The sequence below is a fragment of the Loxodonta africana genome, chromosome 8 (genome assembly GCF_030014295.1).
Source record: "Loxodonta africana isolate mLoxAfr1 chromosome 8, mLoxAfr1.hap2, whole genome shotgun sequence".
NCBI lineage: Eukaryota > Metazoa > Chordata > Mammalia > Proboscidea > Elephantidae > Loxodonta > Loxodonta africana.
In genome coordinates, this window is record NC_087349.1 from 69,101,236 (window position 1) to 69,173,324 (window position 72,089).

Genomic DNA, 72,089 nt, shown 5'->3' on the forward strand with positions numbered 1-72,089 from the left:
TGAACTTTCTTCTATATTAAATCTGGAATTAGAATAGGGTTCCTTTTATTTTTGTAATGCTACATGCACTATACTGTTACCATAATAGCTGCAATTTACCAGCCTGTTGGATACTAGGCCCTTTGTTTATGCTGCTCATATAGTTCTTCCAACCTCCTTAATCATTAGGTATTATTATCTCCATATCTCTCATGGTGAAACTGAGGTCAATCACTTGATCAAAGTCGCACAGTTAGTTAGTGATTGAGCTACAGTTCAATGCCAGGCCCTGCTATTACACAGTATGTTACAGAGTGCGGTTTGTTTACCAGAGTTGTTATTTTTTCCCTCCTAGATGTCATCATTACTATAATAGAAGTCACAGTTTACTGCTGACCTAAATGTTTGTCCAACACTGCTTTATCCCTCACTTATCAGATTTCCATCATCAGACTTAACTGCAATGCTACTTTTATGACCCTTAACTCTTAGTTTCCTTATGGTTGGGTAGATATGAGACCACTTTGGTTTTCCTTGTTAAGGAATTTTGTGTATCTGATGCACTAAGTATGGTGCCATAGTTAACATTTACTGCTACTGACAGGAACTAGCAACACTCAAAGCTTTCTTGTAAAGAAAAAAACACACACACAGATGTTAAGATTCAGAACATTGATAATTACCCAACAAATAAAAAGTCTTGCTTCTCTCTCTAGCGATATTTAATCAGAGCATTAAAAATGGGGCTTGGGGGGGGGAATCACCAACTAGATAGTAGGCAAATGTTAACTTTGGTCAAGGGAAAGGTAACACACAATATAGGGGAAGGCAGCACAACTTGACCAAAGCAAAGTCATAGAAGCTTCCTAGACATATCCAAACACCTCGAAGGACCGAATTACTGGAACTGAGGGCTGGGGACCATGGTCTTGGGGGATATCTCGGTCAATTGGTATAACATAGTTCATAAAGAAAATGTTCTACATCCTACTTTGGTGAGTAGCATATGAGGTCTTAAAAGCTTGTGAGTGGGCATCTAAGATACATCTATTGTTTGTATCCCATCTGGAGCGAAAGAGAATGAAGAAAATCAAAGACACAAGGAAAATATTAGTCTGGAAGACTAATGGACCACATAAAACACAGACTTCACGAGCCTGAGCCCAGAACTAGATGGTGCCCTGCTACTACCACGGACCACTCTGACAGGGATCATGATAGAGATTCTCAGACAGAGTGGGAGAAAAATGTAAAACAAAATTAAGACTGACAGAGACTGGAGGAACCTGGAGTGTATGGCCCTCAGATACCTTGCTAACTCAGAAATGAAACTACTGAGAAGTCCACCTTTTAGCCAAAAATTAGACAGGCCTATGAAACAAACAATAATGCATGTGGAGAACGTGCTTCTTAGCTCAATGGAGAACGTGCTTCTTAGCTCAATCAAGTATGCAAGACTAGTGGGCAACACCTGCCTGAAAGTAAAGACAAAGACAGGACAACTGGACGAATGGACACGGAGAAATAGGGGTAGAAAGGTAACAGGGAACAGTGTTGACACATTGTGGGGATTGCAATAGATGGGGAGGGTGTGGTGCATGGAACAAGAGTAGAAGGCTATTGGAGAAGTCTAGGTGACAGATAATAGTGGCCTCGATTCAGTGTTAGGAGTGGGAATAGAGAGAATTAGGTAGATTGGAATAGGCTTTGGAGGTAGGCTGGCAAACGTTACTGTTGAATTAAATGGGATTTGTGACGGAAAGAGAAGAAACATGAATAATCATAATTTTTTGGCCCAAGAAGCTCAATGAAGGATAGTGACATGAATTGAAGATTAAAGGGCAGGAGATAAGAAGTTTGGGATTATAAATAAAAAGTTTGCTGTTGTATATATCTAGTTTCAGATACCTAGGAGGTTTCCAAGTGGAAACATCAAGTAGGCAACTGAATATGAGTCTGGTGCTCCCAGGAGGGTTATGACACAGAAAAGAAGCAGCAAGTAAATGATATTTAAAAACATGGGACAGAATGAAATCTCTTGAGGGAAGATCTAGAGAAAAGAAGGGCCTGGGACTGAGCTCTGAAGCCCTCCAACAATTAGGAGTTGAGCAGAGAAGAAGCAAAAAAGAAAGAAAATTGAGAAGAATTGGTTCTCCAAGTAGTAGGAACATCAGAAGAGGGGAATGCACGAAAGCCAAGTGACCAAAGTTTAAAGAAGAAACTATGCCTGATATTGTTGAGAATTTTTATATTATATATAAACAAACTGTTTTTTAATAGTTTTAATGTGCACTAAATTTTCTATGAATTCAGTCATTGTGTATATTGAAGGAAATATTGTACTTGTTCTGTTCAGGGCTGTACCAATAGCTGTTCATCATTTTGGGAAATCAAGTCACTGATGGCAGTGCCTCCCATGGTATTTAAGCAGCTAATACTTTACATCTGTATCTATCTGTATTTGTAGTTGCCATATTGTTGATCAGTCTGTGTATAGGTACTGGGGGTGGATTACCCAATAGGCAAGGTAAGCACGTGCTTAGGGCATTAACCAAACAGGGCAGACAGGACACAAGAAAAAACGAGCACCATAGTGGAAGGGAACTGACAGGACACTAAATGAAATTGACGTCATTTTATAAATTTCGTATACGATACCAATGTTTTCCTTTTCACTTCTGACCGATTGGGTATATAACCTCACATTCAGTTCTCGTCGACCACGTAAGAATGTGCACTACAATCATATGACTCATGATGGATCTGGTCCTGTGCAAAGTGAACCAAATGCATCGTCAGATTGAGCATACCCTTGTATTTGTGTCATGCTCTTTGCAATCGCTCTTGCCCATGTTGAGTATCGGCAGTAGTCCAATGACCTGTGAAGACTCGGCATCAAAGGACAGAAGGTGAGTGTGCAAGTTATTATTACTTCAAGATGAAAGACACTTGTGGAGATCTGCAAAGGGCCGATCAATAAACACCCTGCAACTAACGATTAAAATTATTTCTGACTGCCTTGTAAGTACTATTTCTTTTGCCTGTCTCAGACCTAAAGAGCAAAATTGCATGCTCCAAATCATTTTTTTTACTCACTAATTTTCAAACATAAATTTTTGTGTTAACATCCAAATTCAAATGTAAATTTTATTTTATAAATTTTACTTGTTTTACAAATTTTATTTTCAATTACTCAAGTGAATTTGCTACAGTAGAACGAAATTTAAAAAGTGATGTGGTGTTATATTCAGGTAAAATGAAACAGCAATAACTAATCGGAACACAAAAATGAAAGCTCACAGAAGATAAAAAGAAAAAGATTTGTGAATCTGTAAAGACAATTCCAAAATTAACTTCCTTTTTAAAACGTAATGAATCAGAAGAGACTTCTTCCTTTTAACACTGGAGTTTAAAGAGTGCAAATTGTTGTACCAGTACCACTAGTGCCGAAATTACCAATAGCAATACCAATATAACAGAATTTGTTCCAAATTCTGCACCATCCCTTGCTATAGTAAAAAAAAAAAAAAAGTTAATAATGGTGTAGAAAGTGAAGCTATTTTAGAATCCACAGGCCCCATAAATAGCAGAAATTCAGATTCTGCTTTGTGGAATAATTTTTCTTCTAGTGATATAAATTATTGACCCAAAGAGGGCCAAGTGATTATCAACATCACAGTGGACCACTTGAAAATTTGTGTTGAAAATTTCTGAATGGTAAACAAACTAGGTTCCGTAGCCAGAATATTATTTCTATGGTGCAAAGCTAATGGTGAAAATTATAAGAGGGACTGGCTACTGTATCCTGTATCCGTTGGCTCTGTATATTGTTTTGTTTGCAAACTTCAGTCCTAAATCGTTTAACTCTCGATGTGGTACTGGTGGATACAGTGATTGGCCCAACTTGAATATAATTGATAGACATGGAAATGGTTCAATTCACTGAGATAGTATATTGTCATATTTAAACTGAAGGCCTAGTTTTGGCTTAATTCATGAACTGGAAACACAAATTAATGAAAAATGTCAGTATTAGAAAGCCATTTTGCAACACATTGTTGCTCTGATTGTAACAATCGCTGAACATGAACTATCTTTTCGAGGGTGAAATGAAGTGTTTGTGTCCCCACAAAATGGAAATTTTGGGAGTTTAGTTGAACTTATTGCTCAGTTTGATTATTTTTAGCAGGTCACATCTCAAAGTATGGTAACAAGAAAGGGAAACCCATCATATATGTCTAAATAAATAAATAAACCTAATTAGTGATTCAGTTTGATCAAGTATTTTCAGTGAAATAAGTAGAGCTCAACATTTCAGTTTGTCTATAGATTCCACTCCTGATCTTTTTTTCTCGTACAGATCAACTGAGTATTGTTTTAAGATACTGGTCTCTAACAGATGGAAAACCTTTGGAGAAGTTTATCACCTTTACTAGCTTAAAAAGTCATAAAATTTTTTTTTTTTTTTTTTACCAATGACTAAATCTCAGATTAAGTACTTCACTGTTCATGTGAAGTTTGCAGAGGCCAATCTTATGACAATGCTGTCAATATGTCAGGGCATTATAAAGGCATGTAACAGAAAATTTTAGGATATAATGAATATGTCATCTTGATACCGTGCACGTGCATGAGGTCAATCTTGTAAGAAGTAGTGCAGTAGAATGCTGTCCGGAAGCAGCTGATTTCTTTTCTCCTGTTTAGTTACTCTACACATTTTTTGCCACCTCTACTCGCTGATGGGCAGTTCTTAAAACATATTTAGGTGAAGATCGAGTGTTAATTGTCTTTCTAATACACGTTGGGAAGTGCATGCTGTAGCAACTAGAGCAATCCTGAAATCATACACTTCAGATTCTAGATGCTTTGGAAAATACTGCTGAAGACCAGACAAAAAAAAGGAGATATCGAAAGAGAAGCTGAAAACATCACGAACAAAATGCAAACACAGAGTATGTATTTTTTTGTTGGTTATGTGGAATGATATATTATAGCATATTCATCAGCTGAGTCAAGCTCTCCAAGATTCAGCAGTAAATTTAAAGAATTGCACAGACCTCTATGAGCCATTGACAGAATATTTACATAATCTAAGAGAAAATTTTGAAAACACAGAACAAATACTGCCAAATACTGATTATCAAGCCAGTCACTGTTGCAGAAGTATTAGCAAGAAACAAGTAAATGACGGAAGTGCTCCAGAAGTATCGAGTGCCAGAGATCAATTTCGCATAATCACATATTGCACCATCATTGATACATTTGAATCTTGCACGAAAAAAAGAAGGGTGAAAATGTTTGAAGTTCTTTCAAATAGATTTTCCTTCTTAAACAATGTGGCTATACCTGATGAAGAAGTCATGAAGGCATTCAAGAAGTTAGTTTAGGCTTATCCCGATAACTTAAATGCAAAACTTTACGGAGAAGTGGAGCAATTTCATTCTTACATGAGAACTAAGTTTACGGATTCTGGAAAGATAAATTTTACTCATGCAGACTTGTATGATTCCATCATAGAATATAAAATACAATGCGTATTTCTCAATGTTGAAATTTCTTTATATGTATTCCTAGTTTTAATGATCACAAAGCAAGTGTCAAAATTGAAGTGTGAGCTGTTTAAAGCAAAACTGGTGGAAGTCAATTTTTTGTTGTGGGAGATCGACAGAATTTTACATTGATTTTTAAAACAACTAAGTTCACTGACTCATATTCTTTGTGGTAGAATATGTGGAATATTCTTTTTGTAGAAAATGTGGTATATAGTAAAAATCTTAGTATCCCACATCTGCTAAAAATTTTATAATCCAGTTAACCTCATTCTGCTAAAATGGTATATGCCACTTTTGTGTTCAATCACTAATATTATAGCCACATTTAAAAAGAAGTTAAGACACACACACACACACATACCCATATATTCACATCAGCATAGATTACTCACATATTCTGTTTGAATGGGTGAGTAAGCAGAGGAGGGGCACCACAGATTATCACCTCTTACGGCCCTCACATACCTTGATCCAACCCTGATAGATACAAGCATCTGATTTCAGCATGTTTTCTAGAGTAATAGTGTTCATCATTTATGTATTTTGAGGCAATATTTTTATATTGATTTGTGTTTAGGTTACAATATCTATGAATTTTATTTCATGGTAGTAAACTATTATTATATGAAGGTGGCCATGAGTCTGGTAAATTGAGAACCACTGATTTAAGTAGTGATGAATAAAGCATGTTTAGTTTCTGTTGATGACTGATGTCAAGCAAGAAGGTATTAGACCTGGCAGTTTCTTAAAGTAATTTGCCCAAGGACGCAGGGCTAATCAGTTAAAGAGGTTGGTTTTGAATGCAACTCAGATTGTTTCCAAAGCCCATATTCATTACATCATGTCAATCAGTGTAAAGATGTATTTTCAGAAATTTATGCATTTTAACAGAGTATTTAACCCTGGTGGCGTAGTGGTTAAACGCTACAGCTGCTAACCAAAGGGTTGGCAGTTTGAATCCACAAGGTGCTCCTTGGAAACTCTATGGGGCAGTTCTACTCTGTCCTATGGGGTGACTATGAGTTGGAATCGACACGACAGCACTGGGTTTTTTTTGTTGTTGTTGTTTTATCTTGCTTGAATTCTTGGCCCAGTGGAAGTATTTTTAAAGTGGCGGCTCTACTGGTAATAAAAGAGTGTTATCCAGACAAACTTAATGATAAAAATAATCAAATTTAGAGGGTGAGAACAGATCATTGTTTGGTCCATTATATGTAAAAGGAGCCCTGGTGGCACGCTTGGCTGCTAATCGGAAGATTGGCAGTTCCAACCCTCCCAGTGGCTCTGCAAGAGAAAAGACTTGGCAATCTGCTATTGCAAGAATTTCAGCCTAGGAAACCCTATGGGGCAGTTCTGCTGTGTACTATAGGGTTGCTATGAGTCAAAATTGACTCAACAGCACATAATAATATTATATGAAGAATAAATTCTAATTATGAGTTTTAAAAAATAGAGTTGTTGGGATGTCTTGTAGAAAAGGCTAGGCTTCATCATGGTTTCTAATTTAAACTTGAAAACGTGTTTCCAGTTGTTGGTTTCTAATTATCCTTCTCCCATCATAAGCTTCCCTCATATCTAGTTTGGTAAATGCTTTATGACTGTTACAAATAGAAAAAAAATACATAGATTTTTTACTTTAAAATTAGTAATTGCTTACTAGAAAAGCTGCTCAGTTTTTGTCTCTGATTTTTCCTTTGTAGACATTCAACCAGTGAAATGTTCTTTTTAGTGTCAATGTTTTATCGTATCAAGTAGCAATGATATTATTATTCTGTAGAAAAACAGCAGAGAAGGAATTAACTTGGCAGTAATTCTCATGAAAAAACAATTTTGGACAGATATGACAGTTTTGTGAGCCATAGTTATAGTGACTATGTCCAAAGCATTTTAATTTTTAACATTGTAAGAATTTACAACAGTTAAGAAAAGTAGTTGTCAGGGAATATACCAATGATATTTTATTACAATATTTGATAGGATTTTAGATGATCGGTGAAATAGAAGTCAAAGTACCAAACCTGTCTCTTTCTGTTTGGACCACTTTGCACTGGATGTTGGCATGGTTTTGAAAGATTGATTTTAGCATTTCACTCTGATTATAAGGCAATGAACAGCTTGGACCCACAACATCATAAGAGATTTCTTAATCTTCATGTTGCACCTTGCTCTTCATGGTGATTTGTGTCTGACTTTGTCATATGGATAGAAAAGAAAGATCCACTTACTGCATTGAAGATATAAAAGAAATTAATTACACTGCCTGTGGTTACTATCTCCACAGAATCAAATTACTTGGTTTAGGAAATATTTCATCTGTTAAAAATCCAGTGTGGACCAGAGATAGTGTTCCTAGACCAGATAAATGGGGAAACCTGAAGATAAACTTGCTTTTCATTACTCTGCCTCTGGAAGGCAAGGCAGCACATAGTCAAAAAGCTCTCCAGTGAGATACCTGAGAAAGTGTCATCATTTCTCTTCCAAATTGAATTGTAAACTATTCCTACTTAGTATCGTCTATGAGTATGTGAGTAGTTTGAATGTTATTTAACAAGTGTAACGTTGTGGAGTAGTGTTACATATTGCCTAAGAATAAGGTTTCTATTACTTCTATTTATCTTTTACATCGGCATTTGACAGGTAACAAATGAAATTCCTTTCCTAAAATTAAATCAGGCTTTATTTCTGTCTTTCACCCATAAAAGATGAAACATTATTTGCTTCTTGGACAGTTCCTGTGCTCTGTCATCTCTCATTACTTATATAAGTTCTGTCATAAATGCTTTACCTCTTTGGCCTTGGCTTCTAACTGCCTAGTATAGAGATAAGAGTCTGAATTTAATAATATAAAAACCTCAAATATTGCTTTATCTTCAATTAAAAAGTAGTTTAAAATCAGCATTAAGGTACAACATCATCTTTCATTTCTGGATTGTATTTGTCTTGTCTCATAGTTTTGGTTCTTTATGACCATGAAGAATAGCGTTTTGAAAGCATTTGGGACAGCTGTCTTTACTGAGGTCCTGACCTGTATACCTGCCTTCTGGACATTCTCACCTGAATGTCCCACAGTGCCTTAAACTTACCTTAGAAAACCTGAACCCTGTTCCTTCTCATGTTTTCTCTATTGCACAGGTCGGCGAATTACTGCCTGTGGGCCAGATCTGGCTATCACCTACTTTTGAGGTTTTTAGATGGCTGAAAAAAAACAAAAATGAGAACAAGAATATTTTGTGACATGTGAAAGTTATATGAAATTCAAATTTCAGTGTCTGTTAATAGTATTTTATTGGAACACCATCACACTTATTTGTTTACATGTTGTCTATGGCTTTTTTGATGCTACGATGACAGAGCTGAGTAATTGTGATGTTGACCCTATGGTCCACAAAGCCTAAAAATAGCTTATATGATGTGGGCCTTTACAGAAAAAGTTTCCTGAGCCCTGCTCGCTACTATATTAATTCCTTTTTTTTTCCTTGTTCTTATTCTACCTCTGCCAATTCTTAATCTCCCCATCTCAAAACCCCTAAATTATCTTTCAACCTTCCCTTTTATTTGTATATATATCCTATTCACTGAATATAAGATTCTTCTTTATTCTCACTTCCATAACTTTAGCACTTAGGTCCTAATTATGTCTTATCTGGACCAAGGAAATAGTTCTCCTCGGCTCTGGTTTCTCTCTAATAAGATTTGAATTCTGTATTACTATCAGAACTATCATGCTAAAATTAATAAATCAGATCATTTCACTTCCCTACTACAGATGTCATTGGGACACTGCTTCTCATAGAATCAAGTCCAAATGCCTTAGTGTTGAAACAAATCCCTTCATTCATTGGCCCTGACTTTTTCTCCAGTTTCATCTCTATTCCCACTCACTGCATCCTAAATTCCAGCAACACAGAACTTCTTATTGTCTCCCTAATATGTTGGTGCCTTTCATGACTTTCTGCCTTTTCAGTGCAGCTGCCTTTTTCTAACTGCCCTTTGACCACTTTCTAAATAGCAAAATTGATTTTAAGTTTTTGAGAATCAGCTTAAATGTCACATTTGGGAATCCTTTCCTACAGCCTTCAGGTAAAGTTAGTTGTTCTCCCACTGCATTTTTGCACTTGTATATGTTGTAATCATCTATGTAGTTATCTGAGCTCTTCCCCCTTTTCCTATCTTTAGAACCTAAGTTTTGTCAAAAAGAAGATGATAAACATTTGCTGGCAGAATGAATGAGTGCTCACGTACTTTTAGAGAGGTTGTGTAGTTTAATTCAGCAAAGCTAAAATTCTAAATAATAATAAGTCCATTCATTCTAGATGTTTTGCAGTGAACCTCTGAATCTTTGTGGTAGCTTACCCAAAAGTCTCTGATAGGCATCTCTAGGAGCAATAGTCTTCAGTATTTAGTTTTGTGGTTCCCTAACTTACAAAGATATTGAGTCAAATATCTCTATTTTTGTGTTAACTATCTCCTTCCCAAATATTCATAATGTTGATTAAAAAAACAAACCAGTCCTCTCTAGTACCAATTTTCTTTAGTTTTGACCATTTTTTTTTTTATATATTTTAAATCAGTTTTCTCTACTGCCATTTGGTTCCTCAGAGATTAAACTAGCAAGAGGAACATGTCATAAGTAAATAGTATGTGGCTTTATTTCAGTTATTCAAATTGGCATTCATTTGGGAAATTAGCTAAGCTCCTGATATCCCATCTTTCCCTGACTACTGTCCTTGGATTCACATTACTGCTTGTTAGCATCTTCATATGCTATCTCCTGAAAAATGGTTGAATTCTTTGGATGCTTCCTGTGTCATTCAAGATTTTGCCTAGAATCCTTCAGTATCGCAACTTGAGGCTTGAATTTTTTTTTTTTCCAGTTCTTTCAGCTTGAGAAATGCTGAGAATGTTCTTCCCTTTTTGTTTTCTAACTCCAGGTTTTTGCACATTTCATTATAATATTTTACTTTATCTTCTCGAGCCGCCCTTTGAAATCTTCCGTTCAACTCTTTAACTTCATCATTTCTCATTCACTTTAGCTGCTGTATGTTCAAGAACAAGTTTCAGAATCTCTTCTGACATACGTTTTGGATTTTTCTTTCTTTCCTGTCCTTTTAATTCCTTTTTGCTTTCTTCATGTGTGATGTCCTTTATGTCATCCCACCACTGATCTGGTCTTCAGTCATTAGTCAGATCTTCTTGAGATGATCTCTAAATTCAGGTGAGATACACTCAAGACTGAAGAAGAATTGATGCCTTTGAATTATGGTGTTGGTGAAGAATATTATATATACCATGGACTGCCAGAAGAATGAACAAATCTGTCTTGGAAGAAGTACAACCAGAATGCTCCTTGGAAGTGAGGACGACAAGTCTTTGTCTCACGGACTTTGGATGTATTATCAGGAGGGACCAGTCCCTGGAGAAGAACATCATGCTTGGTAAAGTGGAGGGTTAGTGAAAGAGAAGACCTTCAGTGAGATGGATTGACATGGTGGCTGCAACAATAGGCTCAAGCATAGCAACAGTTGTGAGGATGGCGCAGGACCAGGCAGTATTTAGTTCTGTTGTACATAGTGTCGCTATGAGTTGGAACTGACATGACAGCACCTAACAAAAACAGCATCTTCGTAGGAGGCTAGACATTGGGCTTATTAAGATATTTTCTGTGTGCCTGGTAGAGACTACTTGTATAGGAAAGAATATAAAATCATCTAAAAGAAGATCTTAAGTTTATGAGTTTCATTCATCTATTATTTTTCTTGCTCCATTTAGTATGGATAATAACAGTGGAACAAGCTTATGATTGCATAGTACTCTATACTTATTCAAAGTGCTTTCACCTACATTAGGCCTCCTGTGAGGAACGCATGGGTGGTATTGTTATAGTAATTTTTTACAAGTGAAACTGATGCTCAGAAAAGTGAAATTACCTCCTGAATTCTTACAGCTAGTTAGAGATGTGGCTGAGACTAAAACCTATTCCTGACCCTGTATAATTTTTTCTATGATTGTGTTTTCTTCACATCTATGTACTGGTTATCAAGCTGTTTATTGTCTGTTGGCTTTAAAGCCGCCCTTCCTTACTCTGATTAGTGATGCTGGGCTGGGACACTGCAAACTCCCATTCTCCTTTATTTGCTGGCTTCCTGTTAAGAAGGCACTAACGATAGGGGGCACTTGAGGGAGACTGGATGTTAGGAGGGAAGAAGAAGAAATTTTACCCTAGTCTTTCTGCTTGGTGGTCGACGGCACTGGGCTGGGTTTTGTTGGTATATCACTTCCAACAGCCTTTCATCCTGGTAACAAAAGTTGGCTTCGGCCTTCAGCTTTTTTTGGCTTTCCCAGAACTAGCCTCATTGTACCTACTCAGAGATACCAGCACCAGCAGGTAGTGCCTCTCCTCAGAGGTCTGAGTCCAGTCCCACCTATGAGCTTCTAGGTTCTCATACCCCAACCTGTCCCCGTTGCTCATTTATTTAGCTTTAGAGGTGATAGCTTCTCTCTATAATTATCTTTGTGTTATCTTACTGTTCCTTTTGTGCTTTTTTGGTCCTCTGATACCCATGAAACCAATTCCCCATGTTATATGCTATCTCTTCAAATACTTTGATTTTGGTTTTTCTGAAAAGACCCTATCTAACAGCTAACTTGGTACCAGGAGTGGGCCCAGGAAACACATCCTCGAAGATTGTATTCTGGGATTGGTTTGGCTATGTATTTGCCTTGTTGTTATTATTGTTCTTAGGTGCCATTGAGTCAGTTCGTGTATTTGCCTTAAAAGTAGTGGTTTCTTCCTTGCCTACTGATACGCAGTAGGATCGAAATTAATCAAATTATTACCTGTGGTTGATTGAGGTGAAGTGTTTACTGAAGCAAGGTCTTGGGGAATCAAAAGGCTGCTACCATTGCCTTTTATGATAAAGACAATGACTACAAGGACCATGGGGTAGGGTGGCTTTTTATGACTGCACTGGGGAGCATAAAGGAAGAAAAAAATCATGAATTTAACTTAAGCTCTTATTTCAAGTCACTGTCAGAAAACCAGAGAGCTTTTGTGGCATCCCTACCATTCTCATTTCTTATTGCTTCAATTATAGTCTCATTAAAAATAAACATAAAATTACACTAGTCTTCCCTTGCTTGATGTTCTTGTAATTACTTCACCTGGGCACATGCTATGTAAAGCGATGCCCATTCTCTCCAAGATCCATCTTAAATACCTTCTATTGTCTCTAGATCCACAACTAGGGTCAGACCTCAGAATACTCCAAAGGAACAAGTACAAAGTATGACCCAGGATGAGATAGCTTATATTCTAGAATGATTGTAAGATTTTACTAATTTATATTGAATGGTTCTGCAGAATTTTAGACTAAGAAGGGAAATGTACAACTGGATAAGGGTGAATTTTTGAAACAGTGAAGTTCGTAGAAATTCTTGATTTAATGTTTTGATTTGTGCACTTGGAAGTGATTCCAAAGATTTACTTGGTTATTTGATTAATGCTTTGACTCAATGGTGGCCTATAAACACCAAGGTTGACATTCCAGAACTTATGTGATATAATACTGAGGAAAGAATCAAAGGTATATGGCGATAGGAGTTTTAGAGTAGATTTATCCTGTGGGATAAATCCCCCCATCACTACTACCACACATACACACTGTATTCCCAGAGAGGGTCCAAAGGACATTAATTTAATCACTGAGAAATATATTAACAAGTAGAACACCATTGTCGTGGTTGTCTTTTATAGGCCAGTGATAATAGTGGGAGATACTGCCATTGAGGTGCGCTGTCTGGATTCACTGAGGATGTTGTAATTCTGGGGAGCAAGATCCAAGTAGGAGTGCTTAACTTTAGAGTTAAGGTGAGAGCAATTCCTGTAGAAAGCCAAAAAACCCCCGTTGCCATTGAGTCAATTCTGACTCATAGTGACCCCATAGGGTTTTCGAGGCTGTAAAGCTCTGTGGAAGCAGACTGCCACATCTTTCTACCAGGGAGCTGCTGGTGGTTTTGAACCACTGGCCTTTCTGTTAGCAGCCTGTAGGGAGCAAAACCAAAAACCAAACCTGTTGCTAGTTGAGTTGAGTCCAACTCACAGTGATCCTACAGGACAGATTAGAACTGTCCCATAGGGTTTCCAAGGAGCAGCTGGAGAATTCAAACTGCTGACCTCTTGGTTAGCCATCTCTCTTAACCACCACTCCACCAGGGGTCCCTCAAGAGGGCAAAAAAAACAAACAAAAAAACCCAAATAAACACTTTGCCATCAAGTTAATTCCAACTCATAGCAACCCTATAGAGCAGCAGGGATAAATTGGTAAAGAGCTTTACCGATCTGAGTGGATTTTTTGTTTGTAGGTAGTTACCATGGTATTCATAGGAGCAAAGGAGATGGTCAGTGTAATAAAACATTACTTAATTTGTAAAAAGACAAAACACTAAGTATGGTGGTAGTCATAAACTTGAGTCACCACAATGGAGAGTCATGGCCTTTCACCAAGTTTCCAGGGTAAGCCAGTTCACAGAGCCCCTTCATTGAATGGGAGGTCAAACCCTCCTCCTGCCACACTGCCACAAGTATGTTGTTTATCTTCCCCTATGCACCCCCCAGAGGAACCTGTGGCTACTTACTGGGTGACCATGCACTAGTGGGGGAAACCCTAGTGGCATAGTGGTTAAGTGTTACGGCTGCTAACCAAAGGGTTGGCAGCTCGAATCCGCCAGGCACTCCTTGGAAACTCTATAGGGCAGTTCTACTCTGTCCTGTAGGGTCACTATGAGTCAGAATTGACTCAACGGCACAGGGTTTGTTTTGTGTTTGTATGCACTAGTGAGAGAGAAATACCCAGATCTTTGACGGATTGTTAAATATTGTGTCAAAATTCATGCTAATTCATGGGGACCCCAAATGACACTGTAAACCACCAGCCAGAGTGGGGGATTCAGTGGTCAGGTGACACAGGGCTGGGATTAGGGTGAGGCAAGCCAGGCACTTAGGGCACAAAATTTAAGGATGCACTCACTCTCAGGATTATGCAAGTGTTGACCTTGTCTGAAGTCTCAGTCCTGAGACGACAAACAGAGTTTTGGACAAAGATTATCTCCTGAGTGGATCCATGAACCCACATTGTGATGGATACCCCAGATCTGTATGTATAGTTGGAATACACTTAGATGGCAACTGTCAAATTCCACACATTGGATCCTAACTCCTTAAGTGAGGAGTATTCCGGCAAAAAGGGCCATGTGTAAATTTCTCAGAATTTCATTCCTTGAGGGGATGGTTAACCCAAAGCAATACTGCAGCCCTAGAGAAATTGCTTATTAGCGCTACCATCAAAGACTTGAAATATACAAGGATGGTGATTTCTGTTACTTCCCCATTTAATTCACTTATCTAGCCTTTGAAAAGATAATTTATTTTTGAGAATGACTGTGGATTATCTTAAACATATTCAGATGGTGATTCCAATTGCAGCTGTAGTTCCAGATGTGGTGTCTTTATTGAAACAAATCAACACAGCTCCTTGGACCTGATGCACAGCTATTGATCTGGAAAGTGCTTTTGTCTCTATGAGAATTTGTAAGGATTACCTGAAGCAGTGTGCTTTCACCTAATAAGATCAACAGTGCATCTTCATAGACTTGCCTTTGGGCTATGTCAACACTCCTGTTCTCTGCTTTAATTTAGTCTTCAGAGATCTTGGTGGCACAAAGCGTGGTTGGGTTTTATTTGGATTTGTGGAGCAGCATATGCCATGTTTTGGTTTTCTGCTTCAATCCATTCACTGAGTAACTTATAAGGCTTCACAGATCAAGAAAAGCCCTGCAGATAGGAATATTGCAGTCCAAGCTGCTCTGGAAATTGAGCCTAATGATTTGATGTGTATGGAAAATAGATATGTGGGTGGAATTTCTTTTGAACCCCCATAGAAGGATCATGCTTTCATCTCTAGCCTTTTGGAACACAGCTATTTCCAATTCTGCAAATAACTAGTCTCTTTTTTTCAGAAAGAGCTTTTGGAAAGCTATTAGGCCTCAGTAGAGGTGGAATGCTTGAACATGAGATATCAAGTAACTATTCAACTTTAGCTGCCATCATGAATTGCATCTTCAGTTGGGCATATGCAGCAGCACTTATTATTAATGGAAAAATATATACATTACCAGGCTTAAGTCCAAAAAGCACAGCAGTTGTTTCATACTTCTATTATATTTATTCCTACTATGTCATCTCCACTCCCGCAGTACATAATTAAGGCCACATGGGAAATTCCTTAGGACCAGTTGAGTGCTGAAGAGGATAACTTGATTCCGATATGTGCAAAATTACCTTGGAATGTTTGGAATATGAAGATGTTTGTGTTCTATGTGAATGTTTAACAAAGAGCATCTACCATAAAGCCACTCTCATGCTTGCTCAATAGCAGCAGGAATATTGTATATGGGCTTGTCCACATGGATGTACCCTTACAAGGAATGGTCTGGTTGCTGTCAGTCCTGAATAAGTAAACTGACAACAGCAAAGACCAATACTGTATCATCCATATGGCCCCATTCCAAGTTGGAGAGAGGGGAGCTTCATTTGGGGGCAGGTTGACTATATTAGACCCCTTTAATTATCTAAAAAGAAGTATTAATAAGTTGTAATGATTAATAACTATATTAAGTAGACTCTTACTATTTAGGTTAGAAGCCTGCATGTTCCTTGATTTTCATCTCTCTCTCACTCTCTCTCTAGCATTTCACACCTTTCTTTCTCCATATTCCATATATTTACAAGGGACTTATCTGTCATTCCTCAACACATCGTGCTTTCCTACACTCTTGTGTTTCTGGCAGACCTAGCTCCTGTAGTCTAGCTAGCTAAAGTATGTCCAACATTTAAGACTCATTTCGAACATTGCCTCCTTTAATTTCTGACTACACTTCATAAGCATCTATAGCATAATACTCCTCAGGCTGTGTTATAAGGCTTAAATGCATGTCTAACCTTACTAAACTGTGTGTGCCGTGAAAGGATGGCACTGTTATCCATTATTGCATCCTCTCCTTTTGCTCTCAAGTCAATGACTATCACGTTGTTGGTTCTCAATATATGTTCAGTAAGTGAATGGACTAGGCTCCCCTTTCCATTTTTCTTATATTTATCACTAGGTTGATTAACAGTAATGTTGAGTTCTATTGATTAATTTGACTAATGATAGTATTACAGGCAAAATGAGGAGAACAGTGTGACACATGAGGGATGAGCATTGATCTTATAGTCAAAAGTTTAACTCTGAAATGCGTTAAGTATGTGACATTGAGAAAGTCACTTAACCTCCCTGAACCTCAATTTCTTCTTTTCTGAAAAGAGACCTCTTTCAACCTTGCAATTTTACTGTTCCACGACTTACTTAAAAAAAAAAATATCTTACAGAAACAATTAGCTGTTAAAATTTTCCTTTCTTATTCTTTGTTTTCACATGGTTTAGAGTAATTGCTTCAATATTGTAGATGAAAGCTTTTTTTCTTTTGAAAATGATCAATGCTTGAAACATAGCTTGCATAAAAAGCATAAATGTTTAAATAATTTAATACACATGCATATATCATATGCAAATTTAAAATTAGATTAATTTGTAACTGAAAATATTTATAACATGCTATTACAATTTGGCCTACATTTTGAATCACTATAGTGACAAAGAACCAAATCATAGTCTATAAAGAACTCTTTGCTTCTTTCTTCACTCACAAAAATCACCAGAAATGAGGGACTCGAAGTCTATTAGCTCATTCATTCCACAGACATGTAGGGAGATTGCTTAAAAATACGTTATTCACCTTTTGCTTGTCCAGATGTTTTAAATTTTATCCTTGGGCCAGGTAGACACTAAGAGATCTATGTGCCTGGAATATATGTTTTTCTACTCCCACCTCATAGAATAACTTTTACAGAACTGCATTTACTGTATTTTGTTATGCCATCAGCATGTCATGAAAAATGCTATAGAAAACAACATTAACTCTATTATTGATGGACTGTTAGCCAGAACATCGTGATATTCTCTATATTCTGTACTCAACATGTTGCCTATGGACTAACAGTATCAACATTACCTAGGAGCTTATTAGAAACTAAGAATCACAGGCCCCCTGCATCCCTACTGAGTCAGAATCTATGTTTATCCCAGATTCCCACGTGATCCGTAGGTACATTAAAGTGTGTGAAACACTGGTCAATTTCACCCAATTATGTCCTTTTAATTAGATTTCTCTCTATACTCATAAACAAGGGGGAGAAAACTGTGCTTCCCTTAAACAAGTAATTTTTATTGTGCTGCTATTAGGTGCCATGGAGTCATGGCGACCCCATGCACAACAGAACAAAATGCTGCCAGGTCTTGTGCCATCCCCGTGATTGTGGTTTGGATCTTTGTGATCCGTAGGATTTTCACTGGCTGATTTTCAGAAGGAGATTTCCAGGCCTTTCTTCCTATTCCGTCTAAGTCTGGAAGCTTCACAGAAACCTGTTCATCATCGTAGCAACATGCAAGCCGCCACCGACAGACAGGTGGTGGGCCCACCTGAAGTGCATTGGCTGGGAATGGAAGGAACCCAGGTCTCTCACATGGAAGGCAAGAATTTTACCACTGAACCAGTGATGCCCTCAGATATTTTTTGTTTATTTCTGTTGTAGTTGTTTTTAATTTTTTGTACACCATGAATTTGGAAGTTGATCTTGTTTATCTCTCTGCTTTGGTCGCATTTTGTGGCCCACTTACATATGAGTACAATATGGCAGGCCTTTTTGAAAGTACTTTTCTTATCTTTTTGTTCATTCGTTGTGTGTCATCTACATTTTTCCTTTGCCCCAAACTCTGGGGTTTTTTTTTTTTTTTTATGCTCTGTAATGTATATTATTTAGATACCTCAAATCTTTTGTGGAATGAGGTGAAGTTTAAAGAAAGAGAACCAAAGTAAGCAACTTAAATATTTCTAGGATTTGTTGCATAATTTGAGCATTGCTAACTTAGACTATCTTTAACACCTACCTTCTGTAGTAGCATCATAATTAATGTTCAGTACGGAGATCTTGAGGTCCTCTGGGGGTTACAGTTATCAGAGAAGTATTAATTATACTCAGCACACTATACTGTACTTACTGAGCCAGAAACATGGACTAACGCGTTTCATAAAGATTTTAAACAAGAGTGGAAAACCCAAGAGATTTCAGACTAAATCAGAACATTCACTTCAATTAAAACATCCCATTTCATGAGATCACTGGTGAATAGCAATCTTTTAAAGACAAATTATTTTCTCAGGCTTTTTTTTTTTTTTTTAACTGAAGCTGTGGTGGCGCAGTGGTTAAGAGCTTGGCTGCCAACTAAAATGCTGGCAGTTTGAATCCGCCAGCCACTCCTTGGAAACCCTGTGGGGCAGTTCTACTCTGTCCTATAGGGCCACTATGCGCTGGAATTGACTTGACGGCAATGGGTGTTCGGGTATTTTTTTTTTTTTTTAAAGTGGGTACGATACTTTTCTAGGAATTTAGAAATCACTTACATCAAACATTTGCTGATAAAACAAGTAGCAGGTAAATTTGGAGCTCATGTCAGGTCATATATCTTTACCAGCAGGCAGCCAAATAGTTGAACTTACTGCCTTAGGAGGCCGTTGAACCAACTCTGGTGGCTGAATAATTTTATGACCAGTAATAAGGTTCACAAGTTATACATGCTAAGAGAGAAGTAATCAAATCTTATGCTTCAGGGCATAAATTAATCACTGCAGGGGTCAGAAAAGAATCTCCTTTGCCCTATGAACAGAACTGAATAATTAGGCAGTGGCTGTATTGATATTTTTTAAACCTTCTTCTTGAACATCAGTATTGGTTTTCAGAAAAATTCTGAGACTTCCTGGGGGTGTTTGAGCTCTTGATTGGAAGAGGACAGGTGCTGCCAGTTGAGCAGTTTATTCTGGCATACAGACAGGTCGGGCAGCTTCCTGCTACCACACTGCTTAACCTGATTTTCATTAAAAGCTCAAAACGCCTCCTGTTTAAAGTGTCTCCAGGTAGCGGAGGTAAATAGGCCTCTTTGCCTATCTGCAGATCTTGAGGTAGGTTTTCATCTTTTAATCAAATCTCCTTTAAAGAGGTGTGTGGCGGGGTGGTGGTGGGGGAACCCTGGTACTGGTGGCATAGTGGTTAAGTGCTACGTCTGCTAACCAAAAGGTCGGCAGTTCAAATCTACCAGGTGCTCCTTGGAAACTATGGGGCAGTTCTGGTCTGTCTTATAGGGTCGCTATGAGTCGGAGTGGACTTGACGGCAGTGGGTTTTTGGTTTGGTTTGGGGTGGGAAGAGGTGGTTACTAAGGTATGAGGTTCATTCCCTCTCTTCTACAATTCTCATTTTGCGTTGAAAAAAGGTATAGAGGTATATTGTCCTAGAATTGAGGGATTAAACCTTGAGTTCTTTTTTTTGGTAGCACAGGCTCAAGGGGAAGCCTGTTGATCAAATAGCATTAATGACCAAGTGTGGTCAACTTGCACACACATAAATCTTTTCGGGTTTGCCTATGTGGCTATTGAATGGAGCATGTCAGACGCTGTGCTTTGGTGATAATGCCAGGGTACTGTATTCCCTGGGAAATAGATTTTATTTCCTACACGTCCTTCTGCTATACCTCCATATTCAGCAGTTTTAAATTTGGATAAAGAAAAAAAAATCACTTTGAAGACATTCCCAGGAGTGTTTCTAGTAAAAGGAAAATTAAAGAATGAATTATTTCTAAATAATGACTGCATCGAATACTTCTGGAGATGAAAACAAAGACATTTACTGACGTGCCTATTTCTTGGTCTCAGTGCCCTTTCAGATATTAGTATATTTGGTTTGCTTGCCTTTATTTTCACTTTGAAATCAGTCAAATATTATCGTGTGGCTAGTACTGCAATTGTGTGGTTAGTACCCTGATGGTGCAATGGTTAAGCACTCAGCTGCTAACAAAATTTCAACAGTTCTAACCCACCAGCTGCTCCATGGGGTAAAAGACGTGGTGATCTGCTCCCATAAAAATTACAGCCTAGGAAATTCTATGGACAGTTCTGCTCTGGCCTATAGGGTTGCTGTGAGTTGGAATTGACCCGACAGCACACAATGACAACATCACTGCAATAGGTTAGACATATTTACTTATGGTGCAAAATAGTATGATTTTTCGTGAAAGATTTACTGTATTCTTCCTGTGGGCCTAGCACTGAGGCAGGCATGGAAGTTGAAATGAAAGTAGCAATGTAAATCACTGTCTTTACCTTTAAAAGCTCATAATATGGTTAGGAACGTAGGACAAAAATACAGTTAAGACTTATTGCAAGCAGTGTTAGGTTAAGTATCAGAAGAAATGGTGTCAGTGAGGCCCGTTTGTTCAGAAAGAGAAAGATAGGCGTGATCACGCGTGCTTTGTGGTAGGAGGCCACATTGAAACTGGGCCTGAAGACTATGCATGTTTTGTGGGGAGGATATGGGAAGAAAAGCTTCATGTATGGGCAGGGAGTATGTGTGTGTATGTTTGGATATGTGCTGTGTATGTATGTGCACATATATATTGACTTGTACATAGTGGGGGATGGAGATGATTTCAGAATGAACAAAGATTTAAATTCAAGAAGGAGCTAAGAATAGGCTGGGACAGGCTGAAGATGTGAATTAATGGATACTAGGAAACTGTGTTAGAAAAATGTAGAGGAACCTGATCCTAAAGGAACTTGAATGCCATGCTAAGGGATATTCTATAGATTAGGAAACCAATAACTTTTTAGGGTGAGTGATTGACATGTTGAATACTTGTTTTGGGAGGAATATATGGTTGCAGTATGAAAGCTGGACTAGGGGAGTGAGGAACTGGGGTAAGGGAGACTGGTTAGAATACCTTCTAATTATGTGATTATTCATGCTTACAGTTTCTGCCTTTCACTTATGATTCACAATCAGAAATTCTCCTTGGTCATTTTCTTTTTTTCTTCTTTGAAAGGTCAAGGTTATCCTTTGGCTGGATAAAGATAAGAGGCAGGGCCTTATTTACTGGATGTGTGATACTATGCCCATAGCACTGTTATTGCCCATTAGGTGCTGGATTCAAACATCTCTCTGTTTAGGTTAACAGGGAACACAATTACGTGTGTGTTTCTAAATGTTGAACTCAGCAGGCTTAATCTGAGGATCAGTTCTCTCTCTCTCTTTTCAGAAAAATACCCAGTATTTTCATAAGGATGTTTTCCTGAATTCAGTATATGTTAACTATTTCATCTAGATACTAAATCTTTGTGTCAGCAACTATTGTAATTTCACCAGATTTCATTTTTCTACATTTTCATGACACACTAAGACAGCAAAGTAAATCAACTGCTCAGAGAAATGAGCAGTTCAAACTCCTTTGTGAAGTCAGTCAATACTGGTATAGTGTCCACTGAATGCAGAGCTCTTCCCTGTTGTGGTTGGGGAAGATAAAAAAGAATTAGATGAAAAGTCTCTGCCCTTGGTGCAGTGGCAACAGAATGCAGAAAAGAGGAAAGGCACAAATTAAAATTTATTCTAAAACCTAAAGAAAACAACTTGAAATAATACAAGCTCCGAATTGAATAATTACTCTGTACCAGACACTTTCCAAACATTATCTCATTTAATTCTTTTGTCATCCATATGGGTTGTATTATTTGCATCCCTAATTTTGCGGATGATGAATCTGAAGCTCAGGTGTCTTGCTCAGTCACCACTAGTAAATGTCAGAACCAGAATTTGAACTCACGGCTCTCTATCTTTAACGTATAGATAGGAGCCATGAGTCTCCTTTTCAGTTGCTATAACAGTCATGAGCAGTTAAAAATACCAAAGTGATTATTCCTTAATTCCAAACAAAGTGATTTGGGTAAGGAAGGGATGAGTGGACTCATGACTTGGGGACACCAGTGTTGTGAAAAAGAAAGTAGTACAAATCAGGTAAGAGCATTCAGGAGAACTTTCTAGATTAGGAAAATGGCAGACTTGGATTTAGAATGTCTGTAGGCATGGGACTGTAAACAGGAGTAGCCAGTTGAGGTGAAGGATGAAGGAAGATGTGCCCCCAAATTAGAGACATTAGTAGGACTTGAAATCCTGCTTAGTGCTGGACATATATAACATGATTGATATATACATATTGAGATGGTGCCTTGTGGGTACTGAGCACCGATGTGGTGTTCATGTGGCTAAGACAAAGGAGAGGAAAAGCAGACAGGGAGAAGGAGCTAGCATCTGTAGGCACTGCAGAACAACAACAAGACACCTCAATTTATCCTTTAAAGCTTTCTCCGCTCAACTACTAACTGAAAGGTTGACGGTTTGAACCCACCCAGCTACACAATGGAAGACGGACCTGGCAATCTGCTTCTGAAAGGTCACAGCCTTGAAGACCTTATGGAGCCACATCTACTCTGCATACATGGGGTCACCATGAGTTGGAATTGTCTCCATGGCCACTAACAACAACAACACAGTTTAAAGCCATGTGTGTGCCAGGTGAATTTTAGCTTCCTTTTTTTCATACCACACACCCAAAACTTCAGGAAGCCCTTCCATGACATCTCCCTTTCAAGGTGGCCCTTGGTGTACCTTTAATTCATAATTCTTTGGGTAAAAAGTGCTAGGAAAGGGATTTTAGCTAATACAATTTTCCCAAACCCTGGACACTGGAATTTGGATTAATATTTGGATTAATGTATCAAGACTCCCCCTGCCCCCCAAAAGACAAACCAATAGTGGTTCACACTCTCATCAAAAGGTAAGCTTAAAAATGCTTACTTAAAAATTTATAATTAAATTTATAATTTTTAAGTAGATTAGATTTTGATCCAATTAATTGTATCAGATAGCAATAATTCAGAGAATTTCGACCTAGACATTACAAAAGTATAAATATCAAAGATTAAAGAATTTTTGAAAGTATGAAAATTATGTTTCTGTAATTTCTTTCTATTGCTTCTATGCCATTTTCAATTCTTTGACTTTTGGAGTTAATGGATATTACTGAAATGTTTCTGCGTTTCAATAGACTCAACAGCAACTAACAACAACAACTGATGAATGATGAGAGCAAGTAAATAATAAAACAGGGTAGATATTTAGCTACTATGTACCAGGATTAAAATACTTACATAGCAGTGCTAAGTATCCACTGCCCTGAGCCACTGGAGTACATTCCTGCTGCGCTGAGCACCCTGATCTCTTGCCCTTCTACAGGGTCGTTTCTTTACCTCTTCCAGGTCCAGTATCTAAAGGGTTGACTAGCACGTCAGGGAGGCCCCAGAACGCTGCCCTGGGGCTCCAGTGCCCATCCTCATGTTGTACAGTTGTTAAGCATTTTGAATTGCACCCCAGGAAATAACACGCAAAAATTATTGGTAAAATGTGATTAAAAATATAGCCATTTCTTCTCCTACTCAAGTTGTCCTATTTCTCCATCTTTCTGTGTCTCCTTTTCTTCCTTTTGTAGGCTCACAAAGGAGAATAAAATCATGACTTTGGGGATGTTTTGTCCCTTCTCTTGAATTAAGGATGGCTCCAGATGCATTAATTTTCTCTTTTTTGTCCTGCTTTGGGGGAAAAAAGGGGTAATAGAAATGGTTAGTTGGGCACTATATATGCTTATAGGCAAAAAAAGGAGAATTTATTATGTTTGTTTTCCTACTCCAGAATAGTTCTGGCATTGCTGAAACTCTTCAATAAATTGAGTGACTGGTGATCTTCAGTAAGTCAAACTCTGCAACAAGTTTCTCGAGTTCAGCTGGAATGGATAGTGTATGAGATTTTTTTAATGCCTTAGTGATATCTGATCAGACTTCTGAAGCTTTATTGTTGAATTAATCAGAATTGGAATCACTAGTTAGGGGCTGCTATTGCAGTCCTTTTTCTAACTTTTGGATCAGTCACTTAAATATCCAGACTGAAGATGTCTTCACTTTCTGGGCCATAAGGCATTGGGAAGAATGCTGTTGGAATAGCAGTTGTACTTATGCTCCTATCCAAGGGACCCTAGCTCCCTTGTGATGTATATGTAATATGTCACATAGTTTAATAATAGCAAACATCTTGCTTTTTGCAACATTCGTGCTAGCTTAAAATGGCTTTGAGAGTAATTGGGTTCTAGATTTCCCTAAATAATATTAACACATAAATTAAAAGATTGTGTATGTGGTATATATGTATATATTATGTGTGTATGCATTTGTATATATATGTATGTATGTGTGTGTATACAACAAACCCACATGTAGATGTGTATGTACACATATATGTGCATTTAGGCTGGAAAATTCAGGGTTTAAAAAGTCATAACTATTAATTCTTAATATATAGTATAATAATGTGTTCTTGGCACAACATTTCTCTAGGTGCTCATAACATTCCTTATGATGTGTCTCTGTTCTTCATTTATATTTTTCCTTGAAATGCATTTACCCACTTTAAAATAGAGTATTTATGAAGTCATACTTACTGTGAAAAGGAGTCTTTGCACATATTATATGTAAAGCAGGCTCGAATTCAGCTTTTGATTAAAATGCAGTTGTGTGGCCTTCTAGCTGAGTTTTAATTGCATTTAAAATTCTTTCTGCACCTCTACTGAAGACTGCAAACTGACATTAATAAAGTAGGCTTAGAGCAGTGTAGCACCTGAGCAGGAGGTTCTTGACAAAAGTTATTTACCTAACTAGAGTTTCATTTCAAAGTTAACATGGCTCTGTGGTACTTGAATAAAGCACTCGTCTGAAAACTCTGTTAGACATTTTAACTCAATTTAATTTATTCCCTGAAATTTTAATCCCTTTCTGAAAAGAGGAGCTGCAAATTTTCCAGAGTTACAGTCCACTGAAGTGAAAAAATATTTAATGACATCATAGGTACTGAGCTTCAAGAGTTTAGTTAAAAATCTTCCTGAAAATGTAAAACAGGTGGCAAGAGTTAATAGGATATTCTATACAGTTGCATTTCAGTCCTAATCCAAATCTTTCTAAAGTCACTTGCATCTCTCCCACTGAAGCTGTAGGAAATAAATTACTTAGACATCTCCACGGAGTAGGGAGGGGGAAAAAAAAAACTTAAATTTTAAAACACAAAAGCAAACCTTTTCTGAGTCTTGACATTTAAGTGGCTCATTCAGTCATTTTATATTTTATAAAACTCTCTTTGTAATCACATAAACCAAACAAAGCAAATATTAGGTCCTGGCCATCCACAGTGGTCTACCCAGCTGTACAAGAAAGGAGCCCACAGCTTTCACAACACGAAATGCTTTGGCACCCACATGACATCGATCCAGACTTAGTTTTATACGATAAATTGTACAGCAGAAGTCTATTTATCTGATATAGAAATATTTTTGGTCTTACTGCCAGACTGTAAGGATAAAAACATGGGAGGAGAGAAAATAAAATCTAAATTGACTTTATTTTTGGCACAGTAGAAAGCAGTTTGGTCCCCTTTATAGTCTCCTAAAAATCTAATTATTCATTTGGCAGATATACCTCTATAGCGCAACTGGATAGTTTTAAAATATGCAAACTGCAGATTGTAGACTTAATAGGAGATAATGACTGCTTTACAGCCTGTCAGGTCATGGCCTATTTGGCCTGGTTACAGAGATATTGCTTCATGGTTCAGCACTCAGAGAGCTGGTGATGGCTCCAGGCCAGCGAAGGTGTCGTTGACATAATAGAAAGCAAGGGTTTCTCTGGAACTTTAATGGGATGCTCTGTAAAGCATAGATCAAAAATGTCATGGCTTGGATAGTACAACTCTGACAGGGACACTGGGTGGTATTTTCCTCCCCTGCACCGTAAAAAAAGAGAAAAGAAAATAGCAACAACAAAAATCTATGGTTTGAATAAGGTTCCTTTGCATAAGTGAAAAAATACAAAGATTTCTTTGTATTAGTGAAAACTATATACTTGTAGTAATACTTTAATACAAATTAAATATTATTAACATCTACCATTTATTGAGGAAAAAAATGTTTCACATGCATTGTCTCTAATTCTCAAAATAATGCTGAGATGAGGGTAGTATCCCTAATTTAGAATAAGAGAGTTAAAATTGAAGAAGTTATGGCTTTGAAAATAGTTATTACTCACCCATAAAGCACTTCCTAGTGTATAATTAAATGTCTTGTATCTGACTACCTGGAGTATTATCAATGGTATGATCTGCTGGCCAGCTTCTTTAGGGGCATGATGATTCCTGTTACATGTGAACTTGAAGTTCCACATCCAAGGTTGAAGCCTGAGAACACCTCTACTTGGCCAAGTGTCCATTTTGACTCATGCCATTTATGGAACTGAATCAGGATAGCAACAGATGGCCCAACCACCTTTCTTATGGTAAAAACAGAATAATCCTAGGCTTTTGAGCCAGGAGAGCAGAGCCAGAACATGACCGTGGCTTCCTGGATTCTACAGAAGTCCCTTAGGTACTGACATTGTTTTCCTCTAGTCTGTCATTGCATTAATGGTGTCTACATCCCAGGAAGGTTGTTGGGGGTCAGTCCACTCATGGAATGTGCTAATGTATGAAAAATTATAAACACTGTACAAATAATGGTTTAAAAAGCCTTCTGATAAGAGAATGTCAGCCTCAAACTTGTAGTTAGTGAATTCAGCTTTTCTAAAACATTAGCCTCACTTAAATAAAATGTGAAAGAGGCCACAAAATGACAAGATTTAATGAGTCTTCTATCAATAATAGTAAAACAATTATATATAATGCAGATTGATTACTTGTAATATTATCTTAGTCTAAATGACTTACAAGGCTATAGCTTAGCATAACCCATTGCCATTCAGTCAATACCAACTCATAGTGACCCTATAGGACAAACTAGAACTGCTCACATAGGGTTTCCAAGGCAAATTTGATGAATTTGAACTGCCGAACTTTTGGTTTTCAGCCTTAGCTCCTAACTACTATACCACCAGGGCTCCATGATTTAGCAAAGTGCAATAATATTTGTTCTTTTTGCAACTACTACCAGCATTGCTTCCTGCATTCTCAAATCAAGAGCACTCTTTGTCAAACTAAAGCTCTAGAACTTTATTGTAAAAATTTACGGTTCACATCAGACAAACCCAAACTGAGGGACATTTTACAAATAACTAGTCTATAAAACCAAAAAAAAAAAAAAAAAAACTGTTGCCATCGAGTCCATTGTGACTCATAGTGACCCTATAGGGCAGAGTACAAATGCCCCATAGGGTTTCCAAGGAACAGCTTGGTTAACAGCCAAGCTCTTAACCACTGTGCCACCAAGGCTCCTAACTAGCCTATAAAAATGTAAAAGACAAGAAACTGAAAGAAAGGCAGCTAAAGAGTTATGATAGCTAATGCAATGAATGATCCTTGATTAGATCCTGGGTCAGGAAAAATAAAAAGGACAAAAGATATTATTGGGAGAGCAGATGATATTTGAATATAGACTATGGATTAAAACCCAGAAACCCAGTGCTATTGAGTTGATTCCCACTCATAGCAACCCTATAGGACAGAGTAGAACTGCCCCATAGGGTTTCCAAGGAGCTCCTGGTGGATTCGAACTGCTGACCCTTTGGTTAGCAGCCATAGCACTTAACAGCTATGCCACCAGGGCTTCCAGACTATGGATCAAATTATAATAATCCATCAGGGTAAAATTCCTGATTTTGATAGCTATATAATAATTGTCAGGGGATGTATCTGAGCGGTAGAGTGTACGCTTTGTATGTATGAAGCCCTGGGTTCAATCCCCAGAATCTCCACTTTGTGCTTTTGGAGCCCTAGTGGCACAGTGGTTAAGAGCTCAGCTGCTAATCAAAAGGTTGGCAGTTCGAATCCACCGGTTGCTCCTTGGAAACCCTATGGAGCAGTTAAACTCTGTCCTATAGGGTCGTTATGAGTTGGAATCGACTTAACAGAGATGGATTTGGGTTTATATAATAATTACATAAGAGAATGTAATTTTTCTTAGGAACTACTCCAGGATTTATTTAAAGACAAATGAGAATGATGTATCCAACTTACTCACAAAATGGGTCACATCTAAGAGAGAAAGAAAACAATAAGCATCATGTAAACAAATGTAAATGTTTGATGAATCTAGGAAAAGGGTATATGAATTTTTATAATTTCCTATAAGTTGGAAATTATATCAAAATAAAAATTTATAAAAATGTAAACTTAAATACTATTTTATGTGGATATTTGACCTAAGATGGCTCATCTTTGCAGCCTCTCTAAAGAATGAAGATTACTTAGCAAAGGATGGTTTCGCTTATAAACGCATTTCTTGACTGTTTCCAACCAATTTCCACTGTGAGAAAAGCACATAAATCTCAAACCTTCCTTTCATATTGTTTGGAAGTATGAAATAACCATTTTACTAAAAGCAGATCAGTGGTACATGTGGAACATGCCTTTGAAAACTGGACCCATTCCGCCACCTCCACTGCACGTTCTGATGTGATGCTCAGGCTATAGAACAGCTCATGTTGTCCTGGGTTTACTTTAATACTCTCTGTTGAGAATTACTGACTTCAGGGCCCATAACAGGAGGGAGGCTCCAACATGCTAGGATGTTTATCCATTAGAGTGCAAAAAAGTACTGATGTATGTTATTGGAGTGAGCAGATTTACAGATGATTTTGAAGTGGGTAACCAATGGCTTCCCTGAGGTGATTTTTGGATATTTACTTTATCATAGCCCCTTAATAAATGTTTGCTCATGGGCTTATTTATTAATTTTTGGTTGTGGTACAAGATAGTATCTGACAAACTTTGCCTTAACTTTCTTTTTGAAAAGAAACACATTCTCTGAAAATAGGGACTAATGCGATTTTTTTGAAACAAATATAAAATGTTTCCCTTTCAGAGCCTGAAGAATAACTCCTTGTATTTTGTAACACCTGGGACTCAGGTTCTCTCGTTTTCATTCTCTCTTCCCTGAGCGCAGGCTTAAGTCTGGGAAGGTCTGAGCACAGGCTTGTGTACACAGTCAACCCAGGAGGCCCGAGCTGTAATTGAGATACACGAGGTTAGTGCTTCTTTGTTTTGGGCTAGCAAATGATGCCAACTTTTATAGTGTCTCTTCCTCTCACAAAATTAAGAGACTATTTTGCAAAGACAAACCACTTTTTTAGTTTGAAGTGACCCTGATTTCCAGAGCTCTGGTAAACTCAGAAACATTAAGCACAGATTGTCAATAAAGGGAAACCCTCGGACAGAAGAGCAGTGGACAGAGGCCACAAAACCTTCACCGCGGTTTCAGTTCTGCCCTTAGCCGTCTTATATAAGCCTAGGTGAGTGACTTCAGTGCTCTGGGACTCAGCTTTTCAAGTTATAAAATGATTTCAAAGGCCCCTTCTAGTTTCTGATGTTTTGTGATTCTAACTCTCAGCAGTCATGGATTTTTATGACACAGCCACAAAGCAAAAATGTGACAGTCTTAGTGTGTTTACTTACACTTTATCAACACTAGAGTAAAGCCAGAAATGCCTCCAAGATTCGTATTTAAAAAAAAACATTTTAGTTTGTGCCGTTAATGGACACGTTTATAGCTCAATTTTGAGCCTTTACAAACATGGTCATAAAACTGGTGGTATGGCTTCACATTTATAAAATCCCACTGCGTTTCCTGTGAAAATTGGCATTTATGGAAAGAAATAACCTAACGCTTGTCTAACTGCCTGTTCTAAAGCAGTTATTATTTGTCAATATGAATGTTTACTTGTAGAGTGAAAAGAATATGCACCCAGAAAGTTCGGCTTTTAGAATCTCATCAGTATTTCCTTCATAGCTGTTTTAAGATTAAATTTCTGGACATTCAAAGAAGAAAATCCAGAGAATGACACTAACTTTCTTGCCACCCAGGAGACCACACTTAGTGTTTAATTAAGCATTTCTGTCACTCGTTAAACCCGTCCAAATACAGTTTTATATTCATGTAGACATTTTTGTCCTTATTCAGTTTTTTTCCTCAACTTAAATAAAAATACTTACCTTTGTTTGAAAATTTTGGTGTAGCATTCCTGACTGGTTATAATGCTCTGTAGCAGCCATTCATATTTTACTTGCATCACTGTGCATGGTTGCACAAAGATTCCACGAAGGGTTACAATATGAACACGTTTATCTATGCTCAAAAGTGAGCTCTTTATCTGCTTATAGGGAGAGCTCTATTGCAAAGAAATATCATTATGTGTAACTAGGCACTTCACCTAAACATGCATTCATCCTGGCATTGTATAACATGTAGTTAATAACATCTCCCCACGGAGATGACAGTCCATGGGGATATATATATTTATATATATATAAAACAATTGGAATATTATATATATATATATATAATATTCCAAACTTACATTTGTAAAGGAACAGTATGGGATGCTACAAGAGAATCAACGATGCCTATGGAAAGAAGTTTAATCTGAGCTAGAAGGATGAGTGGGAGTTAGCTAAATAAATGGGAAGGGGTAGAAAGGTTTCTAGAAAAGGTGAGTCAGCCTGTGCCAAAGTCCTGAGTTGGAAGAAAAACATGATGTGACTGGAACTCTGAGACCAGTGGGTAGTGTGGTAAAGATGAGGCTGAAGTTGTAGACATATGTTGCATTGACCTAGACTATTTGCCAAATAAATAAATAGAAATATCTTATCCCTGAATACACCTCTAGCAGGAATCCAGGGCTCAAAAAAGCTTCTTTAGTTGATGTTTAAATAGTAGCTCCTTTGGCAGCACCAGCTTTCTACTGGTCTCTGCAGCTCAAAGAAGAGGTGGCTCCCAGGGGTTGCCTCAGTCAGCAGTTACCACAAAGACTCCTGGTTCTTCTTTCTTCAAAGAGTTCTGGGACCTTTAGGACACAATTTCATTTGACTTTCAGCACCACATTGAGAGATAGCTGTCAAATGTCCTAGTTGTGCCCTCTAGTGGCAGCTGGGGTATTACCCAGTTCTTTTGAAAACTACCTCTCAGAGTTCTGGAACAAGTGAGTTTAGGAACACAAACCAAAACCAAACCACACTTGCTGTCAAGTTGATTCTGACTCCTAGTGACTCCATAGGATAGAGTAGAATTGCCCCATAATATTTCCAAGGAGAAGCTGGTGGATTCAAACTGCTGGCCTTTTGATTAGCAGCTGAGCTATTAACCACAGCACCACCAGGGCTCCTCAAGGACATACAGGAAGGAGATCTCCACCACACTCCCCCAACAACTTGGCCTTCTTTAGTTATCCCCTGACACCTTCTGTCCACAGGGTTACCTGCAGTATAAATCACTAGTGCCATGAGTAAGCCATTTCAAGGTATATTAAAGTCAAAGTTATATCGAATATACCTTGGACATCCAGAAGAATGGACAAATCTGTCTGGGAGGAAGTATAGCCAGAATGCTCCTTAGAAGTGAGGATTGTGAGAATTCCTCTCGCTTTACTTTGGACATGTTATCAGGAAGGACCAATACCTGGAGAAGGACAGCATGTTCGGTAAAGCAGAGGATCAGCCAAGAAGAGAAAGACCCTCAACAAGATCCATTGACACAGTGGCTGAAACAATGAGCTCAAACATACCTACTATTGCGAGGATGGCACATGACTGGGCAACATTCCATTCTATTATACATAAGGTCTCTGTAAGTCAGATCTAACTCAAAGGCACTTAACAAAAATGACAAATTCAAGAGCACCTCAGGGCTTTGAGTACACACATTTTCATCCAACTTGTCTATTGCGAGTTCTCATAAACAGCATCCTCAGTCATTTTGGGAGTTTTTTTGGCCATCCTCTCTATGACCTGTCTCCTTCTATAACATTATCTTTGGGCAAGTGTCCTTCTTTGATCTACTTGAATCTGTTTACTGAATTACCTTGGTAACTAAAAAGAGCTAAGTCATTTTTTGGACTCCAGGCAGTTTAATATCTGATGAATTTTCCTTAAAGCTACCACACCCAAACCCAGAGGCTATCTTTTTTGCTTGTTTATGACAGTATTCTTTTTCCCCAGCATCTGGCTCTTTAATGTGAGATTCCACATGTTGTGCTTTAAGAAACTGGGAATAGGTGAGATGGACAGTACAAAACCAAAGTGAAATCTAGCCAGATTCATGGAAAATAGTTGTATCTGGCATGGTTCCAAATCTGGTAGTGACTAAAAAGAGCGTGGTTACCCAGTGCTAGCCAACTAGCAAGGAAGAAGCAGAAGGTCAAGGAATGGATGCTAATTATCTATGGGGAGATCTTAAAAAAAAAAAAAACAGATTGGTTTAAGAGTTTTGAAGTAAATTATTTCCCCACGGACATAGCAGTGTATGAAGTTCCCTCATCACGTGAGTTGTGTCTTCCCTGAGCTATGCTTATGAGCCTGTTGTGGGACCTGGAACTCTAGGTTGGACATTCTTTTACCACTTGTTGCTCTGGCCAAGGAATGGTCCAAAAATTTATTTACTCAAAAACTTTATTTATAATATCACCAGTTTTGACACAGTTTAGTATCACCAACCTCTGCTGAGAGGATGAGCAGTCTAGTCTCTCTACTAGTCTTTAGCTCTTCTCTGACACTGGATTTGCTTCATATCAGAAGAGTGGAGGTGCCCAGTCCATGGGGATTTTACAAGAGTGTGGAGGGACTGTATTTCCAGCACCTTTGCAGTTGTTTGTACTATTGAGTCAGTTGCCTGAAGTTAGGGACATACCACTCTGAACCTGGGAATATCTGAGCAGTGCATACACCCTATAGTCTGATAGGAAAGAGGCTCCAGCAGAATTTTTGAACCAGTCAAGGATCAGAATGACACAGGGCTGATGTTCCCCTACAAGTCTTCTGTCATTTAAATAATTATTTCTTATTCTTCCTATTGGAATGTTTCCAGGTCAAGCTCTGGATAACCAGAGACTGTTAAGAAGGCATACTGCCTCAAAAAAAAAAAAAAAAAAACCTCTTGATTTCCTAAGGAACTGTGCTCCTATTGGATAAGCTGCACTATTACTTCTGCTCAGTATGTTCTCATATACCACTGTTGTATATGAGAACACAGATACATGTAGGCTGCTGAATATTGACTTGGAAAGAGTAATTCCTTTCTCATTTGGTCCATTCTAGACATATATGGACCTTGTTTGACTTTAAGAAGCTATAAAGTCATCTATTAGTATCCCCATAACAAGCCTTGTTAGGGAATCTATTAGTATCCCCATAACAAGCCTTGTTAGGGAAAAATCACTCATATTGACCTCTAATTCAGATAGAAAGACATTAGATTCTACACAGCCTTTTCTACATATGTAGCCGTTCTCTTTTCCTTGACGATGTTATCAGGATTTACTAATTCAAACCTCTTTATGGGTAATGCAAAAAACGATGCTGAAGTGGCTTTGTTTTAGTCAAAAAATAGTCTTTCAAAGTGTTATTCTAAGTGTTTTGTTCATTATTATAACCATGTACCTGGAACCTCATATGAAATTCCTCGTAACTTTTAAAAGAAAGTAATATAAAATATTAACTGTTTTTTTGCTGGGTTCTTTTTTCTGTTAATCGACTATCATCCATTTGTTAACAAAAGCAGCAAACTTTTCAATGCAAACCTGAGTAACCTGTAATTATATTTTAATAGAATGCACTAGATAGGGACCATGTGGAATAATATTAATCTCTCATCAATATTAATGTATCTATATGTAAAAATGTATGTGTATGTGTGTCTGTTATAAGGTGAGCAAGAAGAAGGGGATAATATTTTCATAGGATGAAAAATTCTATTTCTTAATGGCAGAAGCATTATCTCCACACTCTTAACAAAGCATGTTTTCCCCCAAGAATATTTTCAAAGTATTTTCATAAAAGTACCTTCTGGAGAAGGAATCAAAGGGAAAACTGGTTATTATGATTATACAAACTTGAGAGGAACTAAATTACCCAAGAATTAGAACTGGTCATTAATGCAGTATTCTAGTGGAATATTGTACCCTATGTAAGCCATGTTCCATGGGATCGCAAGAGCTAAGAACGTAAGTAAAATTCTTAGCCATTTGAGAAGTCATACTATGTTTCTAGTTCTTGAGGATGGCATGGAATGTCCAGGCTGATAAGAATGTAATCTCATAAAGTTGTTGTGTCAAAGATAAATTATTGTTCACTTTTGCCAATACTAAATCATACCATGAAGAGAATGCTTTTCCACCACTGTCTGCCCTGAAGACAACTGCAGAGTTGTTAAATTTATGCTAATTTTCATCTCAGATTTTGTGTGTGTGTGTGTTTGTTTGTGTGTTTGGATCAGAGTACAGGAATAGAATAGTAGTGTGCATTCCAAAGACCTTGTTTTCCTTTTTTCATGGTTATGTAACCTAACTAAGCACAATAGCTCTCATATGTTGAATTCATGCTATGTGCCAGACCCTGTGATATGTGCTACATATCAAATCTTCTATTCTATCCTTGCAACAACCTGATGAGTTAGGTATCATCTCTGTTTTTAATTGGAGAAACTGTGGCTACAAGGGGTCATTAGTGAGGAAGTAGCAGAATGTAGTTTCAGACCTGTGATCTTTGATGGCAAAGCCTGTTTTCTTAGCTCCTATGCTATAAAGCTTCACAGCACATACTGGGTTAAGTAAGAGAGAGGCATAGAGTTCCGTTTCTGCCTTTTCCATTGTTAATGCAGCACTGCTGCTCCTGAAGTATTGCTTTGTAGCAGAAGGAAATGATGTATTTTTGATGTATTAGAACACTAACCTATTTCCTCTGGCTTATCATATATAATACAGGCATTCCAGGTATTGTCAATGAAGTGCAAGCTCTAAACTCACAAGAAAGAAATATCTGAAGGCCATATGTTCCCTGAAATCTTGGTTCTGACTAAAGAATCAATGAACCTGCACTATTGAAATAGCTGTAGGTAAGAGTGTATACTATATAGGTAATTTATCGAGTGCTTACTCTATGCTAGGTATCCCCTCCCTACCAAGTTACAAAATGGCATATAGAAACAACTTCCCTCAAAGAATTTATTGCCCGCTTGGGAGAACTTTCTGAAAAAGAGCCCAACACATCTAGAAATATCTGCATGCGTTTCTCTGAACTAGTTAAGAAGGGGCTAGAGAAAGCGTGGATACATCTATTCGGAAAGAAAAAATAAAACAGGACAAATTAAAGGATGAATGAATATTATACCCAGAGCAGCCAACTTTCACGTCTATTTGCCAAATAAAGAAGTTTTAGGCCTGGAAGAACTCAGATAGTTTATCCCCTATGAACTATTTCTAAAAGAATCCCACACATCTAGACACCTAGAAAAATGAAAATCCAATGCAAGAGGGATGAGAGTGGGACATCTGAAACAACAATAAACAGAGAAACCAATGGAATCGAGGCTAAAAAATAAGTGTAGGGACTCTGGCTGTGAAATACATGATTAGAGGTCTATAGAAAAGTACACAAAAAGTAAAGTATGGTGCTTTCTTATCATATAATTCCATATTCCATTCCAAAAGAAAGATGTTCTACCTGAATGTACTAAGAGGAATTCATCTCCAAAATATTCTGTTATCCGGAAAAATACATAATGCAATTCATAAAATGACCCTGTTTCTATAAAATATTTTTATATGCAAACTATTTTTCTAGAAAAAAATATTTAGAAACTATAGACACCAATGCATTTTTTTTTCTTTTCTTTTCAGTTTTTACCTCTGGAGAGAGGTGAGAGATTTCAAGATAGCAGGGGTTGATGATGAAGGCAGGCTTTTACTTTTTACTCTATAGATTTCTATAGTGTTCAAGTGTGTAGATAAATGTGCATTAACCTAGAGCTGCAATAATTAAAACAGTTTTTAAAAATAAATTAAGTGTATGCCCTGTGGAGTAACTAAGAAGTAGCTCCTTCCACCTACTTTGACAAGGTTTTGAATTTCCGTATCTCCGTCTGTAAGGTGAAGATAATAGTTTTGTCTTCAAAGTTTGTGTGTGTGTGAGTTTATATTAAATACAATGCCATATATAAAATGCTAATCGTAGTATCTGCAATAGAGTGCATTCTTTACCAATAGTAATTATTTTTATGTAACATATATTCAAGCTAGCATATCATAAAGCCGCTAAAATGTACCTATAATCGTAAAGCAAGGTCTTTTTTAAAATTAGTTATTCATTAAATGAGAGCTATTACTTAAGCATCCAGTTGTTTATTTTTCTTATTAAATCTTTTTGTTTGACTTCAGGTATTCTTATATTCGATACAGTACATACATAATTTTCAAAGCAATCTTGAAAGTGATCTGAACAGTAATAGATCAACAGTAACGTGTACAAGTTGGAAGAAATTAAAAGATGTCTCACTGTTCTTTTATGAAAAGAGGTGTACAAACCTCTGGAGACACCTCTAGTTGGAGATAGTACATATAAAGGAGTGAACATTTATACAAAATCTCATTAGGCCAGAAGCATAGCTGAGGTAGGAGTGAAGTTGAGGAATGGTTTATTTTACCAAAGTTATGTCTTTTCAGACTATTTTAAAAGATAATACTTTGACATTGTGATCGCAAGCCTGTAATGAAAAGATACTAGAGAAAGCGGTGTGAAAGTATGGCCCTGAGACGTGTGAAGAAGGAACTAGATCAAAGCATGGCAGCTCTTCATGTGCTCACACTCTTACCATTTGATGGTGGCTTTCTCACCTCCCCACCCCCCCCACCACCTTCACACACTTGGGTCCTGCCCCAGACATGCTCTCCTTATCTTAAACTCAAGCCCTGCCTTTGTTAAAGTTGAAGAAGATGACCCTTCTCTTTGCTCATGTTTTTAGGTGTTCTTAAAACAAACATATACTTAAAAATGTGTACCTTTTATCATGTTAGGATTCTATGTCATTCTCAGCGTTCCTATAACCACAGGGTAAACAATAATTTGTGGAAATGGTACAATTGGACTAGTGAGCGAGCTCCTTTGTATGGATATTGTCAATTTTGACATCGTAAATTATATTTATTAAGAAGTGTATTTGGCATTTCCATTGTAATATAGAAAATGGTTTATTATTGTTTGTAGAAAATGGCTCTACAATTTTGAAATTGGGTTCATGAGAAGTTGTCAAGTTTTTCTTTTGTAACCTTACCTCTATGTCATAATTCTCACTGTCACTTCTGTTATCACTCATATATGCTGACATCAAAAGGTTTTTTACGTGGCCTTGAAAAAGAAACTGTTTTAATGTGTTTGTAAAATCTGTGGTAGAGGGGTATTCTGGGTATAAGATTTTCATTTTCAATGCTGTCTTTTATTCAGTAAGGCTCAAAATCCATTTCTATTTTATGTGTTTCAAAAGTAAAAGCTCTTAAGATATTGAGCAGCAAAGAATGAGAAAACCAGTAATTCCTGATTGTCTCTGGGAGTAGGTTTGTTAAGCTATTTGCTCTTCTTTCTCACTTTGCGTTTTCTCTTTACCACCACAGAAATCTGGCGTCAATAAAGTTATTAACTGAAAACCCATTGCAGTTGACTCAATTCTGACTCATAGCAACACTGTAGGACAGAGTAGAACTGCCCCATAGGGTTTCCAAGGCTGTAAATCTTTACTGAAGCAGACCGCCACATCTTTGTCCCGCGGAGCAGTGGGTGAGTTTGAACCTCAACCTTTCAGTTAGTAGCCAAGTGCTTTTACCACTGCGCTGCCAAGGCTCCTCAACGAGGTCATTAGTGAATTTCAAAATTTCCCTATGAGATTAAATTTCATTTTCCAGCTAATTTGTTACTTCTGTATTTCTCAGATATGCAATAAAGCAAAATAATTCCCAACTTTTTGCTGTTCTTCCTTAGCCAATAAATTATTAGATTGAATAAATCTGACTTCTGAAATAGCTCCTAAAATTATTCTTTTTTCCCCTTTTTCTCTGCCATGGCCTTGGTTCAGGCTCATTTTCTCTCTTAACTGGACTGTTGCAATTTGTTACTTAACTGGTGTCCCTTCCTTCAATGTGCCTACCTACCTATCTGTCTTTCAGCATCCAGTCAATGATTATTCTAGAGCCATAGTCACCTATTTTAAGACAAAACAAACTAAAGCAAAACTTTAGTAACTCCCTCTTCCCCATAGTCTATAAAATTAAGCTTAAATGTCTTAGTAGGACCTTCACAACTTAGCTCTAAGCTACCTCTTCTAAGTTCTACCTACCTCCTGCAAGTTCTCCTTCTCCCTTTCAGTCTACCCTAAGATCAGCAGTAAGGAGCCATTTTCCATTCTTATACTAGACATGTCCTTTCTCAGTTCTGTGCTTTGCACAGTAGCTTCCTTATGCTTGAAAGAACTCCTCTGACCCACTCTCTGTCTGTTGAAATCCTGAGACTCTTAGGTCGCCCAGATCTAAGGGTTATCGCATCAGTCATATAGTCCCTACTTTTCAACTGACCATGGCTCCCAGAATATTATACATGGTGCCGGTCATCTCACTGTTGTTTGCTTACATGATCCCTCCTTTGACTGTGTACTTCTTGAAGTTAAGGGCCATATTTCATTTCATTTACCTTCGTGTTTTTATCGCTTAGCTCAGTATTAGCAGAGACTCACTGTATAGCTATTGAATTAATAAAATAAATAAATTGGGGTTTATACTGATCTGGAGACTTTCTCAATGACCCTTTCTGGCCTTTCATGATTGATGTTCTCTTTTGGACATTGCCCTGCTTCTCTCCTAACATAAATGAAAAGGAAGGGGAGAGAGAGAATGAGAACATTCAAGACAGTGTTGGTGATCATTATGGCTGAAACTTGCTTTAATTCAGTGCCCAAACTGAAATGTTCCAGAGAAGTTTCATGGCTGGTGGCATCACTTGAAGCCTTTTGCATCACGGCATTGAAGGCACATAAATACATTTGATAGCTGAGCTGTTTGATAGGTGACCTTGTGCTCATCCTTTGTAAACGTCAGTTTTACTACGTCTTCTACCTAATATATTCTTTTAAATTGTTACAACAGCACATTCAAAAAATGATTTCTTTTTAAATTGTTTGCCTTGAGTTTTTGGTTATGTTGATGGAAGATTTTATTACAAAAAAGGCTTTCTGCTCTCAAATCCTATTATAAGTAAAATTTTGTCCAATGGGATTCAGATGTAAAAATATCTGATTGTGATAATAGCTAGTAATGGTAATTTTGAGCACTCACCATGTTCCAGGTACTATCCTGGGTACTTTAAAAAAAAAGTGCCCCATTTAGTCTTCACAACGGCCCTGTGAGAGAGGTGAGTATGATTCTCATATTCGCCAAATGAGAAAAACTGAAGCTTAAATAAGTTAAGGAACTGGCCCAATTCACACTCCGGAACTCACACGTGTGATCACTACAGCTATGGAGAATATAATTTGGAACTAAACAAAGTCTGTTCAGCCTGAAAGTCAGAAGCTTGTCTGCTTGTCAGAGTCTTAGCATCCTTTTGAATGTATTGAGTCTTCCTTTTTGAAATCATATTTCCCACTTCCCACAATGTTTTCTTTCACTTCCCATATGCCACTGCTATATTACACTCTATGTCTCTTTTCCCCTTCTTCTTTGTAACAACTTCACTGCTGCCTCATTAGCCCGTGCAACATGGCTGCATCTCATTATAGCTCCTTTCCTTGATCATTATGTTGCTGCTGAAACACAAGTACAAAGAAAAGATTAAATGCGTGACTGTATTTTTCCTTCTTGCCACTCCAAGAATGGGGAACCATTTATACATTTTCAGAAAATCAGAGAAGAGGATATGCATTTCTTTTATACTAAAGAATAAATATAGGTGCTGTGATAAGGACAATGCTTTATAAAAGTAAAAAAAAAAAAAGGCAAGTACAAATTTGGATGTTTGACTGACAGGTTAAATTTCATTCGAAAAAGTAAAATAAAAGAAAATCAAACTCCAAAACCAAAATATATGGATTCCTCTTAGGAACTAGTGTTTGTTTTAAATTTTATGTTATAGTTACTCTGTGTAAAAGGAAAACGTATATTTTGAAATACATTTCCTCCAGTGAATTAGGAGGGGAATTTTAATTGTTTCTATTAGTTTTGTAATGAAAGTAATATTGGCTATGGAACTGCTAAGGGTGACACTTTTGATATTGGAGTAAGAACTGCCCTATTGAGAACTGGCTTTATTATCAGGCAGAAATGATAGATGGGAGATTTAATGATTCTCCCCTGAGAAAACCCATACACTTCAAAGTACGATCTTCCTTTGCGAAGAATATTTTCCTCTAGATTTCATCCCTCAGAGACTTATGATTTAGTTCTCATAAAAAGACAAATTTTTTTTTGGTTAAAGCAACCAGTTTTGCAGTTATTGGTCATTTATACTGTATAAGGGAGATCCATTTCTGGAAAGATGTTTTGGCTCAAAGAGAATGTATAAACAGGAAACAGTCTGGGGACAGGAGAAGAGAACAGAGAGAACAATGCAAGGGTTGAACAGAAGTGAAAGGGAAACACATAGAAGAGCTAAAAGAAATGTGGCAGCAAATTTCTCTCAAAACCTTCTCTCAATTCCCAGTATTTTCTCCAAGATTAGCAATGACCCATCTGATAGTCATCTTTGACTCCACACAGGCATTTGTTCATTTTGGGGAGGTGATATGTTAAAGATTTCAAAGAGTGATTGTGTGCATGGGGCTGGTCTGTGCTTTCCTTACAGATAACTCTGCCCCTACCATAATATGTCCATTTTCTCTGAGCCTTATCCCATCCCTCAAGTCTGCTTCCACCTTTGTCAGTGTTTACCTTTCTTTCATTAACTTCTGCACACAATAGCCCTCTGAGTCTTTACATGAAGACACCATTGTTGCATTGGGGATCACAGTGGATTTAGCCGAACCCACGGTAACCCACCCCAGTGCCGTCGAGTCAATTCCGACTCATAGCGACCCTATAGGACAGAGTAGAACTGCCCATAGAGTTTCCAAGGAGCGCCTGGCAGATTTGAACTGCCGACCCTTTGGTTAGCAGCCGTATCACTTAACCACTACACCACCAGGGTTTCCGAACCCAGGGTAACAGCCTGAAATAGTTGACAGATCTTTTCTGTTAGCCCATCCAGTGCTGTAGTCTTGATTCTTCAGGGTGCAGTTACGGAACATAAACCTATGATAAAACCTCACTTTCTCTGCTATGCAGTGAACTTATTTGGGGCTAAACTTGCAGGGTTTCTCAAACTTGGTATTATTGACTTTTGGGTCAAATAATTATTTGTTGGGGGCACACTCATGTGCATTGTAGGATGCTTAGCAAAGTCTCTGGCCTCTATCCACTAGATGCCAGTAGTACTGCCCAGTTGCGACAATCAAAAATATCTCCAAACGTTGTTAAATATCCCCTGGAGGCAAAGTCCCTCTCCTACCCCAGTTGCAAACCACTGGGTGAAAAGAAGCTGACATTACTGTTACCATCACTCCAGGCATCATGTTAGACTAAGTAGAGTCAGAAACAAATGTGAGTGTCAATAAATAGCATGGGGAAGTTAGATTCAATCCTGGAGGAATGTTAGAAAGGTAGGAAATGAGAGTAGGGGAATACAAAACTTGAGGGAGAAGACTGGTCCTTCTAACTCATTGGGAGAAGGCAAGGGCTGAGCAAGGTAGATGCGAAATGTGAAGTCAGGTGTGGGAGTCAATGACACAGCATTTAGAGTACAGCTTATATTAGGATGGATCTAAAGTTCATGCTCTTACTCCCTAGAGCCCAGTCTAGAGACCTCACAGCACAAGTGGCTGAGTGAAAGCCTTTTCTCAGACCAGAGTTGTATTCTAGCAAGAGGCCTGTATAGCTAAGATGTTAAATAAATGAGCCACTTTCAGTCTGCAGAGAAGCCCCTAGAATGCAGGTGTATTTTCTGTTGGGCCTGAATTAAAAAGCCCTCCAGGAATGACCTTTCTTTCTGGGAACAGTTTGGATGGAGACTGGAGAGTCCAGTGAGACTGCTGAGTGATAACCAGGCTTGCTTCTGAGATGACAGTACTCAGAACTGGTTCTCGGGGGGACTGGGAATGGAGGCTTATTGTGATTCTTGGCTTTTTAATGGGGCAGCTGGGGACTCTATTCAGCAGCCTTACCCTAGAACTGCCAGTTCACATCTTATGGGGTTTATCTGTATTGGCTGGTTTGGTTCTCTTGGGTCCTTGGCTATATTCCCTCCTGTCCTTGATCCCTTCACGTAGGACTTGTAAGTCACCACCTTAACCATAGGCCACTGAGGCTATATGGATACTGGTTCTTCTGAATCTCTGGTCTAGTCCAGGATCTACTTCTATCCAAAGAGGCAAGACTGCAGTCCCAGGAGAACAATTCCTAAATGTAACTGTCATAGTCCAAGTTGAAGCGACCTCTTTGTCACTGAGCACATGTTGTCTGGACATTGTGTATCAGATGATTTAATTTATGTACCTGTTTCCTAGACCAGGAGCCAAGATCAAGAATTACATCTTATACAAAATGTTCCTTGCTTATAATAGGGGATAATAAACATGGTGTTACTGCTGTTACTGCTTGGTGTTTGTTGTTATTTTTTTTGATCAGTTAAAATACATTAGAGTCTCCTTGCAAAATTAACTTTTCTAATTATGACTGTGACATGGACAACCAAAAAGTCTATTGGATCCTGCAATATTTCTGAGAATCATATAATTTTAAAACTTATGGTAATTTTGATGGGAAAAGGAACATAATGATTTGTAAAATTTGACCTCCAAAGTGTTTGCATTTTGTGCCAAGGAATAATTACCTTTGTTTGGAATTTAATTTTCTTTATTTGTGTATTACGGTCTTTCCCCCACCAAAGTCAGTTTTTATATAGATCTTTGGGTCATGTTTAGTGGGCTTTATCTACCCACACCTCCCCTCCCTCATTGTTACTTAAAAATAGAAGTGGTATTTTATTATTTTTTCATAATTACTTGCAGAGTGCTGAAGACACTTAAAAAATTATCATTATTTAGTTCCAAGCCTTTGAGAAAGGGCTTATGACTATTTTTTTTCTCTTTTCAGATGCAGAGATGTAAATGCCATTTTTCTGTTCTGTTTTCAGGTCACGTGTGCCAATTTAACAAATGGAGGAAAGTCAGAACTTCTAAAATCGGGAAGCAGCAAATCCACACTAAAGCACATATGGACAGAAAGCAGCAAAGATTTGTCTATCAGCCGACTCCTGTCACAGACTTTTCGTGGCAAAGAAAATGATACAGATTTGGACCTGCGGTATGACACCCCAGAACCTTATTCTGAGCAAGACCTCTGGGACTGGCTGAGGAACTCCACAGACATTCAAGAGCCTCGGCCCAGGGCCAAGAGAAGGCCCATTGTTAAGACGGGCAAGTTTAAGAAAATGTTTGGATGGGGTGATTTTCATTCCAACATCAAAACAGTGAAGCTAAATCTGTTGATAACTGGGAAGATTGTAGATCATGGCAATGGGACATTTAGTGTCTATTTCAGGCATAATTCCACTGGTCAGGGGAATGTATCTGTCAGCTTGGTGCCCCCGACGAAAATAGTGGAATTCGACTTGGCACAACAAACCGTGATTGATGCCAAAGATTCCAAATCCTTTAACTGTCGCATTGAATATGAAAAGGTTGACAAGGCTACCAAGAACACACTCTGCAACTATGACCCTTCAAAAACCTGTTACCAGGAGCAGACCCAAAGTCATGTGTCCTGGCTTTGCTCCAAGCCCTTTAAGGTGATCTGTATTTACATTTCCTTTTATAGTACCGATTATAAACTAGTACAGAAAGTGTGCCCTGACTACAACTACCACAGCGACACACCTTACTTTCCCTCGGGATGAGGATGGACATGGGGGTGAGACTGAAGCCTGAGGAATCAAAGGTCATATGACAGGGCTGTTACCTCACAGAAGAAGGTCACAACTGTTGCCTGGAATGTGTCTACACTGCTGCTCTCGTCAACTGGCTGCAAATACGCTAGTGGAAAACAATCTGATGTCGTTTCTGCCCAGTTAGCTTCATCTCTCAGTATAGTTGTAAATCACCACAGATTTTAAAGCCACACTTGAAGACATGCTCTTACACACAGATACACAAAAACACACATCCATAGACATTTCAGCTTGCATCTTATCATGATTCCTGTTGAGAGGGCTTTTATTGTCTGACTCATAATGGTTCAGGATAAACTATCCTCAAGCAAAAGGATTAACAGAGAATGCTTTCTAACACTCACTGTTATGGAAATCTCTTTTAAAGTCTTGAGCACATGCCAATCAATAATCCCCACTCATGCATTCCTACTGCTTGGAGTAGCTGTCCTGGTAAATACTACTGTAGGAGTATATGCTTGTTAAAATGGAAAAATGTGTCTTTAGAGCTCTGTATTCTTCATTTTATGAACACAACAAAGTGTAGTAACTTCTTTCCAGCATACAGTAGTCACATTCAAGGTGATACAAGATGGCTCTTTTTTTCTATGGAGGGAGCCCATTCTCAGTAAAGATAAGCAAACATTTGGAATTTACATGTGGGCAGACATTGGGATTACAGCTTTTATCACCCATCATTGGACTTTTCTGAAGTCAAGACCAGCTGAGGCCACTTAAAACAAGTTCTGATCGTTATATAAGAAGGGAAATGCCTGGCAGACACCATGTAAGTTATAAGTGTCTGTCTTATCTTTACTACACATATTGTAACAAATTCAATATCCTAGTCTTCATTTGTATGAATGGTTTGTATTGTACATAGTTTAACCAAGTGTTATTTGAGCTGCTTATTAACTTGTACTTGTCTCTCTGCTTGTTATTGGTTAAAAAAGAAAAAAAAAGGATATGAGGAATCCGTTTTATCAATGTAGATGTGAACTCCATTAAAAAGACAAACTTAATGTACAAAGCATTTATCCAGCTCAAGTATTGTTGAAGGCTATACATATAATACATTACAGTCTGTCTGTATTTAGATATTTTATTTCTGGACAAAAATGAAATGTACATAAAAATAAAACACTTAAAGTTGAGTTTCGATATGTACTTGTGTAAGATGGTGATTTAAATGGTCCTAACAAGAAGAATGTGCTGGAATACCATCATGGCTTAGCATCTCATATCTGTAAGTTTCTACAGAGCTACCTAAATTGCTATTAGTGGCCCAGTCAAAACAACTTAAGAGTTTCAATCTCAAGCCTGGAAAACAGTTGTGACATACGACATTGCACACATATTTGGTTTACTGTCATACTAGTTACTCAAGAATCCTAAAAAAAAAATCAATGAATGGCAATTGAGATTGCCTAACTTAATAACTAATTTAATTTTTCCTGTATAGAGTTTTTATTTAGCAGGGGGGCTGAGAGGAAGCTAATTTTTTTTTTTTTTCTTTAAAAGAAAGTTAAAATATCTGAAAATTGTGGCTGGATTTCTCTGATTCTGCTGTAATGACCGAACTGAGGAAATTGGGATAGCAGTGGAGGGCTTCAACACCGAATTTTACCTTTACCAGATGGGGTCAACTTATCAATATAACATTATTTGTGGACATTAAAGTTTCTTTTTAATTGCTGTACACAATCCCAGCAAAATAAACATAAAAGATATGTAACAAATTTGGTGTTGGAATATGAAGACCCTCAATGATAAACCAAAGAAGCCAAATTAAGAACACCACCCTATTCTCATATTCCCCTCATGCTGCTTAGGGATAAGATATGGAGAAAATAATATATAAAGTTTTCATATAAAAATAATGGAAGTACTATAGGGAAAGCAAAAACACAAACTTCCAGAGTGAGAACTCAGTGACTAATATGACTAAAGAGTTTCTTCAACTGCAAATCAGAGACACATCTTTCTGTTAAATGTCCATCTTTCAAAATCCTCCAATATATCTAGACCACCACTTAGATCAATATATTAATTAATTTTCCACAGACTTTAGAAACCAGTGCTAGAACAGACTCTCTGTGGCTCATCAGGCTATAAGAACTTCATGAATTCCAGCTGCTGGACATACTTGCCACAGGGAAATTGTGCCATCTGGGGTTTATTTATCAAAGTGATCACTTCAGAGTTGGTTCTTGGCAAACAGGAGAGTAAGTGAGAAGTGAAAAATCAATTATATCTTTAGGATCATTTGATTAGTGGACTGTGATTTTCGTTATGTGATCTGATCTGTCTGTTTGTAATCCAACTTTTAGAATAAGAAGGAAATATCCTTCAATTTCCACCACCTCCCAGTCCCCTGCTCTCTACTCTCCCAGGAAATGTTGCTTTTATTTTTTTTTTTATTTTTTTTTTAATATATGACATAGCTAAACAACCAACATTCAATGAACTGGTTTTTTCACTAGTTTTTCTTTAGAAGAAAACGTCACCGATGTCCAACAATGATTTCAATTTAAAAAAATCCAAACTTTCAGGACTGTTTATCTTACACACTTATCCCAAACTTCTCCATGATCAACACCTCCATTTGTAATATAGAAAAATTATGATGTAGAACTGGGATCCACCAAAAAAAAAAAAAAAAGCAATCAATATATGCTTCCTGTGTTAGACAAGGAAGTAGATGAAAGAAGATTATTAATAGGAAGTTTCAAAAGTTCAAATTAAAATTTTTATTAGACCAATCTGTTACTTCAGCAAACAGGTTAATTAAATTTTAACTATGCTAGAAAATGCTTATGTTATTTGGGAAAAATAAACTTAAAACAGCACTAAGGAAACAATCTTCTCCTGAATCTTAAATATTTCACACGTTTGCTGAGATATGAAAAAAACCTTCCAAGTGGAAATACATAGCACCAGACGAAAACGTGAGCTTGGTGTCACCTTTTGTTCTTTTCTGAAATGTTTTAGTAAAATGAAAATTTTATAAAGAAGAAATTATTTAAGCTTCTTGACCGATGGAGGAAAAATGCTACCCATTTATGATATTTATGAGAAAAACAATGAATTGTCATCTATTGTTTCAGTTGGGCATTTTTGGGTCCATGGCCCTTGTGAGAAATTTTTCTCATAAGTGGAAGAAAAGGAACTGTTAAAGGTACAGGTGTGAAAGTTCTGGAAGTGGTTATTCTGCAAGCAATTGAGATAAACTTGTTAGATTTGAAACTGTGGATGCTAGGATTATTCAGATTCCTACATTTCAGCAATAAACTATAAGCCATATTTTTATACAGAAGAGATTAAAAAAAAAAATCATGAGAAACCTGAAAAAGTGTTTTTCTTTTTCCCTTTTCCCATTGCTTTACATCTAAGGAGCAACTTAACCGGTATAAACAGCTCTTTGGAAAAGCAGTTTGCGTCTCCGCCACCAACTTTGAAGGCCAAGTTTTAGCCTGAAGCAAATTCAGATAGCTGTGTTTATAAATCCATGAAAGACTGAACTGATATACCAGTTTCAGACGTTTATTTATCTTTATTTATCTAGTTATCCACCTATCAACCTATTTATTTTATATGTATTATTTATCTTTATATTTAAATAAAATGTAAATCAGTAGATGCCTTCAAAAATTAGATATCTAAAAACAATAATTTGCCTAAAAGTGATTGCTAGTTAGCTAGTTTATAGATGACAAAAATTGAATAAATTAATAGCCTGAATCAAATTGTGAAAAATGAATTTCAAATTTCTGCTTTTCTCAGGACATATCTTTTTTCTGCTTTTTCCCAGACATTATCAAAGAACTGTTATTGCTCATTTGGGTATATAAGGAAAACAATCTTTCTTAATTCAAAATTGAGGTGTACCAATATGTTTTATATCCAATAATATTAGAAATATTTTTATGTAAATTTACTATTAGTTTTTATTTTACTAAAATGCAAAGAACAGAAATCCCATAAGGAGAGAGTTTGAGTTTCCATTCGTACTGTGAGCAAGGCCTAGACAGTCTAGAGTTAGGAGACTACTTAGTGCCATGCAGCTGGCCAAGTGTCCCATGTCTGACGAATAACACCATGTTGGTGTCACTAGCTGCCCTTGAGTGGGCCTCGCTGACGCATGGTGACCCCGTACACAGCAGGATCAGACTGTTGTGATCCATAGGGTTTTCACTGGCTGATTTTGGGATGTAAATCACCAGGCCTTTCTTCCTAGTCTGTCTTAGGAAGCTCTGCTGAAACCTGTTCAGCATCACAGAAACCTGCAAGCCTCCACTGACATACAGGTAGTTGCTGTGCTTGGGGTGCATTGGCCAGGACTGAACCCCGGGTTTCACAGGGAAGGTGAGACGTCTACACTGAACCACCACTGCCCTCCAAGAGCACTTTAGTGTTTGTTATTCTGTATTTGTAGGAATATGTCTTTTATCACCGATGGATTAGTAAATGACTCTAAAGTTCCAAGATGTGACAGCTGCAAAAGGCTGAGACCCTCCACGAATGTCTGCCGTGGCTTGCTGTTGCCACTGGAGGCCAGGCATTGTTTCCTCCAGTGTCTAACCAGTGAATTAGACATACAGCTCTGTTGGCATCCCCATCTGACAGGCACTGGCTTTTTATTTCCTAATTTTATGTGAAGACTCCAAAGGGACAACTAAAACGTTGCTGCTCTCTGATCACCAGATTCCTTGAATCAACAACAGAGGTAACCTTAGCTACTGTGATCATGATTATTTAGAGAAATAACACCAGAAAGTAGTTAGAATGCAGCTATTGTCAAATCAGTTTTTTTTTTTTTTTTTCAAAATAAAACATCTACTATTGTTTCTGTTACCGTCAAGCTTCATCTTGTCAATTTTCTGAAATTAGTTTTGCTAGTTTTACTCTGTCCTATAGGGTCGCTATGAGTCAGAGTCGACTCAGTGGCAACGGGTTTGGTTTATCAAAATGAATTTCTGTTTTTGCATTTTATAAAAGTTGAAAGCATGATCAAGTGACATCTCTTAAGTAGGTTGAAAAGATCTCACAAACGTTTTAAGCGAGCTAAGCAAATTGTTTTTCTCTCTTGTTATCCCTCACCCAAAAAAGTAAGGGGTAAAAGTTCATAATGATGGCTAATATTTCTTAAAGATTTAAAGATATGCCATTTACTGCACACTTTACATGTGTTCCCATATTTCAGCATCACAAGTCTATGCGTTGGGTCCTAGTATTATGCCCATGTTGTAACGAGGAGACCGATGCTCAGAGACATTAAGTAACTTGCCTGAAATAGCACAGCTCTGTAGTCATAGAGCTAGGACTCAGATTCTCTGTCTATGGCTTCAGAGCCTGATGGTTTAACTGTTCCTTCAGTTTCTCTCATTAAGTTAATTTTCAGTGAAAAAAAATCGTACATAAAATTAACACATTCAATATGACCATAGCATAGTTTCATTAAGTGCAAGAGAGATGAATTAGTCATTCGATTCAATTATTTTTCTGTAGCTCATTTTTTAAAAATTTGTTCAGGTCCCCTCAGAATCCTATGGCGAATTTCAGTCCCGGCCCTTGCTCAGGCCAAAACCAGCTCTGCAGTGTACGTGCCCCTGCCAGTCTGGTATTGTAGAAGGCAGTATTCTTCCCCAGGCCACATTTTGGGAAATCAGTTTTTAAAATCCTGGCCCAGAGGTGTCTTTGAGCTTGATAAGTATGAAAGTCGTAAGTCAAGGATGAATAGAGCTATAATATAATTCTGAATTCACCAGTCCTTGCACAGGGATCTTTTCAGGGAAATACTGCTGTACGTTTAGGAAACTTTCGGCAATGTGACCTTGTTTACCCTCAAAAATGATTCAAGTAAATTTAATGTGGTCTTCAGTCAACTCTTTTTGTGTCATTTCATAATATATCTTTCTTCCCTCTGCTATAAGCTTTGAGTTGGGTTTTCCCATGGAGGACAGGAAGGTGTTTGCATAAAGCTTAAGTTGATGAGGAGATTTAGAAGGATTGCTGAATCTTCTGATATGTTTCATTTTTCTTGCTTGCCACATCTTATTCTTAAAACAAATCACTAAAAAATTAATAAGTGTTTTCTTGCTTTATTTTCTCAAATTTCTTAGAGACGCAGTTTTATACACAAACGGGCATGGCAGTACCCTCACTGCTTTTGACTTTTACCCTAGCCCTCTGATTATGACAGAGAAACTAATACTCACGACTTACTCATGTTTTGCTCATGTTCAAAATAAACACTCTTGAAGAGAAACCCTGTGTGAAGACAAACTATACTCCAGTGATTTAACTAAAATGATGCTCACGTTCTACCATTTTATAAACAATTTATGAACTCTTTTCATTCTTAACTTTACCTGATGTCCACAGTTTTATTTCCTCCAAATTTTAGGGAAAACTGAATTTAACATTAAAATCACATTTGTGTTTAAATCTAAAATATATACAATATTCTACTCTGAGTGAATTCTAAAACACCAAGGGATTAGTTGAGTTTAAAATGTTGCTCTTCATTTTCTCTAGCCCACAAGTTATTATGCCATGTGTTTCTTATGAAGTCCTTTTTGGTGGGGCCTTTTGAGGCACATTTCTCCCACCCCTCACTGCTTTATACCCACATTCACTTTGTACCAGGTAGGTCTCCCCTGGCTTAGGTAACTACAGCCTTCCATACCAGGTATCTGTGACCACAGAACCAAAGAACAGAGAAGGGATTTTTGGCAAAATATATTTTAAGCAAACACATATAAACAGAAAGCTAGGATTGGCATATTAAAACCAGACAAAGCTGAATTCAAAGAAAATATTAAAAAGGAATCTTTATTTTATAATTATCAGTTTATAATGACAAAGAGAAAAATTATTAGTAAAGTTATAAATTTCCATCAGTATGCATCAATCAACATTGTCTCAATATTTAAAATAAAAGAGCAGCAGAAAAACAAGACCAAAATTGTTAAAAGCACAGTTACAGTTCTGTTGACAGATCAGATATAAATTTAAAAAATCATAAAAATTTGCAGGGCTAATGGTTTTAACCTCAATTTTTTTTTTTATTGTTTTGTTTCCTTTTAGCTTGAATTGTGCATATTAAAAGCAGTAGTCCTGAAGCATTAGGAAGCAAATTTTACCTAATATATAACGCAGTTTGTTGGAAAAAGTTAGGATCAGGTGGATCTAGTTCCTCCTCACTCATTATACCCACTCAGAACTGGAACTTGCTCTTCAGGCTAGGAAGAAAAGGAATTTCCCAGTGGAAACAAGATTGCAAATGCTAGTGTGTCCCTGGGAAAGAGCTTTGTGCTCTCAGGTTTTGAGCATCTGAGAACAAAAGGTTCTTGCTCCTAATTGAAATTTGAGGAAGCAGCAAGCTTTGCAGTAGAGTTAAGATGACTGTATGGAGTATCCAGGCCACTGGGTCAGGGGTGTAAAAAGTGCCAAGAGAGCACTGTTGGACCATGGGTGGTGCAAACTTGACAGAGCCCAGCAGATCCATAACGCCTTGACGCTGGCACGAGGTATATGCAGGACCAATCCGCAAGATCCGACTGCTGAAAACCAGATGGGATGTGGCTATCTGGTGAGACAGGTGTGGGCCAATGATGAATGAGAATCAGGTGCCACTTCTTCTAACATCAGCACATTATATATGCCCTATAAATGTTTTGTGCAATTTAGGGATTAAAAAAATATATACGGCATCGAGTCGATTTCGACTCATAGTGCCCCTATAGGACAGAGCAGAACTGCCCCATGCAGTTTCCAAGGAGCTGGTGGTGGATTCGAACTGCTGACATTTTGATTAGCAGCAGAGCTCTTAACCACTGTGCTGCCAGGGCTCCAAACTTAGGATAGATGGGGAGAAACCCTGAATGGATTGAAATTGGCCTCAACTGGCTGAGATTTTAGTGTTCTCCATATAGTAGAATTTGGGTTTAAGATAAAAATTAAGTTATAAAAAAAAAAAAATTTTTTTTTTTTTTTTTTTTTTTTAGAAAAGTAAAATTACATTTCTTCCACAATTAATTATGTGGCTTGAAATTAACATCTGGAAGATATTATTTTATTCATTTCATAGAATTTGTTGATTTCTATTTGTGGAAGGTACAGTGCTAGTACATTCTAAAACAAATGTTTTGATTTAGAGATACACATATTGAAGGACAAAGTCACTTATTAAAATGTAGAGTGGATTTTGTCGCTTTTATGATACCTTCTGTTCAGTATAAAGTCTTAATTTTATATTGGCTTAAACAACCTTTATAAGCAATGGTTTTGGATTAAAGGGAAAATTATAGAGGTATGAAAGAAATGGAGAGAGGGGAAATAATGTTTTCAACTCATGGCTTCAATCATTCTTGTATTTTTCCCCCCTTTTCAGTCATATTTTTACAGTTTGTGGATAAATGCAAAACTTAGTGCCAAAGACTGGCACACGGAAAGAAACAGAATGTTTAAAAAGTCTTTTTGACCCCTGCCAAGGGAAATGCGCTGCAGTGGGAACAGGACTCAACCTAACTCATCAGGCTGCAAGTGTGTAGCACTCTTTCCATTACATGCTAATTAAACACTTGCCTCACTCTCCCCGAGAGGCCCTACTTGTTTATTTGTAAAATAACATGCCTAGACAAGAGTCATGATTTGTGTGTTCCAAGAACACCTGTTTTCACAGAGGGCCTTCTGGACCTCTGGAGAGGTGTATGGAGGAGACCTACCCAGCCCCAGTGCCATTGTGTCAATTCCAACTCAGGGGGAGACCTAGAGGGGGTGATATTGAACCATCAGGACAACCTGTTTAATCATTCAAGATGTATTTACTGATGCTTACTATGCGTCATGCGTTGGTATAGGTCTTAAAATACAGCAGTGAACAATATAGGCAAAGTCCCTGCCTTCATGGAGCTTAAATCTAGCTGGGAAAGACAGCACTAACCAAATAAATGCATTGAGTGTGTTGTGGATATAGACGATATGAAGACAAATGAAGAGGGAGGGGCTGAAGGTTTATTAGTTGTTGTTGCTGTATTTTTTTTTTTTTTTAATCGGTAGTTAGGAAAAGTGACTCTTCTAATCGTGACATTTGAAGAAAATGAAGGAGCTAGTCATACGGGTATTAGAAGGGCAAGAGTATTCCTCACATAGGGAATATCAATTGTAAATGCTTGAGGTAGGAACTTGCTCGTTGTGGTTTGAGGAAAGTCAAAGAAAGCCTAAGAGACTAGAGCAGTATAAGCACTGGGGAGAACCTTCGATGAGCTAGAAAGGAAGCCAGGTTTTGACTTCACCTGTGAGTAAGAAAGAAAACCTTTGGAGGGTTTTGAGCAAAAGAACGATGCGATGTGACTTAAGTCTTAGAAGGACCACTCTGGCTTCATTGTGGAGAATGGATTGTAAGGGAGTAGGGGTGGAAGTGAGGGGTCAGGTATGAAGCTACGGTAATGATGCACATGAGAGATAATGGTGGTTCAGATTTAGACCACAGTTGTAGCAGTGCTGGCAGCGAGAAACGGTTAGATACTGGGTATCTAGAATTTACTGACGGACCGGCTGTGGTGTATAAGAAAAGGAGGAATCAAGACTGCCTTGTCTATTTTCTATATTCAGCTTTCATATAAAGATTAAAAAAAAAACCCAAACCAGGTGCTGTTAAGTCTATTCCAACTCATGATGACCCCATGTGTGTCAGAGTAGAAATGTGTTCCACAGGGTTTTCAATGGCTGGTTTTTCAGTAGTAGATGACTAGGCCTTTCTTTGGAGGAGCGTCTGGGTGGACTCTAACCACCAACCTTTGGGTTAGTAACCAAGTGCTTAGCCATTTGCACCACCCAGGGACTCCGCATATAAAGTTAGATGTTTTAAAACCTGCTCAGAAATTAGCTGAAGGTAACAGACACATATACACTTTCTTATCTCTATTAATTACCAAGCTTGGTACATATCTTAGGAACCCATGGAGGAGAAGGAATTTATTTTATGTTTTGAAGAGTTCCTATGTCTTCTTTGGATCCATTCGGACAGTCACTTTATTACTCTTACAAGCATTATGAAATCTGCATGGTTTCTTCTTTTAGATGTAAATATGTATATACACACATACACATAAACACACACACACGTATATATACATATATATATATGTATATATATAAAACTCTTCCACATAGTGTAGGCCTTACTTAGTATTGATCTGTAGTTGAAAATTTGAGAGAAAAATAACTTTCATATAAATTGGAAGGAATAAATAGAAAATGTAACATAAACCTCTCCATGTTCAGTTTTAAGCTCACGATATTCACTTCCTGTTGAAGCAGACCCGCATGTAATCTGCAAAGAGAGCAGAGGTTCTAAAGGTTGGTTTTATGGAAGTCAAGAGACTCCCCAAATTTGTGCAAGATTTTTTGTATATTCCTTTTTGTTGGGAGAGAGGTTTTATTTTCCATCACATTTACAGAAATGATTTTAAAAGTAAAAAAAGCTTAAGAGTCATGAAATTCAGTGATAAAGAATTATGAACCGATTTTTTTAGGTAAGGCCAGAGATACCAACAAAGGGAAATCGTGAAAGATGCTAGGGAGTATTACTTTAAATGCATATCAATTTTTTTTTTCAAGTATAAATGCTACACTTTAGAAATCTATACTTAAACATTTAAATTAAAAAAATTATATATTATGTAGCTAGAAAAGGAAGTTATCATTTTTTAAGCTCTGATTAAAAGTTCAACAGCAAAAAAAATAATTTAAGCTTTAAAGTATCACTGTGTCCTAAAATATCTGGAAATACATTTGGGGGTAGACTTTAAAGTCAGGGGTTGGCACCTGAATTATCTGTTAATTAAAAAAAAAAAAAAAAAAACTCTTTCAAAATCCCTCAGTGCTAACATTACACCTGAACTAAGGTTCATCTGAAATGTGCAATCAAAACTCCGAAAACCAGCAAAGAACCTACAAATCACAAAATAGAAAGGCTATAATAATCCATACAGCTAGAAGAAATGAATCCATTGCATAATTGGGTATGTCATTGTGCCCTGGATAATACATTTAATCCATAGTGTAGTGGGACAATTGATTGAGAAGTATTGTGCCTAGAGATTAAATATATAGAATTTATGTTCGTTTAGAAATTTAAATATATGTGGTAGTTGAATAATCAGTTATAGCTACAGGTTGATGTTGACTTTTCTCACGTCATTGTTAAAAAAACAAACAAAATGATAACAAGTTTAATTGTTTCCCTTCACAGGTGGGAATTTATATTAATTCTCCCAGGCCTCTGGGATAACATTTAGTGTTCTTCTGTTGCAGAATAATAGTTGGATGGTTCTAACAGTTAAGTGTTTTAAACACTGTATTTATCTCTAAACATATTACTGCTGATGTGTGATCCTGGGAAGGATGTATTTCTACGCCAAATAAAGACCATTGCAGGAAGAATGATTAGAACATTTCTAAGTTGTGTTTTTATTTGATGATGCATTTAATCTGATGATGGCTAAATTCGATGAATATTTATATTTCCCAGCATATTCGAATAGCATAAACCTGACTTTCAAAATTGTGGTCAGTTTCTGGGGCTTACATCTTTGTAATTATTAAAGACGTGTTACTCTTGATAACGAAGTGGAAATAAAACTGTAAAGGATTCAAATTGCCTTTCCCTCTGATATCTGAACCACAGTGCCCTCTGGATTGTTGGGTGTTCTTCTCCAGTCGTGTTTTTGCAGATACTGACAGTGGTCAACCTAAGTTCCAGCACCCCTTACCCCTTCAGTCCACGTTAGCTCAACTTCCAACTTCCAGCCCCTGCACTTCTTTCCCTCAAGGGTTTCTCTGACGCTGGAGCCTGCTTTGGTACCGGTGCAGCAGGCCAAAGTGCCCAATAAGTAATGCTTCCCAGAAGCTGAGGAACAGGACCAATGATGACCAGAGCAGCTCTCAACGAATGATCCTCAAGTAGGATAACTTTGATGTGTGTTTCACATGGGTTCACTAAATCCCACAGCTGTAACTTGCTTGAAGGCACAGATTTTATAGACTTCCTTTTCTTCCCTGTGTCATCTCTCCACTCCAGTCCTGGGGTCTCCTATAATCATCTCCAGTATAGATAACTTTCAGTCAAATCCTTATCTCAGGAAGAGCTTCCGGGGAATTCATGCTAAAACAAATGTAGATTGCAAAACTCTTTAATTAATTGCTCATATTTGCCATCAATCATAAATGCAAAATAATATCTCATGTAAACATATATATTTTAATTCACCTTTGTTGAGGTATAATTTGCATAGAATAAAGTGCAATCATGTTAAGTGTACAGTTTAATGAGTTTTGAATACAACTGTATAAATACCAGCACCACAATCGAGGTTTAGAACATCTCCATCACCCTAAATAAGTTCTCTCATGTCTCCCTGTAGTTAATACCCCACCACACCCAATCTGCCCTCTCTTACTAATTAGTTTTTCTTATTCTAAAATTCCATATAAAAGGAACCATACAGTATGTACTCTTTTTGTCTGGCTTCTTTTGCTCAGCTTAATGTTTTTGAGATACATTCTGTGTGTTGTATGAATCAAAAACTTCTTTTTATTGCTCAATAGTATGCCATTGAACGGAAATACTACAATTTGTTTACCCATTCACTTGTTGAGGACATTTGGCTTGCTTCAAGTTTTTGGCTATATAAATAAAGCTTCTGTAAACATTTGTTAACAAGTCTTTGTGTTTCATTTCTTTAGGGGATGTTTTCATTTCTTTAGGGTAAGTGTCTAAGAGTAGAAATTCTGAGCTGTATGTTAAGGGTATGTTTACCTTTAAGAAATAGACAAACTGGTTTACAAATTGACTTTAATCATTTTAAATTCCCATCAGCATTAAATGAGAGTTGCAGTTGCCCTGTGTCTTCCCCAGCATCAGGTATTGTCAGTCTTTTTAATTTGGTCGTTCTAGTGGATATGTTACAGTATCTCACTGTGATTTTAATTTGCATTTATCTCATGATTGTGTGTCTTTTCAGATGCTTATTGTCTATCTTCTTTTGTGAAGTGTTTGTTAAAATGTTTGCCCATTTTTAAATTATTGAGTGGTAGGAATTCTTTATATATTCTGGATACCAGAACTTTGTCACATATATGTACTGCAAATAATTTCCCTCAATCTTAACTTGCCTTTTCATTTTCTAAATTGTGTCTTTAAAAGAGCAGAGTCCAATTAATTTTTCTTTTTCCTTTTGTGGTTAGTTATTTTGTGTGCGTGTACGTGTGTGTGTGTGTGTGTGTGTGTGTGTGTCCTGTCTAAGAAATCTTTGCCCATGCTTTGTTTTGCTCCAGAGCTTTTAGAGTTTTAACTTTTTTATTTAGGTCTATGACATGTTTAGAGTTAGCTTTTTCGTGCAGTGTGAGGAAATTCAGTTTTTCCGCAGTGTGTGTTGAAAAGATTATCCTTTCCCCTTTGAGTTATCTTGACAACTTTGTAATAAATTGATAAACATCTATATGGGGTTTATTTTTGGTCACTTATTCTGTTACATTGATCTATCTATACATTTTGGTATGTTGTGATTTCTTCAGTTCAGTGTATTTTGTAATTCTCCTTGTCATCTTTTTTTTTTTTTTGACCTGTGGTTTATTTAGAAACTGTTTAGTTTCTCTGCTCCTCTCTCTTTTTTTTTTTTTTAAGTCATATTTCTACATATGTTATAAATTGAAAAATACATCGATATTATTTTGGGGCAAGAAATATCTTTTCAAGGGTTATTTTTAGACTTTGTTAAGGTGGGCCTAAAGTACCCTGTACTTCAAGACTAATTTAGCTCTACTACTGGAATGTGAACCTTCTGGAGTTTCTGGTAAATATCTGGCTGTAGGAATTTGAACATTTCCCAGCCTCGCGTGAGCTCTGAGCACTGCTCAGCCTATGACCTACAGCTGTTGTTTTTTGCTTGACCTCATGAAGTATCACTGTTTGCATTAGAAGCTTTGAATTCATCCAAAGACCCAAGGCGATACCTATGAAAATTTCTGTAGCTCTTTTTTCTGAGTTGCACCCTTCTCTATAATGTTTGACTCAATACTTTATCTTTAATACTTGACTTACTGCCTCAACTTCCCTGAGCTCCTCTCTCAGTCTCCTCAATTCAGTGCAACTGCTGAACTCTGGATGGGTTCTCCCTCTCCGGATGGGTTCTCCCTCTCTGGATGGGTTCTCCCTCTCTGGATGGGTTCTCCCTCTCTGGATGGATTCTCCCTCTCTGGATGGGTTCTCCCTCTCTGGATGGGTTCTCCCTCTCTGGATGGGTTCTCCCTCTCTGGGCTGCAGTCTGGAAATAGCCTCCAGGCAAAAAGTCAGGGAGATCTTATGACTCACCTTGTTCATTTTCCTTCTTTCAGGGATCATAACCCGGAGCTGCCTGTTGTCAAATACACGAGTTATTTTTATATATTTCGCTTAATTTTCCCATTGTTTATCTCAAGAAGACAGGTTGCATATGAGTTTCTTTTTTATAGGTGGAAGTAGAAATTTGTCTGTGAAATTTTACAGTCTATAGAGTACTCTCATTCATGACAGTTCTTGTGATATTTAGAACAATCTTTTAGACTTTACGTTTCTGACTCCCCTTGACATGTGAGAAGAAGATAGGGTTAGTTTGGGTATTCAAATTTTTTGTAGAATATCCTTTCTACTCAATCCCCTTTACACTCCACCTTTGCTATGGTGCTTCAATTAACAATTCCATGGGAAAACAAACAATTGTTTGTCAAATATTTAAGGATTTTAAGAGACATCCTCATACTAAATGTTCCCTTCTAAACTATCTGTGAAATGTAGCCTTTATAGGAGTCCCATGTTGTTTGGAGCTGGGTACGTATATGGGTTTATCTAGGAAGGGTCACTTAGTCTGCAAAATGTGTCTATTCTACCTTCTTTATTTTATTGTGGGACAAATATGCGTGGAAACCCTGGTGGCGTGGTGGCGAAGTGCTACGGCTGCTAACAAAAAGGTCAGCAATTCGAATCCGCCAGGCGCTCCTTCGAAACTCTACGAGGCAGTTCTACTCTGTCCTACGGGGTCGCTATGAGTCGGAATCGACTCGACGGCTGCTGGGTTTTTGGATTTTTTAAAATATGCGTAACAAAACATATGCCACCTCAACGATTTCTACGTGTACATTTTAATGACATAGACTACATTCTCCAAGTAGTGCAACCATTCTAGCAATCCTTTTCCAAATCCTTCTGCCACCATTAACATAAACTGAGTGTACCCTAAGCAAAGACTTCCCTTTTTCCCCTCCCTCTCACTCCTGTAACCGCTAATAATCTTTAGTTTCTGTGTATTGGCTTATTTCATATAAGTGAGATCATATAATGTTTATCCTTTTGCGACTGCCTTATTTTACTCAGCATAATGTTTCAAAGTTCATTGGTGTAGTGGCATGCATCAGCACTTCATTTCTCTTAATGGATGAGTAACACCTAACTTTTTAAAGAGATTGAGTGGCATAAAACAGAATAAAGATAAATTTTTAGGACTGTAAGGCAAAATCTGTTGGTAGATTCTCATCAGCGGCCTCAACAACAGACTCAAATTGAATTTATTCCTTGACCCTCTGGAAGTGTCCTACAAGAGTATTTATATAGCTAATATGAATTATTAATTTTCATAGGTAGTCAATTTCCAATTTGTTACCTGACTGGAAAAGGAAGGAAACATTTATTGAATGCATATTGGGCCCCAGTCACTGTCCTAGGTGCTTTACCTTTGATATCTCTTTTAATTCTAACAATAATTGCTTGGAATCTATAGATGTAATCATTCATGTTGTACTGATATTGAAACTAAACTTCAGGGAAGCCAGTAGAGGTTGAGTCTGACTTCAAACAGGGTGGTTCTCTTACTCTTCCATTTTGTTTTTAACTTTTGGACATAATTAAATCCATGTTGGATAAAAAACACACTTTGGGTACTAATTTTCTAGGAACCTAACAAAAATACCTCTGACTATGTAATTTATTTTATATTTTGTTGGGTAAAGAAATTTATAAATAGAGAACCATTGAGTTTATATCTGAAGAAGGTGATACAAACTGCTTATTTTTTACAATGTATATGAAGTATTTGACTTTCATGACCTAGATACATTAATGTTGTATGGTGGTATTTGAACTGCTTTCATTTAAAAATTCACTCATGTTTTAGCTGTACCATTACTTTGATTTAAGAGACCATGATATAACATTTATACAAATTATCCAATAGTGCTAGCAAAGGGTTAATACAACTGAAGTTGTGACTGCAGGTTTTTTTCTCCCTACAGGCAAATATTTATGCTAGTCTTTGTGTATACATCAGGATAGGATTGTATATAGCATATTTTGATGTTAGTAGGGCATAGTGTTCGAACTTTAATTTATTTAAATTTTTATTTAACCACCACCCAGAACCCAGTGCCATCGAGTCGATTCTGACTCATAGCGACGCTATAGGACAGAGTAGAACTGCCCCATTGAGTTTCCAAGGAGCACCTGGTGGGTTCGAACTGCCGACCCTTTGGTTAGTAGCCATAACACTTAACCACTATGCCACCAGTGTTTCCTTAATTAAACACAGTAGTGTTTAATGCTGAGAAAACCAGATAGCCTATTATTTTTAGTATTTTTTTGTTTCAGGTGAATAAATCACATGGAAAGACATTTAAAAGGCATATAGGTTTTTATATATAAACCCTTAGTTTGTGATATACCACAGATTTAACTGGCAAGGTTAACGTATGCTTATGATTTCTGCTTAATGTTCTGTTTCTCAACCACTATTTGGCTTTGCCCTACCCAGAATATATTTGGCTCTTAATATATATTATTGAGCTCTCCTTTTATTAGAACTATCTGATTTCAAATACTGGGCTCTTTGTTGCAGTTGTATTTATAAAATTTTATTTAACATGTAATTAGTGAGCACCTGTAATATTAGAGGTACTATACTAGCAATACATTAAGAATACCAAGGTGAATGTTTTATAAGACTTAGTATAGTGCAGTGGGTTAAAAGTAACTTATATCACATGGTTAATATAATATGATATGATATGATACAATCTAGTATATAATAACTACATGATATAATATGTAAAACTCTTAATAACAGATAACATCTGATAACACATCAGATGAAGAAATAGTACATTTTGCCTAAACCTGGTTCCCCCAGGATCAGACCCTGAATCACATGATTTGAGTGCAAGTAATTGGTTGTGGAAGTGGGGAGGTGAGACTGCGAAGGAAGGACGGCCAATAAAGTGGTTTGTAGATAAACAGAAGTGAGATTTACACATGGGATTGGAAACAGGATAAAAATAAAGCTGACCACTCTCTGAAAGCCATAATACTAACTAAAAAAATGCTAACTAAAAACAAAACAACAATACTAAATGGGAACACTAAATAAAGCATCTAAGATTGATTGTAAGATAAGGAACAAGCAATTTCTTTTGGGTTACTCTAAAGACATTTCTACAGAGAAAAGTCATCTTAGTGAGCTCTGTCTTAATATATATTTTTTTCAGAATTTTTCTAATTAGTCTAAAGCAACTTGAATGCTCAGCTTGAAAATATCAAACAAGTGTGAAGCTAAAGTTCTCGCCTAAGGATATCTCACCCGTGGGCATGTTCTGTGAAACAAGTAGATAACTTTAATTATGCTTATTTTGCTTAGAATTTGTTAAGAATTTGTGACGCAGATTGTTGGAATTGCTAAAAGGGCTGCCAATAATGGCAACATTCTTTCCTACCCAGATTCTCTACAATAAGAGAAATAAAATAAAGAATAAATGTGGAGGTCAAAATATCACTTTTATTGATAGAGATTCTGTTTAACAATGTGATTTATTGTGAGAGCCAAATAGGTGTGTTACCTACACACCAGAATCAGACTGACTTACCCCAGGTGTCTGGGGGGCAGTGTCCCTCTCCCTGTGGGTAGACTGTCTAGGAAAGATTTTGAGCAAGACAGGGAGAATTCATACTCTTTGACAGCTGGCTGCTCCCGAATGGAAGAAGGGAGGAACTGCGTTGAACATGCCTTGTTATTCTTCCCACATTTACCAGTCAGATTTATCACTGGTCCTTCAGAGGCGGAGTTCATAAAGGAATGGAGAGAGGCCAGGAGTGCCTTACGACAGATCCTTCCTTTATAGAAATCAGGATTTGGATTGGAGAAATGGCAGAGAAGGAATGGCTTCTTTTTTATAGGGGTTATGTAAGAAAGATGAGAGAAGAGATTGGAAAGATATGAGGAGAATATATGTAATTTTTTTTCCGTTGGAAGAAATATTCGGGAGTTGTTCTTATTTAGAACAAAATTAAGAAAATTCTTCAGTTTATACCTATTGATAATAATGAATATAAGGAGAATTACAGTGTCAAAGCATCCATTAAGTTAGGAATTTTCTATTTGTTTAAAACTTGATCATTACATTTGGGGGATCACATTTGTTGTAATCAGTAAATTTAAAACATAATTTAATAATAGATTTAACAGAAATTTACCTTTGCTCCAAATTAAGCCTAATTTAATAGTATCACAATACTTTTTAATTTAATGTACTTCATGACATCTTTCAAATTATACCAAATAAATAAATAAGTAAACCTCATTACCTTCGAGTGGATTCCAACTCACCGTGACCCTATAGGACAGAGTAGAACCGTCCCATTGAGTTTCCAAGGAGCGACTCGTAGATTCACACTGCGGACCTTTTGGTTAGCCCCTGAGCTTTTAACTCCTGCTCCACCAGGGCTCTACAGAATATCTAAGCAGCAAGACGCTCGCAGTCAAAAAATGGCCTGGTCAAATTAGTTTGGGAGATAGTGCGTGAACTAAAGTTTTACTGGTCTTCTCACTATGACATATAACTATGGGGTTTCTCAAAACTTTAAAAATTTGAATACAAATTGTGAATCTCCTAGTATTTAGAAAACGTACTTGGCTCCGATCCTTTCTTTCAAACACTACTTCAGTTTTCTTGGGATCATGGTTTTAAGAAATACTGTTCTTTAATGAAAAAATTCTTTCCTAAGTGTTATGTTATTTTGTTCTTAAAGCCGTCTTGTCAGGTTGTTCATAAAATCAGAATACGAACGATGAGGTAATTGAGATGAAGCAAACATTGGCTCAAGGACACAGGACTAGAGAGACCCCAATAGACTAAAGTCTTCTGACTCTCACTCTGTCAGGTTTTCCACTGCAGTAGTATTGCTTATGAAGTACAATGTGAAATCCATGTACATGGGTCAATGCAGTCAATTAAAAAGTGAAAAGACAAAACTAACTCAAGCAATTAAATAATAGTATGAAAACAACCAGTTGTTTTGAGTTGATGCCAACTCATGGTGACCCCATGTGTGAAGAGCAGAACTGTGTTCCTTAGGGTTTTTCATGGCTGTTTTTTTGAGATAGACAAGCTTTTCTTCCAAGGCATGTCTGAGTAAACTCGAATCTCCAATTTCTAGTTAGCAGCCAAGTGTATTATTCGTTCGTACCACCCAGGGACTGCAGCAACAGCAACGGTAATAATGAACAAATTTATGTTATTTAAAATAAATGTTTTAGACATTTTCTCTTGCTAAATAGATGAATTAGTTTGAAGTCATGTAAAAATGATTGAACAATGGTTTTCCTGAACCTGAATCCAGTTTAGTTCTCTGACTTTGAGATCAGATGCTCAGATGGCATAAATTTTTCTGGAAATGTATACGCCTAGCAGAATTTCCCTCTCTCATAAATCTTAGAAAATTTTCTGTTTTACTGGGTATTTAGAGATGAAGAGTTCATTGATTTGTTTTTCAACTTCTCATTTGATTAAAACTACTACATCAGAGATTGTTAAACATTATGAAGAAAACAAACATGAAATTGATTCTGCTTTCTGAAAGCTATTTCTTGTAAAACAGGAATGGGATAATTTGGTAATTCAACCTCTCTAAAGCTAAAGGCTTTACTCATAAGAGCTTCATCTCTGCTCATTTGCATGACATTTTATGGGTCAAATATCCCCCTGAACTAAAGCTAGGCTAGCGGAACATTCAACCTATAGGAAATTTTTTTTTTTTGAAAGATCTTTTTGTATCAGCTAATGGTATTCTACAATTTTGGGTCCTTTCACTTTTTTTTTTTTGAATGGTTTGCTCAGGGTTACCTTTTGCTAGCAGCTGAAAATCATGTAGAAATGCATGGGATTTAAGTCTGTTTCTGGGATGATTTATTTGCCAGTAAATCCTGTAAACTGTCACCCCAAAGCATATTTATGTCTTCAAATATCTCTCTGTTTCCACTGGTCTATTTGAGGTAGGAAACATCTCATTTTGGATTCAAGTCCTCCAGGGAGGGAGAGAAAGTAGTTAATATGAGTTAGGAAGATGTTCTTTGAAAGTTCTTCTCATTATTTAAATATTTTCAAAGCCAAAATACAGACATAGTGTCAACATTTAGTTATTTATATTAGCTAGATGAGGAGGACAGCTCCCACATTCTTTAATGTGTTGGCTTGGCTCCAGTATAAGTAGATAGAAAGACAGATCAGTTTTTATTTGAGAAACTGGAGATAGAACTGGAAATAAGATGGCGGATTGGGAGAGAGACACTCTGTATGGATTTATTTTAAGCTGTTTTGCTTTGGCCTAGTACAAAGCATTTCATCCCTCTTGATTCTCAGATTCCTAAACTGCTAAACAGATGTAATAATACTTACCTCCAAGGGTTATAAGGATTAAATAAGATAAAGTTTTTAAAGTAACCTAACAGAGTGCTTTACACATAGTGAACACTCATGAATACTAGTACTGTTATTGATTTTAGCACTGGATATCTTTTAACCTGGGAATACAGGAGAATGCTTAAAAAAAAGAAAGATCATCAGTGTCTATTTTGAGATTACCACAGAAAGAAGCAAAACAGGTTTCTGAAGGTCCATGAGATAAAACTATTCATCAATTACTGAATTCTTTTCACCACCTGTGTTTTTATGAACATAAATGCACCTTTAGTTTAAACCAATAGTTCCCAGCCACCTGAATCATTAGAATCAATAAGGAAGTTAAAATGCTTTAAAAAACTATGGGTACTCAGATGCCCACCTCATACCCCTTAAATCAGAATCTCTAGGGTAGAGCCCTTACATCACCATTTTTTAAAAAGCTTGTCAAGCGAGGTGCAGTCTTAAATGAGAACCTTTGGCCTAGCATCATTTGAGCACCTAGACTGCTAGATACATCATTTACATAGATCGTCTACAACAAGAGGCACAATCCATTTAGGTTAAGGATGGGAGTGGCCTTTTAGGCTATAATGCCTGATCATGCTCTTTAAACCTTTTACTATCTGGGTTATGAGCAAGATGAGAAACTTGCCATGAAGTCAAGTTTAGGAGAATCTGTTTAAGAGACTATTAGCAAGTACAAGAGATGTAAGAAGACAAGGACATTTTCAATTGGAGAAACACTGGAAAATGTAGGCTATTGATTACTGAGAAGTCCTCCATTTTACCATTATTAAAAAAAGAAAAAAAAATCATGAGCATTTCTTAACTAGATCTGAACTCAGAAAATCTTAACAAGTGAGAATGAAAAAATCCTGAGTCTTTTGTAGTTGCTTTTTTTTCTAAGCAACTTTTCTGATGACTGGGTTGAGGTTTGGTCTAATCAGATAGAGTGGGAAGAGGATAAGGTGTGTTCCATTATTAGATCACTTTGGAATTGACTAGTTTCCTAACTTGAATGATTCAGTCAAAGTTTACTTTGACTATGAAGCCCTGGGTTTAATCAGTGTTTGTGATCCTAGATCATATTAATATCCCCAAGGCAGTTGGCAGTAGTGGCGTTCATTTAAGGCATCTATCTTTATGTCCATGTTGGGGTTATAAATCTAGACATTCATAGGACTCTTGCAACACTAACTGCAATATTGATAAATGGTTTTTTATTCCCACATGGTCTAAGTAGCTATAATTTTGTATAAAAGCGGTATATCCTTGATGACCAGAAGATCAGATTTCTGCTTGTATATACATACGCATTATAGTAAATGTATACACAGAGACATGTATATGGCGTATATAGATAGTATGGACCTCTTTGTTTCTAAAAAGCATGAATATATAGTTATTGTATATCTTTGCACCTTCCTATTCCCTCCCCAAATACTAAACATTGGTCATAATATTAATAAGAAGTATTATCTATGACTTTACTAAAGAAACTGCAACTATTTGCTTTGCTGGGCTCTGTTCAACAACTGTTTTAATCCATTATATTTGGTCAAGTGAGAAATGAAGGTATTAGTGCAAAGGAAAGAGGTAGGATCATCTGAGATAATCGGTACATGGAATACTGTACAAAGAGTGGTAAACATGCAAATGAAAATATTTTTCAAAACTATGAAACACAGTATTAAAATTAAAAGCTCTTCCATCTTAAATTATTTGAACTGACAATCTACCCTGAATTAAAAAATATGCAAGTCACTCAGTTTCTCCCTTGTTGCTTTGTATTTGACAGGACAACTTTTTGCAAGTTGTTTTATATAGTTGGACCTTTTATTGCTTGTGCAAGTTTGTCTCCTGCATACTTCTCAGATTTCTTACTGTAACCCAATAGAATCTACTGGGACATTGAGAATTTAGATTTTACATGCCCAATAAAGTGGAATTGAATCAAATTATGCCATTCAGTGTTGCTCTAGGTAAATAGTAGTCTCCTTGTTACTAATTTCTTTAAAAAGTAAAATTGTTTTCTTGTTGAGCTATATATTCTCATATATAATTTCAACCTAGTGATGTTAAAAATATTTCATACATTTTGAAAGTATGCTCAATGCACTACTGTGTTGAATTGTATTAAGCAGTACAATTTTGTTCGTGAAGATCAAGACAGCTTAGTATTATTATACGGACTTTTAAAAAAAATAATTTTTTGAAAAATATTTTCTAAAATGGAAGAAAAGTAGTGTACGCTGTAACTTTTTTCCTGTCATTCATTATATCCAAAATAAAAACAAAACAAAGTATGTGTATAAGGGAGCAACTCTTGGTCTAGCTTTGTTTTTAAAGATTAAAAAATTTTCATTGCTTAAAAAAAAAATCAGTGTTGCAAATTACTTTATGAGCAGTCAGTGAAAATTTGGCAGATTCAATCTCAGTATTTTTGCTTATTTCTTTAGTCCAAATTATTTATTTCCCAAAATGCTCATGGCGGGGTATTAATAAATACTAGTTAAATTGCTATAATCTTCTCCTCTCTCTTGACATCTTTGCCATTGGTTGGCCCTATATCAACAGATCAAGGACAGTGAATTGGTATAAACTTTGAAAGTCTGTACTGCAAGCTTTTAAAAATGCTCATACATTTTGGCTTAGAAATTCTTCATCTAAGAATTTATCCTTAGGAGATAATCAAAATTCTTTACAAAAATTAATCTATGAGGACCTTTATTATATCTTTTAATAAGCAAGACCATGTAAAATGAAAAAGAAAAAAGGTTAATGTCTAATAACAGAACTGTTAAATAAATCATGGTATATCCATAATGTAGAATATCATATGGCTTTTAAATTCCTATTTTCAGAGTGTATTTAATGGCATGAAAAAAAGCCTCTTGTTGTAATGTTACCTGAAAACTCAGGATTGCAGGCTGATTGCATAACGTGGTCCTGGTTGTTGTGATGTGCTGGTAATAGCACTGAGTGTAGAGTTGTGTGTTTCAATACATAGAAGCAAATATACCAAAATGTAAAAAGAGATTATTGCTGGTTGATGACACTACAAGTCATTAACAGTTTCTTTTTTATACTTCTCTATATTTTTTCCATTCTTTTTATAGTAAATATGTATAATTTTGTTATCAGAAAAATGTTACAAAATACAAAATGGAACCATTGTATAGCTCAGCAAGAATACTTGAACAACAGACCCCAGAAGATCATTATTTAAAAGTGCAATTTTTGCTACCAACTGGGGAAACACACCCTGCAAGGTGTTGGCTCCATAAACAAGGGAACAGATCATCTCAAACAGAAGACAAAAGATATTTAGAAGTCTCCAGTGACTTCATGTCAAACTCAATGATTTTGTGTCAGCTGTCATTCTGAAGTTCAACAGCTTTGGTAACAGCAAATATTTGTTTCAGATGAAACAATTAAAAAACAAAGATGGAGTAAATTTTAAACACCATACTTTAATAAATAACTTTTTTTGGAAGAAATTGGGAATAGATATTGTCTTAAAATGTTCGTATTTTTGGACTTACTAATTTTGAATTGGGGAATGAACCTTTAGGAAACAACCTTAAGTATTGAACAAATTTTATGTATAAATATGTTCAGAAAAACCCAAAAAAACCCAAACCCGTTGTTGTCAAGTTGATTTCAACTCATAGTGACTCTATAGGACAGAGTAGAACTGCCCCGTAGAGTTTCTAAGGAGCACCTGGTGGATTTGAACTGCCTGATTAAATTTGGTTCTCTTTGTTAGTAGGTCAATGGGAGATTTTTTTTTTTTTTTTTGGCCTATCTCAAACTTTCTTTTCTGAGCATCTTTTTATAAGAAAATATAAACATGACCAAAAAAGAGATGGCTTTTAAAAAGGTTTTGTTTGTATCATTTTAGAATGAATTACTCCCCAAAGAAATGAAAAGTTTAAATAATGCTTTTAAATGTTCCATGCCATGTTGACTTTGACCCAATACTTCCATTGGCTCTACCTCCCTCCCTCCCAAGGCAAATAAAAACCCATCTCCAAATGAGGCTTAGACCCCCAAGAGTCCACAGCCAAATCTTACCTCAGAGCCCTGAATCACTATTTGTCTGTGGGTGGTATGGGAAGTGCTGTGAAGTGGATTTGGAATCAGAAACCCTTCAACAATAACAAGCAGTTGTTTGAAAATGAGTTTGGCTGAGAATTTTTTACTTAAATTCTCACAGACACCTATGAGGAAATAATTAGAGTGACCCGATGGAAACACAGGAGTTAGTGAAGAGAATGGCCAATTTTCATTCCCTAATTTTTTTTTTATAGTGGGGTGGCCAAAAAAGGATTTTGAAAGCTGAGATAGAGTATTACAATTTTGTTTGTTTACTTTTCTGTGATATAAAGCTCATCTATTGACTCCAATCACTAATAAAAGTCAATTGCAGACATAGCCTTGCATCAAGGCTGTTTTGGGGAATGAAGGAATCAGGATGCTTTCCAGTATGGACAGATGCAGTGATAGAAAGGAACAATGGGGGACAAAGAGACAAACTGAACTGATTTAGTGGAACGAATTGAAGCCAGAGATATAAAGAGGGATATAAGGCTCCAAGAATTCCAAGAAAAGTTGAGAGGGATACCTTTTACATGCCATTTTTATTTGTATTTCAAAGGACAAAGTGATACCATCTAGCTTATTATTTATAGTTGTAAAAGGGGCAGAATTTATTACGTAACCTGCCAATTCTATAGCGACCCCACTCATACTGAGTAAAATTAGAATGGCCAATCTCCTTTGCCTCTGCCAATTTTGTTTTCCCTCTAATAGACAGAAGAGGATTCTAACATCTTAGAGATAAGGAAACTTATTTTCTAAAATTAAAGTATTCATCAACCAATATCTTATACTCTCTGTGATGGTTAAGACTGTGTGTCACCTTGGCTGGGCCATGATTCTCAGTGTTTATATGTGATCACCCCATGATGAGATCTGCTTTAAGTAGCCAGAAAGTTGTAAGGAAGTTTCCTTGGGCGTGTGGCCTCCATTCAAATGTAAGTGGACTTTCTGGCTATTGCCTGCTCTGGATCCTGCAGCAGCAGTTCGTCTGAACTGATTCTGTTCATCTGAACTCCGGTTCTCGGGACTTGTGCTAGCAGTTTATCTGCCAGTCTTGGGATTTGTCAGTCTTCACAGCCTGTGAACAAGAGCCCTGCTCTCTGACTTGCCCATCTCGTATTCGCCAGCCCCTGCGGGTACGCCAGCCCCTGCGGCTACTTGAATCAGGAGAAGCCCTATCCTGATCCAAGGACTTGGGACATTCCAGCCTCAACAATCATGTGAGCCATTTCCTTTATATAGATTTTTCTCTGTCTATATATTCGCTTCCCTAGAGAACCCAGCATAAGACACTGTCTAATAAATATCGGGCACTGTTCTAGGCACTGGAGATTATTACACAATTACCACAACATACAAAAAGTCTTGCCTTCATGGAGCTTACATTTATTCTAAAATTAAAACTTCACAGGAAAAAAATCAATAATAATAACTGGTCAAATACAAACAACAAATCTCATCGGGTGTAAGACCCCTTCTAGCCACATTCTACAAGACTGATAGACACTTGGCAGTGATATCATAAGGAGTTTACCAGTTCTGGAAAGATCAAAACATTATCTTCATTCAGCTTAGAATTCTGTTGGGCTGTTGCTACAAACTGAATGACTTAAGATAGGGAGTTCCAGAGTTTAAAGGTCAAAATGGATCCTGATCAATTTTTGTAGCTCAGGTAATCTGCAGAGTGGCTGGGTTAATTATTTAGAATTGTCTAGAAAGAACTTACTTTACTCTATGGCTTGAGAAAATGGAAGTAGATGTGAGTAAAAGACAAGTTGTGAAGCTAAGCATTGGAAGTCCTGGTTAGAATGAATCTCATGAAAATTTGGGCTTTTCCTCCAACATTCACTGATTTTATTTATTCCCAAGTTAAGTGGTGGGACCATATGGTTAGAAGTCTCTTGACATAATGCTGAGGTTGACTGTCCCTGAATTGTTGCAGTATATCCAACTGCAAGTGAAGTGAAACAAAACACCACTGAAATACAGGAGAAAAATCCAACGTTGAGCAATAAAGATTGTGTGTTTTTTATTACTTCTTGGTCACATAAATGCAGCTTTGATTAGGGATATGTTGTAGAACAGTAGTCCCTTGTGGTACTTCTGGAAAAAAGGTTCAATGGTCAAATGAGTTTGGAAAGCCATTTCCTTCATTGAGATTCATAATGCATATTGGTCTAATGAAGTCTCTAAGACATCCAACGGTGAAGAAATCTTTGCATACTCAGGATTTTCTAAAGGTTTTGACCCTGAAATCTTGTCTGTTTTTAAATTTATTTTGGTATTTCCTTTTTTTTTTTGAACAACATCGATTGTCATCACACAAATATCCTTTGGAAATGTTACTCTAAAATGATTTAAATTTTATACTCATAGGATAATTATGTTAAGAAGAGCATTTATTTGAAGTTCATGAATGGTGCATATAATCATATTTGGAAAACATTGTCAAACTTGAAGAAATATTTTTGGGATCTTTGTGATTATTTTTTTCTATTGGAAGTCAAAATGATTTGAAAATAGCAAATAGGTTCCTAGGCCACACATGGGTGATGGCAACTTGTTGCACAAATTTGCACTGCTAGATAATCGAATTTTTATTACTCATTTCAACTTGATTACACTCTTTGAAGATGTTGCACTTTTTCCCAAGTTTGCATCCGAGACACACATTAGCTGGGCAATTGCTTGCAGTTTTGGTTTTCCATTCTCTAGCTTTTAATGCTGTTTGAAGATCCAAAAACTTTCAAGAAGCAGCAAAGCAAGAAAGTACTATCCTGCTTCCTAAAAGAAAATAAAACCATTT

At 37.0% G+C, this 72,089-nt stretch overlaps 1 protein-coding gene across 1 annotated transcript; it reads left to right on the forward strand.

Moving 5' to 3' along the window:
• The first annotated feature begins 2,736 nt into the window (after positions 1–2,736).
• NXPH1 (neurexophilin 1) lies at positions 2,737–45,607 on the forward strand. The gene is made up of 2 exons (XM_064290409.1): positions 2,737–2,888; positions 43,552–45,607. Exons 1-2 carry the CDS (start codon positions 2,737–2,739, stop codon positions 44,381–44,383), a joined length of 984 nt encoding a protein of 327 aa, XP_064146479.1. The 3' UTR covers positions 44,384–45,607.
• Positions 45,608–72,089: the final 26,482 nt, after the last annotated feature.

Excerpts from the sequence above, each read along its gene's own strand:
- NXPH1 (XM_064290409.1), top strand. The coding sequence starts at position 2,737 with ATGGATCTGGTCCTGTGCAAAGTGAACCAAATGCATCGTCAGATTGAG. Across the intron at positions 2,889-43,551 it reads TCGGCATCAAAGGACAGAAG|GGCTTATGACTATTTTTTTT; the intron begins GTGAGTGTGCAA and ends CCTTTGAGAAAG.